This window comes from Perca fluviatilis, chromosome 22, assembly GCF_010015445.1.
Source record: "Perca fluviatilis chromosome 22, GENO_Pfluv_1.0, whole genome shotgun sequence".
NCBI lineage: Eukaryota > Metazoa > Chordata > Actinopteri > Perciformes > Percidae > Perca > Perca fluviatilis.
The window spans coordinates 18,090,687-18,162,431 of NC_053133.1; the positions used below are offsets into that span (position 1 = coordinate 18,090,687).

At 39.7% G+C, this 71,745-nt stretch overlaps 5 protein-coding genes across 7 annotated transcripts in view; 3 read left to right on the forward strand and 2 right to left on the reverse strand.

Annotated features, from left to right (window-relative positions):
• The window catches only part of rnf32 (ring finger protein 32), an 8,554-nt gene extending 3,117 nt beyond the window's left edge, over positions 1-5,437 (forward strand). For all 3 annotated transcript variants that reach the window (XM_039790303.1, XM_039790304.1, XM_039790306.1), the window contains exons 5-7: positions 142-250; positions 3,770-3,937; positions 4,819-5,437. In XM_039790303.1, the coding sequence (XP_039646237.1) occupies positions 142-250; positions 3,770-3,937; positions 4,819-5,049 (508 nt within the window). In that variant the 3' untranslated portion in view covers positions 5,050-5,437. The remainder of the gene's footprint in view (positions 1-141; positions 251-3,769; positions 3,938-4,818) is intronic.
• A 2,122-nt stretch (positions 5,438-7,559) lies between these two features.
• lmbr1 (limb development membrane protein 1) lies at positions 7,560-42,297 on the reverse strand. Its single transcript, XM_039790302.1, has 17 exons — positions 42,104-42,297; positions 38,268-38,340; positions 37,325-37,364; positions 35,222-35,361; positions 33,528-33,631; positions 26,676-26,802; positions 25,955-26,023; positions 25,754-25,818; positions 25,393-25,465; positions 21,560-21,649; positions 20,370-20,446; positions 19,795-19,872; positions 13,705-13,778; positions 13,356-13,446; positions 12,672-12,738; positions 8,493-8,654; positions 7,560-7,944 (listed from the first exon to the last, which is right to left on the reverse strand). The coding sequence occupies exons 1-17, from the start codon at positions 42,164-42,166 to the stop codon at positions 7,859-7,861; spliced, it is 1,479 nt and encodes a 492-aa protein (XP_039646236.1). The 5' UTR covers positions 42,167-42,297; the 3' UTR covers positions 7,560-7,858.
• A 1,578-nt stretch (positions 42,298-43,875) lies between these two features.
• nom1 (nucleolar protein with MIF4G domain 1) lies at positions 43,876-52,384 on the forward strand. The gene is made up of 11 exons (XM_039790636.1): positions 43,876-44,808; positions 44,905-45,017; positions 45,848-46,043; positions 46,880-47,203; positions 47,344-47,454; positions 47,828-47,998; positions 49,357-49,478; positions 49,633-49,765; positions 50,728-50,859; positions 50,980-51,089; positions 51,742-52,384. Exons 1-11 carry the CDS (start codon positions 43,876-43,878, stop codon positions 51,917-51,919), a joined length of 2,523 nt encoding a protein of 840 aa, XP_039646570.1. The 3' UTR covers positions 51,920-52,384.
• Positions 52,385-54,608: 2,224 nt separating this feature from the next.
• On the reverse strand, positions 54,609-57,414 carry mnx1 (motor neuron and pancreas homeobox 1). The gene is made up of 3 exons (XM_039790454.1): positions 56,852-57,414; positions 55,908-56,068; positions 54,609-55,420 (listed from the first exon to the last, which is right to left on the reverse strand). Exons 1-3 carry the CDS (start codon positions 57,333-57,335, stop codon positions 55,133-55,135), a joined length of 933 nt encoding a protein of 310 aa, XP_039646388.1. The 5' UTR covers positions 57,336-57,414; the 3' UTR covers positions 54,609-55,132.
• Positions 57,415-62,967: 5,553 nt separating this feature from the next.
• The window catches only part of ube3c (ubiquitin protein ligase E3C), a 32,097-nt gene continuing 23,319 nt past the window's right edge, over positions 62,968-71,745 (forward strand). Inside the window, exons 1-11 of the mRNA XM_039790193.1 lie at positions 62,968-63,110; positions 63,863-63,973; positions 64,111-64,164; positions 64,394-64,468; positions 67,040-67,186; positions 67,308-67,423; positions 67,549-67,706; positions 68,506-68,659; positions 69,834-70,054; positions 70,203-70,354; positions 70,621-70,808. Of these exons, the coding sequence (XP_039646127.1) occupies positions 63,908-63,973; positions 64,111-64,164; positions 64,394-64,468; positions 67,040-67,186; positions 67,308-67,423; positions 67,549-67,706; positions 68,506-68,659; positions 69,834-70,054; positions 70,203-70,354; positions 70,621-70,808 (1,331 nt within the window). The 5' untranslated portion in view covers positions 62,968-63,110; positions 63,863-63,907. The remainder of the gene's footprint in view (positions 63,111-63,862; positions 63,974-64,110; positions 64,165-64,393; positions 64,469-67,039; positions 67,187-67,307; positions 67,424-67,548; positions 67,707-68,505; positions 68,660-69,833; positions 70,055-70,202; positions 70,355-70,620; positions 70,809-71,745) is intronic.

Consider the following 71,745-nt stretch of genomic DNA (forward strand, 5'->3'; position numbering starts at 1 on the left):
CAAATGGCTTCACATAATCATAGCAATCAATAAATACAGTGTTTTTCAAATGTCTGCAAAGACATTGACGTTTACCCCATGTTTCTAACATTTAAAACGCTTTGAGTGAGTATTTTGAATCTATTTTGTCTGTGTGTGTAGAATTCAGGCATGCTGGCGAGGCTACGTTGTTCGGAGAAGATACAGAAAATTGAGAAAATCCATCTGCCCAAAAGACAAACAGCTGCGACGGAAATTCTTCGAAGCAAAGGTGAGTCTGGACTTATCACAAAAGGTGCTTATTGATTAATCCTGCATCTTTGGTTCACACTTAACACACATAAGGTCACATTCCCTAGTGTTTGTCTCGTCAAGTCTCTAGTTTTTCTTCCTACATTTCACTCTAACGTTTTCAGACTGTTTAGTTGGTCAAAGAAAGCCTGCGACAAATATCACATCTTGAGGGTTGAGACATGGGTTTCAGGCACTCACTGACCCTACTGCTAACCTACATACAAAGACACGCACACACCTTCACCTGCTCTCACCCTCTCAAGCTCCTTTGATGCTTTGTGAATCATACACTGTTTGTCCACTAATGTGGAGAGAGTTTTGTGTTTTAGTCAAACAGTCTGGACATTCCAGGGTTAACACAAAAACCTGATGTCTCCTGTGCATGTTTGGGTTCTGGTATTCCTTCGTGTGTGTGTGTGCGTGCGTGCATGTGTGTGTGTGTGTGTGTGTGTGTGTGTGTGTGTGTGTGTGTGTGTGTGTGTGTGTGTCGGTTACTAGGTTGGATGGGAAAGGGTGAAGAGGTGAGGTTGACCAGGATGTTTGGATACCTCATGCAGGTTGTCATTTCATTCTTTGTTCTCTAGTCCCATTTAAAATCTATAAATCATGCAATGACTGGACTTGATGGAGGGATTATTTAAAAGTGGCCTCAAGAGCAGCCAGTGGATGGGGTCGTTTGACTCTTCAGGCTGTGTTGCCTTCACGGTGGCTCTCAGGAAAAGGGAACATTGCCACCTAGTGAACCTCCACCAACTGAGGCCCTGGATGACCAGAAGAAGAGACTGGTCACCATATCTTTGAACCAAACATCAGTTCTTTGGGGATGCAGAGTAATTTCTCATTCAAATTCATCTAATAACCCTGCTCTAAAATAGCCATACCTCAAACCCATGCATTGTATGCGCAAAGTCTTTAAGATCAGGCCCTATTTATTTCTATGTGGAGTGTTGTAATCATGCAGAGTGCTCCTGCGCTTCAAGAGGCTGATTAAGCACAAGTGACAAATGTGTGAGGGCCACACTCATAATGTGTTGCAAGGGTCGGAGTGTCCTACCCATCCCCCTGCCAGTCTCCATCATCCCGCCTATAAACCATGCCTTAACATGTCACGTAAACAAAGACACAACATTTACTGAGCCAATTAACTCTGTTCTAACACATTAGGCCATGTCCGGGTCCGCATGCTTAGGATGGAGTCATAGACGTTGTCAGCCACTTTACATTCATGTTGTGTGATTCAGTGGTTGTGGGTGGTCATGAGATTGTCTCATATCTTTTGTCACACTGAGGATGATCTTCAAGAGCTGTGAGCTGTGCAACACAGCGCTGACAGGTCTGATTGACTTGATTTTCAAGAGGAAGACTTATTTGCTTAGCTGACTGTAATGCAAACAGGCGTGTTAGTGCTGGGTTGGAACCTGTGTGAGACGGAGAAACCTATTCTTTCAGTTTTCCTTGTGATAGCAGGAGGCCATAAAGCATCTTTGTACTGCGAAGCCACAGGTGTTCATGGGAAGAAAAAAAAAACTCCCACATATCAGGTCAATTTCAGAAATCTTATCATCTGATCCTGATGCCCAGCTTTCAATTTTTACTCACTTCGGAGGTCCGACCCTGAGTCAACACATTAAGGGGGACACTACCAACATCTAGATGGATTGCCGTGAGATAACGCCTCTACGCTCCACCTCCTCTTCCCCCTCTGTGTCCTCTCCCGTCCACATCTCCTGTAGAGCAAGGCAAAGTTCACCAGAGGCTGTACTGTTTGCCTTGACTGTCAAAAAGTCAGCCAGGCTCATAAAACCCTCCGTTCGAATGGTCAACAGTTGTTTAATTAGTGATAAAAGCCTAGCTGTAAAGCAATTCTGAGGCGCTGGGATTTTGTGTGTGTGTGTGTGTGTGTGTGTGTGTGTGTGTGTGTGTGTGTGTGTGTGTGTGTGTGTGTGTGTGTGTGTGTGTGTGTGTGTGTGTGTGTGTGTGTGTGTGTGTGTGTGTGTGTTTGTGTGTGTGTGTGTTTGTGTTTGTTTGTTTGTTTGTTTTGGAGTGTCACAGACAGTGCATGTGTGCAAGCAGGTGCTGAGGCGAATGCTACTCTATGTAACATGGTGCAATAATTACATTACTTTTCCCAGATGTAGTGCAACACATTAATGTAGAGCTGCATCTGATGTTTGTCACTATTTTCTAACATTTTGTAGACCGAACAATCAATTGATCAATGGAATCTCAGCAGATTGATCCATCAGTTGCAGCCCTACATTAATGTATAGTTCTATGTAACATTAATCGCATACAGTCATTGAACCAGTGAATGTGTTCACAAGGATCCCTTACTTGGTTGGTTTCTCCAGAGCTTTCACTCACATCACATGGTCTTCCATCAGTGGATGCAGTTTGCTCAGTTGTCATGGTAATGGTTTGGTTGTCATTTAATTGTGAAGATGTTGCTTACGTTATATGCAGACATTTATGTTAATTGGTCAATTGCTTAGTGCTGTTGGAACTTGTAAATAGCCTATTCATTGACTATTGAATATGTTTTGGATTTAAACATGCAAATGCAGACATTAATTGTTGCCTAGCAACAGCTGCTATAAATGAGAGAAGACAGATTAGTTCTGGAGGACAGACAATGAAAAGAAGTCTTTAAATTTGGTCAACTTGAGAAAAAAAAGAGGTGACCGGGCGTTTTAATAAATAGAGATACTTTATTTAAAACTACCATCCCCCCTCAGGAAATTATGACCAGACAGCAAACATATGTCTTTAAATGTCTAAGGTATTTGGATTTTTTATATGTTATTCATTTAGCTAACTGTTTGAATATCTAAATGTTGTTTCTAAGCCTCTGCCATGAATAACTTTATGGTGTAAACCGAATACTGAATCTTGTATTTATTGCTCTTAAAGTAGTCACTTGAATATCCTATATCTTAAAATACTGGAATAAATCTATAAAATATCGACAATGTGTAATGTATACTCTGGCATTAGTATACATTGAGAAACACCTGCCCACTGACCAAGTGTAGGAACCTGTCTCCTGGTTAAAATGCTTCAGAAATGTGGTATTAATTGTATGTAAAGTTATTAGAATTATTATAAAAGTTATTTTGTAAGTAATTAGTAATTCCACGACACTGAATTTGGAACGTTAAGTAATTTGTTAGTTTTAGTTTCTGCCCAAACACTGTCTACAGGACACAGGAGAGGACATGTGCATGTGTAATTTGTAGAACAGTAAAGTTGTCAGATATGTGTGTTTCCATGTTTCCCAGCACTGTTTTTTTTTTTTTTTTTACTGGTTTCCATTAATTCTCCATGTTAGTGGGAGACGTGACTGTATTGATCTGGCTGTTTAACAACTGCACCCTGTCAGCGTGCCTCAGCCATTACAATACACACAAACAATTAGCCTTCACCGAAAACACGACTCTATTGTGTATCTGAATGAAACATGCCTCTTTTGTGCCACTAAAATGGTTTTTCAAATTAGTTGCAGGAGTTGAATGACAGCTTTGTCCGATACTGTCACACCGACACGGAGGCTTTTCTGAGTGATATCAACCGCTCCCTGTCATCAAGCAGACGAGTGTTTCAGCAGCTGGAGAGAAAGCACGTCTCTGAACCTCAGGAGAGTGACTGGGATCGAATACAGAGCCAGGTCAGGAACAAGACACACTCTGCTGAACCAGAAGCCACTTCTATCGTTAAACAAGGCCCCCTTAAAAATATCTAATCCTTCTTCTCCCAGCCTTGCCTTTCCCTTGACATGTTAACGCTTGTATGGGGACGAAAGCATCACAGCTGCTGTATAATAAGTACACCTCTCCAGAGGTGATCATTCACTTTATCAAATGAATGGCAGCGAGTAGGCTAATAATCCTCCGTGTTTACAAAAAACATGAGCCAGTCTGATGATGCACGGCAGGCTTTTCATCGCCTTGACTGCTGTGGAGGAATTGAAAAGGCATTAAGATTTGCTGTTCCATAAGGCTCCATTGTTGGCTTTCATTGCAGCCAGTACCATTTTCCATAGAGGGGGTGGGGTGTGTGCAAAGATGTCTTTTTTTTTTTTTTTCTTCTTTCTTTATCTGGTGTGAAAAGGTTGAGCACAAGGCAGGAGTGGCTCAGCCTTGACATGGAGTATCAAACGGTGAATGTTCTTTCAACACATACCTTACACCTTTTTCACGGGTGCAAACTCTATAAAGCAGAGTGCAGCTCGTTATGAAACATTTAACGGCCGGGCATGTTGGCCCCAAAATACAGGAAGCTGTCTCTAGTTAATCATTGGTGGCGCTGTGCGTGTGTTGCTTTGTTTTTATAAGGATCACTGATAAACATGTTATCAAATTGTGCCTGATCAAACCTGTCAGTCAGTTGCCAACTGATTTGGTTCAGAGTTCTTTATAATGACATGGCGGGAATATCACTGTTATTAACCTCAATCAACAAAACCGAACCAAAATAGACCTCTGTAACACAAGGTGTGAATATTCTTAAGGTAGTCAAACATATTTTGTTTGTTTCCAACTCCAACAGGTTATCCAGAGAGATGTCTGGGACTGCCCCATCTGCCTGACTGCATTGTGCAGGCCAAGCCTACCAACAGAAGCAGGTACATCCAGCCATCAACAACAAAGACGCACCCTGCTTCTGTCCTGTTCCCATCTCTTCCATCAGCTCTGTCTAGAGGCCTTTGAGGCCTTTTCTATAGAGAGCAGACCTTCCTGTCCCCTATGCAGATCAGTCTACCACAAAAAAAACATCTAAAAGGGTACAAATTTATGCAAGATGGCATTTTAAAGATTTTTTATTTTTATTTGACAAAGAACAGTGTAGAAATGGGGGATAGAGAGGGTTATGACATGCATTAAAAGTCTTAAGGCCGATATTGAACCCAAGACGTCGCCGTTATATGGCATGCGCTGTAACCACTCAACAATGATAAGAATAGTTCCAAAATTTTGGGAAATATGGTCCTGCTATTATATGAAGCTGGAGCTGGAAGGCGATTACCATAGCTTAGCAACAAGGTGGGCTAGCTTGGCTCTCTCCACAGTTAAAAAAATCAACCAACAGGCCCTCTGAAGCTCACTAATGATATAATACGTTGTATTTAATTTGTTTAATCTGTACATAAAAAGGAATGTAAACATGACCATTGTTGGTTTTATCTGGGGATACCAGTAACTTCTGCAGTCTTGCAGAGACTCCAGAAAGTCACTGTGTCCTGCCTTTAGTCGCCAGGAAATAGTTACAGCATGTAACTCATCTGTCAGTATTGATGTCCAGGGTGTCACAATGATGAATGACAAGATGTTCACAAAGCATTTTTTCTACTTTTATTTGCAAACACACAAACATCAAAAATAACTAAACAAACTGAGAAATTGTAAAAAATACATTCACAAAACATTTACAAAAAATTACATGCAGCGACCAACTGACATACTGTATAGACAGTACAGAAAAAAAGCTGCTTCATTTATACAGGCCAACCCTCAACTTTTGAAACGCCCACATAACAGAGATGTACTGTAAAGGCAACCAGAAAAGCTTGCTTGAATAGAAAATGGCCCTCTCAGTTCTTACCTCAAAAGCCACTGAGAGTAGTGACTGATGTTTTATTAGGGGAGTGACAGTTCCCTGCTAAGTAATGCAGAGCCCGTGTTACCACAGTCTGCAGCTGAGTGAATGTATGCGTAACCATGATGGAACTGGAAAACAGCTTTGGTGTAAAACATTCCCTGTCCTAAGAAAACACACGTTTTAATGCATATATAAATTACGATTTCCTTACTTTCTTTTCTTTTGTCATGTCCCTTTAGTCACCATGAAAACAAATGACGTCTATAATGCACTGAAAAAAACGTCATTAGATCACTCAACCCTATCATGCTCAAGTCTTATGGGTAATGAACAAGTCTCAAAATGGAGCCTCTCACTAGATAAGAGCTAGTGTGACAACATTCATGGCAAAAAGCAAGGTGTACGTTATATTTGGCTGGCTTGAGACCAGAAATTCGGTGGCGTACAGGGGATCACAGTGGAACTGTCTAGACACAATGTACATAAACGACACAGAAGAAGAAACCACCTTAACATTAAGCCTACGAGATGCTTGTCGTATAAGGCATTTAAGGTGGTACTGGAGACAAAGAACATAACAATTCAGAAGAGTCTGCAGCAATATGACTACATGTAAATGGGGCCTGAGTCACCAAGTCTTTCTACCAGCTGCAAAGTTGCAAATTTTTCACTCATGCATTCTGTATGAGACTGTTACAGGTTTGCATTAGATTTAGGTGTTGATAAAAAATATGTACAACAAAATACAGATTGCTTAGTGAATCAGACCCTCAGTGGTCTCAACGAGAGCCCAATATGTACATCCAAATAATGCAAAAGAGTTATGAAACACAATATAATATGTACATGTAAATACAACATTTACAAAAATGACAAAAAAAATGTTATGTGCCCTGTTAATTTAAAATAGATTTTTTTTTGGGGATGAGCAAAAATGTGATGACATTTTCTTACCATGTGCATATCAACCAATTTTAGGAAATACAACCATAGGATCAGCTCTAAATGCACTAAAGCTCTTTGGAACTGAAGTGGATATAACTCCCATAGTTTCACATTTGAAGAGCAGACAGCTCTTAAAGTCTAATCTAGAGCACCTAAAAAAAGTTCTTACCCTACTTCATACAAACTAATGACATCATCAATAAAGTTAAAGCGCACTTGAGTAAAGCCAAATAAAAAGACAAATGACAGCACGAGTGCTAAAATCTCACGCGTGTCAGTAATGACAGTGCCAACGCATATAATAGGAATTGTATTGATGCTGTGCAGTTTTATGTAATGGCTGTGATGAGTGAATAACTTTGACTTCTGTCATGCTTCTCAAAAGCATGTTATTTTCACATTTTCGAGCTTAAACAAATAAAAAAAATAAAAAAGACAAATTGACACCTTATCAGGCCTGTATCTGTTCACATAACAACCAGCGACCATGATTAGACCATAAACTGCAAATGCTCCATGTATCACATTACTGTGGACATACTGGCATTAAAAAATGAGTCTATTGGAAATGGGGGGTCTATTTATTATACTGAATACAGATAAGGAGCAGGGTGATGGAAAATAACCCTTTGCCTTTTAGCCAGATGTAAGACTTAGAAAAACACATTGTTTCACCTGCTTTACCCTCTTGCTTTTGTCTAGTGCAGTGGTGAGGAGGTTATAAAAGAAAAACAGGTAGCAATGCTGGGGTGGGAGTGCCCCTGAAGCAAGAGATGGGTGGTTTAAAGTCACAGTCGCGGTTAAAGGTCAACATCAAGGTCACTGCAGTGATGCCAGTCTATTTCACTCCTCAGTCTCATCCCTGGCTCTGTCCCAGCTTCCATCCGAGACGCAGAGGATGGAATGTCACGAAGCTAAATTGCTCTCAGCCTCCATTTGCAGCATCCGTCAGAGACTGCCTGGGTTTATTAAGTTCCTTCCAATCCCTTTCACCTTTCAGCAGTACTGTCGAAGTGTGTGTGTCTGTGTCTGTCTATCGTCCCTTTCACAGAGTTTTCTGATGCCCGTTTGCCGAGAGCTTCCCAGATTCAGGGTCCGTGGGGCTGTTTGACAGTTGCAATTTATCCAGACCTGGGCAGAGGGAGATAAGGCAGAGAAATCTCATTAAAAGCCTCAGACTTTCACTTAGACAGAGGTATTGATGTGCTTTTTTCCCCCTCAGTGCCTCTGTCTGACATTTTCTAACCCTATGTGTATCAAACATCCAGGGCCTGTCACCACAAGCCTTTGAGACTAGCCCCATCCTCTGTCACATGTCAGTCCCCCAGCACATTGGATCTTGCTGCAATTTCTTCCATTTTGTCACTCCAGGTAGTGCTGTCTGAGAGAAATAAACACTATCTACCTCCAAAGCCACAGAGTAGGTTGGTGCTGTCAGTGTTTCAGACTAAACCTTTGTGGATAAAATTTTTTTTATGAATTTGACTAGTGGTATTACGAAATAGATTGCTTTATATTCTACAAAACATCCAGCTTATCAAAGGCAAGGATTGTTTGTTAAATATTGCAGGGCAATTAAAGAATATGTGGTGCAGTCTGGAATTAGTTTGTAGTAGTATATTAAAAAGGTGCTGGTTAGAGACTCTCAGGACACATGAAAAATAAATAGATATATTTACCTAATGCCTTTAGAAGCTCTTCCCGTACCGCTGAGGTGAATTTTCTCACAAGACAGAGTGTTGTCACGACCGCAAAGAGCAGGTTGTATGAAAGGACAATGTAAAAGTTTCCCAGCCAATTAAATCTCCCGAAGTCTCCCAAGAGATCAAACCTGGTGATACCTGTGAAGGACAGAGAAACAAGTCAATTAACTGGGTTAGAAAGCATGTTGACGCTCATTGGGAAAATGTAATGTCTTGGTTGGGTCTGTGACTAACTATTGTATTATGACAATTACTATTTCGGTTTGACTTTCGGTTTTGAGTCCTAATATATGATTTATCATGCTATATGATAACCAAGAAACCAAATGTTTTCCCCTGAAGTCCAAATTGTTGCAAATCCCAGAAAATAAACAAAACTGAGAAAACAAAGGAAGTTCATTTTGCAGAGTTCCCCCTGGCCAAGATTGTGTTCATAAACTAAATTCTTCCCAGCAAAACCATAGGACTGCAGCAAATGGGACAATTTAGGAATTCCTGTTCTGTCTGCAGTTGAAAAGTGTCTATCTTTAAAGTTCCACCCCTTTGAACAAGTAAAAAGACCCAATTTGAAAGAAGGGCTTACATACAAAAAAGTGTACGTTACAGGTATAATCTCAGCCTGGAAAAACAAATGTGTTATGTTAAACTGTGTGACCATTAATGTAATTGATTGCCCTATGTGCATCATGTTCATATATATAATAAAATGACGGGAATGGTTTTGTTTGCGGTCTTCTTGGGCCAAAATAAGATGTTAGAAAAAAGGAAAGCCACTTCCAAGTCTTCCATAGAATCACAGTCACCTGTACACACATCTTGAGTCAGCCACTGAGCTGGCGACATATATAATTCAAACAATAAAACAAGCACAATCTTGTAAGTTTCCGCAGAGCTGAGGGGTTGCACAATTTGACAGATTTCAATCCAAGATTAGAGATTACTCTTAAACGAAACCTGTACCTGATATTTACAGCAATCTTTGTTTTTACTTTTTAACCTTATTAGATAATAATGCCTGACAATGCTGTCATCAAAACATACAACAAAGTGTATGTATCTTTTTTGATAGAGACAGAAACAAATCCACTCTGGCTTACACAAACAACCGCTAATCCACTGCACTGCAAGGTTTATGATTATTTTCATCACTCGGCTGGGTCTTGGTTAGCAGTATTGTAAGGACTGTTCCCTGTGGAATATGGAAGGATGGGTGACTAAGTATAGCAGCAAAGGTGGTACGCAGGTGGACTTCATCTCTCTCCCAGGACCTAAAGGAGTGGTTTCTCCTGCAGGCTCCTCGTAGCTCCACACTGCTAGCCCATTTTAAACCATCTTTCACAGCTGATTGCATGGTGCCTGGAAAGCCTTCAACGCCCTATTGTTTTCCTGCTTATCCATTTTGGCCTGCCAATCCGGGTGTTTCTGCACTCTACCTTGAGGACGGGCCAGCTGTGCAATCTAATAATAAAATAATGTAGGGAATATAATTAAGCTTTCAATAATCTGATGTGTACAATTGTATTTAATTTACCAATGGTATCTGTCTTTTTTGAGATGTTAATTTTACATGCAACAGTGACCAAGGAAATTACCACATCAATATGTTAAATTTATGCACCACAACAATTCCAGTCATTTGTATGCAGAAATTAGATTCAGTTGTGGCACCCTGGAGAGGCCCGAGTCTTTAGACATTCTACTTCTCCTGTAACATCTTCACAACCTCAAGTCGTCAATTAGATTGGGCAATCGATTCAGTGTCTGGAGAAATGTATTTACAGCCGCAGTAAGCAGTTTGCAAGCATCAAGGACCTTTAACAAAATTGCCTGTGAAAAGACAGGGAGAAAGATGATGGAGACCCCAGTCGATACAGCTCGCCACTGTGGTCTGGCTACATCCATTTCTAATGCCAAAGGTTTTGATCTTGGTTTGGTAATTTGAGAAAATCTAATTGGGGGTAAAAAGATGCTTGGCATTTGAAATGTCAGGGGTACAGTGACTGAGCTGGAGACATTAGCATGCATCTGGTCATGCATCCAAGAAAGGCGGATTCATCAGGACTGTATGGCATAGTGAGATTATTTTTTTTGTGTGTGTGAGGCTACTGGCATAGTTGTCACACCTGCATCTGGCTATGAACCGATCTAGAAAACACAACATAAAAGTCATCTATGACCATTTGCTTTAACAGAAAGGAGCAACAAGCCCTTCTATCAAAACGAAAGAACATGCCAGTCCAACCAGGGACTTTTGTGAGATATCATTCTCCCTTTTTCTCCCCCTTTCTTTTAGTATATATATTTTTGTTAAAAGTAATGGCTGCCTAAAAACAAAGATTGTTACTACCAAAATATTTTTTACCCCCACTATTCTACAAGCCATAATGTGCCAATCACAGTAGTGTTTCTGTGGTGATGTAGTTGTTGTGAGAGCAAGGTGAACAACACTGAAATGAGATGTAGCAGTATAATAGGCTATAAATGAACGTTAATCTGTGCAGACATTGTAAAAATAAAGCCCATACATTTTTATTTTGAGCGAAAGACAGAGAAGGAGAAATGGCGAAGGGGGTATGAAAGGTTCAAGTAACGAGGCTTTGCACTTTGCGTCAATGAGGTGGCTAACATTAACGTTATCATAGTGGCTAGTAACAACAGTTACCGTGTCAATGTTTTAAAAGCGGTTTTCAATGTGTCATATTTTCAAACTTTGTTTCCATGTTTTAAAAAGCTCTGTCAATATTTTAAGGCCCATGCATACTAGTGTCTAGATACTAGGGTCGTCCTCTTACATAGTCCTCCACTAGATTTTACATCATAATTGCACACAAGGAGAAGGAGCGCACACACGCAGTATTTATATATATGCAATACAACAAAACAGTAAAGTTGCAGGCCAGACAACAATAAACTGAACCGCTCTATAAAGCTGAGTAAATACCATAAGTATGTTACACAAATTAAAATCAAACTCCATGGTACCCAAGATAACATGCCTAAACTATGTGATAAAATGCAACCACTCAACTTAAAAACCTAAACAGCTTTTCCATTTAAAGTTTACAAACAACAATCATCTGTTTGGAAACTTGTGATTATACAGTACGCATTTTAAATTAACACACTATTTGTCATTAAAGTATTAAAACACACATACAGTTTCCCACACACACTGACATGCCCCCCCCCCCAAAAAAAACCCCCCCTTTTTTTTTTTTTCTTTTTTTTTTTTTCTCCCTCCCCCCCCCCCTTTTTTTTTTTTTTTTTGGGGTGCCCTCTCCTCTCTCTTCAACTCTGTCTCATGCATTTATTCCTTTTAATCTATTCATAAAGTAATGAGATCACTTTCGCTCCGGATCCCCGTTTACCCACTCTGTTGGTCTCTCACACACACACACACACACACACACACACACACACACACACACACACACACACACACACACACACACACACAAAAAAAAAAAAAAAACACACAACACACACACACACACACACACACACACACACACTGGTGCTATTTGAACAGCTGTGCTCTGCACTCTGCATGTTTATTAGTGCCATTGTGATTGTGCTACTCCTGTCATTTTACCCCTTCACCCTGCACTCTTTCTAATGTCACTATAGGAAACTATAGGAGAATTCAACTTGCTAACCTTAATGGCCTGCTGTTGGTGGCAGCATCTGAAAACTGTGGTGGGGGAGGGGTATTTACTCATTCTGGTTCTTAGTGGCAAAGTTGTTGTTATGACATGACACTTAAAGAAATGGTTTGATATTTAGGGAAATATCGGTATTCTTATTCTTGCCAAAAGTTGGATTAAAAAAATCGATACCACTATTTCTGCTAAATATGAAGCTACAACCAGTTCGCTAAGCATAAAGACTTGAAACAGAGAAAAACAGCTAGCCTGGCTCTGTCCAAAGGTACTGTATGTCCAAAAGTAACCGCTTGATATGCAGTAACACACACACACACACACACACACACACACACACACACACACACACACACACACACACACACACACACACACACACACACACACACACACACACACACACACACACACACACACACACACACACACACACACACACACACACACAAACACACAACACACACACACACACACACACACACACATTACTCACCTAGAGTTCTGGACATCACTGGCAGGGCTGAACTCAGGACCAAGATGGACACACAGCAACCAATGATCTACAAATCAACAGATGATCAAACTTCAGAGCTCTCAAGCACGTAACGTACAGTTATGAGACGTGTGAAGAAAAAGAACCCATTGCACCAACAGTTTCAGCTAAGACGGGCTCACACATGCACACACCACTTGATGTTAAATTGGTTCCACATATTGTACAATTAGTAACTCTGAAGTTGCTCATTACCAGGTTCTCTCCGTTGTCCTTTCAAGCCCTTTCACTGGAGCGTCATGGCTAGTTAACAAGCCTCACCACTCCCAAACTCATTACCAAGTGAATAGGTGCCACGATGGGCCAAACAGAGCACGCATCCTCCACCCCCTCCCAAAAACCCCACTCTCCCTCTGATGTACAAGAAAGGGGCTTGCACTTTGCCAGTGTTTGTGCAACTCACAAACAAATATTGGACAGATCAACTAAAGCCATTGAGGGGGCCCTGAGGAAAACATTAGTGAGCAGTAGGAGTTCAGAGTGAGAGGAAGGCGGGAGAGAGAAGGGGAAAAAGAGGAAATAGAAGAAACACAGGGGGTCCCAAACAGATCAGCACCTTAGGAGCAATCTCGTCACCCTTGCCCCCACTTCACCCCACACCCTCTCCTTCCATCCCATCTTTACCGTTGTCATGGTTGTGTCATCGTTCCTGGGAGTGAGTCCCTCAAAGACTCTCAGGCTGTAGAAGCCGACGACAGAGGACACCATCAAGTAGCTGTTGAGAAAATCAATCAAGGACCAAAAACACTTCTCTGCTGGTAGCAAAGCAGCTTCATTGAGTCATCGTTTTAAGTATCCCAAGTCTGCACCTTTTCAGCTTCGATAAAAGGAGATGAAACAGCACAACATGTCTTCCGGAAGGTGTCCGGCTGAACTATGTCCTGGGTAAACAAAGCTGGCTTGACAATGTTGCTCTTGGCCATGGAGCATGCTACTTTGGCCACAGACAAAGGGGGGGTCACTAAAAGGATACAACATGAGGATGATCTCCAGCACTGCCTGAGCCACGCCAAATGTGGACAGAGATGTGTTCCCAATGCCTCGGTCCTGGTAGATGAAGACAGACAGAAAGCTGGGTTATTCAATGTCCTCACAAACCAATCTTATATCAACACATCACAAATAAAAAAAGAAAATGGGAAACGACAGGCAGGCAGTTGTATACACAAGCCATTACAGAAATCCTACAAAGTAAGTATGTGGTGCATGAAGAAATTCCCCACTTGAGAAAGACAGAATCAAATTGGCCAAGTAATGAATGGAACAAGATGAAAGAGGCTCTTTTCAAATCACTGTCGATCATACAATATGTGAACAGGTGTTCAAACAAAAACGGAACATTGCTTACGGTAAGAAGAGTGTACAGGCTGAAAGCAAGCCAAAAACATAAAAACAACAAAACAAATACTTCAGCAAACACTAGCGTGCCCCCCCCCCCCCAACCAACCAACCCCAACCCCTAAAGCCCTAAGGCCTTTTGAAACCAGAGCAGGAAAAAGACATAAATCTACATATGCTGAACATACCAAACATCTGTTTAGTCAAATGATAAATATTTGCTTTTGTCGAACTTGGCACCGGGTTTGATCCTCCAAAGGATCAGTGTATTGTATGGGGCATCTACAGTACTATACATTATGTCCACAAGTAAGAAGTGACCATAGACTGCTCACCTTCAACTTATAAGTTGTACATAAAAAAAGAAATCTGCCTAAAACTATATGCATTTTCATATATTGTAGATAATCATAAGCAGATATAAAGTATATATTATTACAACTATACAGTATATTCCCAATCGTTACATAGTCTACAGTACAATACTCCTATCCTTTATCCTGTCTCTGTATCATGTGTACATACATTCCAATGTACAGTTTATTTGTATAGCAATGCAATTCAAATACAGCACTTTGCCATACTAATGCATGGCATCAATGTACAGTGCTTATATACAGTTAGTATTTGCTATTCTTGCAATACTAATGCACAGTATGTATTTAGAGTATGGTCCGAGATGTTTCTTATTTTATTTTATTTCTTCCTAACCCACCTTGATAGGCTCTTTTACAAAACAGGACAAAGGAAAAAAGGAAAGCCTGGCAGGTTGTTTCATGCCTTTTTATGCAACTGTCATCCATGGGAGCTTACTGCAGAGCCATGGTGCAGTGCTCTTTCTGTCTTACACAGGGAATTAGCAGACAGCATCTGATGTAATTTATTAATGGAGGGAGGGTGGGCATGCATTAAGATTGTGTGTGTGCACTTGCAATATGCGTGTATGCGTGCGCTAAGGACAGCTAGCTTTCACAGTACGCCTCCTTTCAACTCTTACTTCTTTACATTCCAGTAGCAGGGAGGGTGATGGAGTGTGTGTTTGTGTGTTTTTCAAAGACAGGGAGGGCTCGGCGGAGAGGGGGCTGGTAAATTAGCCTGTGCTGCCTGCCATGGCTCTTTCAGCAGACACATTGCATTTGTTGCTTGTAAGATTAACACCTTGCAATACCTGTACACTGGCGAGGTTGTCAGTGTCGTATTAACACACACGACTATGCCTCACGTCCGGACCATTTGACCTCAGGTGTGTCTCTGAAGTACCATTTTTTTTACTTAATTTATTTAAACATGAAAAACTAAGGTAACCAGGAGATATCTTAATGCTTCTCTTCTACCTTTCACATAGTCATAACTCTTTCTCACCAACTACCCCTCCTAACCATTATCCACACCAAATAATTCCACACACATCTAACGATTAGGAGAAGGAAGCAGTGATTAAAAACACAGTAAATATAATATATAGAGGTGCCATTAACTCCAGGTACAGAGTTCTGAAAGGGTCTAGGGTCTCATTTATAAATGTGGCATACGCACAAAACGAGGCTGAAAATGTGCGTACGCCACTTCCCAAGCAAAGGTTGTGATTTATAAAAAAAAAAAAAACTTGACGGGAGAATGTGCGGTCCTCCACACAAACTCTGACTCATGCGTACGCACATTTTGGAGAAAATGGGAATTGGCGACACAGATGGTGAGGTGGTGAACTGAACTAGTACAAAAAATGGAATTACAAAGTATGGATTAATATTTATCAAGTATTGATTCCCCATATCACATATCATCCACGTTGTCATGAAGATTAAATGAAGCAGTGTTATTTGCGCTTGTACTGAGTGATACTTGTTCCATAAACGCCTTGTAAAATCCAACTCAAATCTTAAATCAAAATTCGTTCTTAATGTTTAAATCAGCGCTGTCTCACCGTCACATTGTCTGCTACGGCGCGCAGGAGGAGGAGATGGCCCGATTCTATGGAATACAGGATAGCATCAAATACCATAGCATTAGATAACTGCAGAACAGTGTAAATAGCTAAATATGTCTTTAATACTGTGCATATATCATGTCAAAGTCTGGAAATACAGCAGTTAAGCTCTCGCGCAATCGTTACCCTTAATGTCCTCGTTATCAATCAGAACTTTAATACTGTTTGTGACAAAACCTGCATGAAGAAAAGTGTGTTTGCCTATTAGACTTTCATTTCAAATTGTATCTCGGGGTAGGGGATACCACTAGTTGATGCTGTGATGGCAAGGTGTTAACAATCACAAATTGTTGTAAACATATAAATACTGCAGTGACCCCCGTGTATAATGCTGCATGATGGCACTGCTGGCCCTGCAGGAGGACTAACCCCCAATGGAAGAATCAGGAGAGAAAGAGACTTCAGGGACCATGTAATGACGATGACGCTCTTGGATCTATGTTTTGATCTATGGCTGTTTCCAGAGGGAAATGGCAGACAGCTAAGTGTTTTATATAAATATTATAATCTTCAACTTTATCACTAAGGCTTGTTTGGATATATATATATATATATATATATATATATATATAAAAATAAAAATAAAAATATAAATATAAATATAAATATAAATATATATATATATATAGTTCCATTAAATCTTATCATATAGGTCTGGTATATCGAAGCTGTCCCCGAGTGCCCGTAATACCTGCCGTTTTGGAAGGTATTATTAATATAGGTAGTCTATAGATCAGGTTTCCCTACACTATGCAAGAACAGGCCGGAATTATAATTCAATTTGCAGCAATTCCCGAGCGTCTGAGAAGTGTTTTGCTTTTTCCCCGCCCACCAGTCGTCATGATTCAGCGTAAAGAACAACTGCCAGGCCATTAACATACTGATCAGCATTCATGAGGTGCTTTGCATTGACTATTTATGGTTAAAAATGGGCATGTACAGGGCGGGATAAGAGGCTGATTCACGTACGCACACTTGTTGGTAATGTGTTCAAATTTGTTTATTAGGATAAACCCCTTGAGATGTATCATCTCGTTTTCAAGGGGGTCCCAAATCTGTGATTTATAAAAGGGAACATTTTTTTTTATAAATCTGATTCTTTTTTTTGGCGTACGCCATTTTTGGCTTTTGGGCATACGTACACTTTTAGTAAGGATCCTACACACAGTTTTATAAATGAGACCCCTGGACGTTTGAGTGGGAACCACCCTACAGCAAATGCATCATAGTCTTCATGATCACCAACTTAAGCCCTAACTTTCCATTGTTTTTTTTAGGTGGGGGCTACATCTTTGTATGTCTTTATTTGACCACACCAGCATTGACTTAGTGATCCAATTGTGAGCATTTGCACCTACAGTATAATGAAAAATTGATCTCACAAAGAATAACCTGCTATGTTGACACCATGGATGAATAAAAACATTTTAAAAAATGGATACCACGGTCCAAGATGGCGCTCAATCAAAACAGTTTTTTTTTTCTTCACCGCCCATAGAGCACTAGTATCTTTTTGTGGCCAAGCCAGTTGTGGAGCATGCACATTCAAGACTTCCACTGGCTGAGTTGACTGACATCCTGCCCCACGTAAAATCAGTTTCTTGAATCCCTGGTCAAAAATAATGAATGAATTTCTGTTGCTCCAAATGTGGAGGTTGGTGGTATTGTTATAGACATAAATCCATTCATTTATAAATTTCCTTCTAGATGTCTGAATCAAAAATGGGAGAGATTCCAAAGACACATTTGGACATACGGTTTGCTCCGACACCACCATATTGAGGCTGTATCTTTATTCATTGAAGTAATTCAAGCCATTATGAGTGGTGCTATCTATTCTTCTGGCCATAGTAGTTTCACATATTTAAATCCAATTCATCTTGCCATAAAAATGTCAACATCATTCATAAATTTTTTTAACTGTAGAACTACAGACATTTATCGCCGAAGAGTAGCACAACAGTAGTCCCACAGGTACATTCACTCTCACTGTAAGACTATATTGTCAAATTGTGCAGGAATCATTTTTCCCATATTTAGTTTTAAATAAGTGAGTGGTATGATGACATGTTGATATATTAACTGAAATGGAATTGAACCTTTCCCCCTAGTTCTGCTGGGTGCTCACCTAATAGCATCTTGGCTGTAGATTTTAATTATCATGGCCAGCATGGATATTTTTTTACATTCACTTACACTCACAAAAGTTGAAAGGTCACAGTTAAGGTAAGCTTGTCAGGGGAAGTCTGAAGGTGCTATTATGAGAGTTTGTGTGAGAAGGGCAACTTTAGTGAGGTGAAAATTGCAGTCCAGTTGCAGCTAATTGTCCATTTTACAAAATGCAGTGTCAAATGTTGTGGCTACCAAAGAGAAGGGCCTGCAGTAACAATTTTATTGGTCCCTCTTAGTGCTTGTTCATCAAGCTGTAAAACAGTGTCCTTTGACAGAGGCAGCTCCAGTTCCCCTCCTCCTTCCCCTGGTTACTTCTATAGCATCTCCGCTTCTCATCTCCATCCACCTGCTTCTCCTCCCTGCTCTTTTCTTATCGCTCTCCTAGCTCCTCATCATCCTTCTCCACCTCCATCCTATGCTCTGTAAAGGCAATTGGGGCACTGCTCAGTATGCTAAGGACTATTGCGGGATGCTTGGTAGGACGGGAAGACAAACATTGACAGGGCACTTCCATTGTGCTCCACCCCCCCACAACAATCAACGCATCGGGGCCTCATTTGACTTTCCCACAGTCTCTTTGCTCTGACAGTACCTCCTCCAGACCTCAAACCAGCCGGTCTCTTTACTTCTTGCTATCACTTTCTCTCCTCTGTCCTTATCTCCTTCCATACAGTGTGCGGGTAACTGCGAGGGAATTTCTGTGCTAGAGGGGCAGAGAGTTCGAGAGCTGGAGGGTAGGGTTAACGGATTGGATAGATGTATCATATCAGTATTGATTTTTTTGGAGGACGAGACTCCCCCACCCCTCGTAGTGCTGTCAGATCAGAGGTGTGGCATCCATCCAGCTCAACAAACGCATAAACCATTTAGTGGGGCCACACTGTCAGGGAGGACAGCTTCCAGCTGCATGACAAGTGTAATTTGGGGGATTTTCTGCGATGCGTCATGCCAAAGAAAACATCTCTGCTCAATAAAATAATTGGAATGTCGAGGGCAGCTCTGTCAGTTGCCCGCGAGAGACGCAAAATTAAATGAGGGAGAAATAGGATACATTATGTTGCCCCTTCTCAGACAAGAATGCAACCACAAACGCACACACATACAAGCACACGCATGCACGCCCCTCTGTCACTGCAGATAAGGAGAGCTTAAAACACATTGCATGTTAGGCGGAGATGAGAATCTCTGAGAGCCATTCCACACTCAGTTTGTCTGCCTCACAGTAAGAGCCCTTAACCTGGCCCTGTCTGCCTTTGCAGGAGGGAGGAAAAGCAGCTTATGTCACCGACTGTGGACTTGAGACACGTAGCGAGCTTACTGAATCTGCACACTGCTGTGAAATGACTTTCAATGAGCTTCCAAAACAAAACCAGAGGCACAAGGTTCAAGCCTGATTAACATCTGGTCATGCCTTTTCTTCTAACAAGCATCTGAGCATATCCGGAATTTGATTTATGTCTCCGCCAGCAACATGGCAGGTCTGATAGGCAAGCTCTTCTGCAGTTTACATTCTGGGCGTGTGTGTGTGTGAAGTAAGAATGTACTTAGGTTAGACAGTAGGCTTACTGTGGATCCCTTGGGCATGGCAGTCTCATCCACTAGAAGGTAGAGGATATTCAATACCACCATAATAACGGAGATTGTCTGCATACAGAGAGGAAGAAAAAGATTTGTTTACACATGGTATAATTATAAAAACATTAATCAAATCCCCAAAGTATCCGGCATCATGATATAATTTAATTGTGGGGGCCTTGCTGATCCGTAAGTATGGTAATGCATAATAACCATCTTGTGATTGTAAACTGCTCCAACATTAAGCTTCTCAAAACCTGAACAATGTGGGGGTTGTTTGATGCACGTGCCATCAAACAACCCCCATGTCTCACATGGTCTTCCTGCCTCATCTAACAATATCAGACAGCATAAATAGCATTCCCACACTATAATCTATTGAAAATCACAGTTGTTGCAGGTGGCTATTCAGCATTTGTCTTAAACAGCTATTAAACAAAAGTAGTTTCCACGCCCAAACTCAGAACTGTTAAGAGGATGGGGTTTGTCCCAATGGCCACCAGCCAGGCTGTATACGCCATGCGTAAACAGTTTGGGCTTAATGATAGGTCAGTCCCAGCACTCACCGTTCCTGCGAGCAGGATCAGCATCACCATGGGATACAACAAGTTCTTCTCCCAACCTGATGCTTTCTTTCTTCTCTCTGAGGGGAAATGAGAGTGAGCCAAAGGAAGAGGTTATTACTCTTAAGAAATATATGTATAACCAACTCTTTAATTGCGAGATTCAGAGATACAAACCACTTTCCACTACTGGTTAATTAATATGTCTTCATCAAAGACAAACACTGAAACCTTAAGCCCTCTGGCTTTATTTACAGGGTTTATACAGCTTGGTTTGGTAAAACATATCGTGAGTGTGTGTAGCACACACAATCTCACCTCTCATCGTAACCACCCCCCTCCAGGTAATATACCTTTCATAACCTTCAAAAATGCTCTTCCTCTTTAATTAGTCACACTCATCATTGCCTTAATTAGTGGAAACAATAATAAATCCTGGATAAAAAGAAATGCAACAAAATTAATTTTGTGATTTATATTTTGGTCAGAGTGTGTGTGTTTGTGTGCGTGTGTGCGCAGGTGTGTGTGTGTGTGTGTGTGTGTGTGTGTGTGTGTGTGTGTGTATGTAGTGAGCAACTACCGTGCCTCATTCTTCCAAGCCAGATTTAACGTTTCAAGTTTATGTCTTCCATCTTCCTTTTCTTTCAACAGCTCAGTCATGTGTGTAGACACTGCTGACAGCTTGTAGACCACATGCACTATTTCTTCTATTATGGACATCCACAGTACCCTGCAATGTGTATCTGACTGCCCTCTAGTCCTTGCCATATTGACTTTCTTTCTCTATTTCCAACCTTGTTAGTCCTCCTTATTCTCAAAGTGCACCCACCCTGCCTTCCCGAGAAGTTTGCCAAGTGCACTTTATATGCACCATCCTTCTAAATTAATGACATCACTAAAAGGCTTGCTACAATATAAAGTTTGCATCTTGTCCAATATCCTAAGTGCCTTTGTACTCTCCTCCCCCCACCCTGCTCCCCAAAAGGCTCAGGCCTCGTTTATAATATCCTAAAATGGATGGAAAATTATCAGGCAGTTCTGGTCCAAGTCCAAATTAGGAAATTAAGGCAGACAGGGAGAAAGCAGCTGCCTGTCAGCAATATGTAAAAAGCTAACTTCTTGGCCTATATTCTCATGGCAATTCAAGGTCTTAAGAGAATGTATCAGCCCTGTCACATAATACAAATACTTACCTAATTTATTTCTCTGATTTCGAAAATTGTCAAGTTCTTTGTTTAGCTGGTGAGTAAAGCTCCCTCGAGTATAAGTGTGTGAGGACGATCCTGCGGAAACAGAAACCATTGATATTAATTACATTTGTTGCATGATCAGATGTTGTCAAGGGCTGCATTTTCACGGTCGATAAATCTGCTGATAATCTTTTCAGTGAGATAATTAATCATTAAGTCTATGAAATGTCAAAATAATTGTAGAAATGCCAATCACTACTTCTGAGAGTCTTGTTGTGTCATGTCCAACAGTCCAAAACCCAGTTATTCCATTTTAAATGATAGAAAACACAGAAGAAAGAAAAGAAGAAACAAGGAAAAAAGTTTATATCTGAGAAGCTTGAACCAAAAGCTTTTTTTTGCTTGATTACACAACCACAATTATTAATCGATTATCAAAATAGTCAATGTATTTTGTCAATCGACTAATTGTTTCAGCTCTAATGTTGTTTTAACATATACTAAAGCACTACTTGTATGAGTGACATGTATACTGTATCTGCCAGACCACTCAAGAAACTCTTGATTCAGTTGGAAAACAGTATTTTCAGAAATTTCTCATACACTAAATCAGCAAAAGAATATAAGACAATATCCTAATTAAGAGTAGTTTAACTCCTCACTGTATTCGTCTTACCTCAGCATATGGTATTTGACCCATCTTTATTAAGAAATCCCATTAAAACAAGTAATCCTGCTCAGAACATAACAATGTGATCTCAAACAAGTACAAAATAATCTTGTGTCAGGAGCTGTCTAGCACATGCCACAACTGGTTGAGTGGGCTGGAGAAGACAGCAAGGGATTCTCCAGGAAAACCACAAGGCCGGCTCATTTAAGGCTAATTTATCTATTTTACTCTGTTTTCCTTCCAGCTTGACGCTCTAGCGTAGAGGCCCCTAGGAGCCTTAGTGGAAGAGTATCCATTTGCATCCCCTGGGGTGATTGGCAGATCAAGACCAATTAGTTCAGTGTTACACCGTTACTAGCATGCAATATAAATACCATCTTTCATCTTTGTTACAGGAGTAAAGGACCAATCACTTTGATCAAACCTTTTTCTTTCCTCTGTTATTACGACACGCCCTGTCTGGATGGGTTTAAGTAGGCAAAAGAGGTGAGATAGACGGGGAAAGAGGGTTAACAGTCTTGTCTGTGCCCTTGCAGACACCTGTCCCAGGATCTAAGCAGGGGAAAGTTTGAACCCTCCGAGCAAATGCAGTCACAACACAACAGGAAATGTCACGGACAGTTCAACAGCTCTTTTTCTCCAAAGACGAACAGAACACTGTGCCTCGGGGTAGCCAAATCTGCTCAGCCGCAAATGAACCAATCTATCACCTTTATGCATAACGTATCCAAACATGGCCTTACCAGTCACCCAGGACAGATAAATCATTGATCAAATTAACAGTAGGTTCTTAAACGTCATGAAAAACAGCAGATATAAAGACAAAGAACAATATCATCACTTGTTTAGGATTGTAGAGGAAAATGGGGAGAATTTCAACTGCAGTATCTTAAATGACATCACTCTAAACTGGAGTTAAATATATCCTCCTTCTCCTTCTGCTGGCAGCATCAAGTAAAAGACTGAGTTGCAGCGAGGCAGAGATGCTGAGTGAGGCTTCTGGCAGCCAGGAAGGCCCAGAGTAATTCAACGTATCCTCTCCAACCTTCACCACAGTTGAAAAATTACGTCATCCACACATATGCTAAACACCATGCTGAGACAACAGAGGCACTGGCAAGGTCATTGTGCCACATAGCATCTGGACAGGCCCTCTGTTGCTCTGCTATCAGCAGATCAGGGTCTTGAGAGGGCAGCATGGACAAGTGTGTATGCCAAAGTGCCTGTACTGCAGTACATTTATGTACTCACTAGATTGCACTTTTATAATATCTTCTAAGCTAATAACCCAAAGGATCAGAAGCACAATGGTTATTTAATTGGATACAATTTGCAAGCAATAATTGGAAGATGCCTTTGCACCTTCAACCTGAATACTTTGAGGCACAGACACAACAAAGCATAGAAGATTCAACAACAAGCAAGGCCAGTTGTGCACACTATTCTGTGATTCAAACATAAGCATCACTGTTTTTCCTTTAATGTTATTATTGCTTTCTGCAAAGTTTGGCATTTTTTTCTTAAAACATAACTTCAAAAATGACCTCTTGTCTGGGATGTCTATAACTTTTGTAAAATTCAAGCCTCAATACATTTAAAAGCAGTAAAGAAGGGGTGCAACATTTTGTAAGTAAAATGTAAAAATGGTTTCTCGTAAATTAAGTGTCAGCTGTTTATCTGATAGTTCTAGGGGCATGTCTGTAAAACACTATGCGTATGCTCATCATACCCTTGACAAGAAAAACAGATATGTCCAATCAGCCAATTTATGTCGTAACCTTCTGATCTGTAAGATTAAAATATCAACAATGTCATTACAAATGGGCAATTACATGTAGAGAGAGGACAACAAAGGGCCAGACATGTAAATAAACATTGATGCATCAACTGATGTGGCTCAACAGGCCACAACTGCAAACACAGTAAAGGTCAGAGTATAATCTGTTAGATGCAGAGAGCACACAGGTGAAGCAAGAAGACAACATTGCTCGCCTCTGGAGTGTGTCCTGTGAACTGTTCCTGAACTGCAGTCTACTCAGCGCGCTCAGCAGATCAAAGGGACACCACTCTAGCCTTCAGTTTCAACTATGTGTGAGCATAAATGTTGAGCGTGTGCATGTACATACAGTGTGTGCATAAAATAATTCATGTCAACATTCTCCTTTTCCTCCAATTTCCAACTTTTATAACAGGCAAAAGCGGATTGCAGCTTGGCCTCAGTGCGCACATTAAGATGTTGACCACAGTTATTTTCTTGCCTCACAGAGACTTCTAAAGATCAAACAGTGTTGGAGCAGATAAGGAACAGATTACAATTATTCTATCAGTTAGTTCAAAGCAGGGCAGTGTGAAACGAGCCTGAAGGAACCATACGCATTGGTGGCAGTCTATAAAGGTGGCCGGTGTGGCATTCGAAAACATGCGTAATCTAGGAGCGATCTCCCTTACCTCCCGGGTTTGAAAAGACGCTCATCCTCTTTATTTACTCGCATCTGTACACTTGGTTGCGTGCTTGAGTTAATATTAAAGTAGGTTTTGGAATTTGGCCCAAATACTTCCTGCTTTTTGAGATTATTCAACGTCAAACAAGGAATTTTGGAACACAGAGGGCTGAGCATGAAAAGGAAATGCAGGCTAAAAAAAATAATCTTCACCATCCTTAAACTCTTTAAACTTCCCCTTTGTGCCCCAAGTCCAGAGAACGGCACAAGGCTCCTTGTCTCCTTTCAGAAGTCACTGAAATGTCGATTTAATGTCCACAGGACCAAGCCAAAAGTTCTTGTAAAAGATGGATGGAAATGAATTCCATCCTATTACCCAGGCTACCATTCTAGGCCTGACATTAAATGAGGCAATCATTTCATCAGCAGTGACAGTGACCCTGAAGTGTCCTAAATGGATCCTTAAAAACTTCCTAAACATAAAATATGGTCCTTGCCATTTGGCTGCTTTGCCCTTTAGCAGAAAGTTATGAGTAGGACAGCGGTGGGGAAAGGCCGCTGACGAGTGTGTGTGGATTTTTTTTGCCAGTGCGTGAGTGTGTCTGTGTGTGTGGCTGAATTTTCAATGCTAATTGATTCCAGTGTGGCACGCTCCATCACACCCAATAGGGCAGTCGACCCCTCCCCTCCCCTATAATGTGCCAACACGTCTTCCACAGACATACCGTTTAATCTCCTCTGAAGGGCTTCCTCCTGCAAATGGATGCAGTAAATCTGCTCATCCAGGTCCTCCAGGATCTGAAGGGAAGGAGCAGAGGAGGAAGAGATGAAATGGGTTATAATTAGGCTTGAAGTGGGACTGGAGAGATGGCAGATGGGAGGATGAGTTGGTGATGTATTTGTAGTCCTCTGTCACACATTTAAATGGCCGACTGAGGCAGACATTTTTCCGAATGGAGGAGCAAAGTGGCTTCAAGTCTGAGCATTCAAGTTCAAGTATATAGTCTAGTATGTAGTCTTTCAGCTAGTTCTAAATTTCTACTGACCAAACCATTTACCAAACAACCACAAATATTGATTACTTACTGTTGGCTTCACTAGTAACTGGCCCATGATGGTGAACATTCTGGACAATCCCACAGGAGTACACACTATACATGTGACAGAAAACAGCGTGATTGTTTAACCACAATAAGGTGAAATAATTCAGCAATTTTAAAATTAATGGTATCTCAACACATCAACAATAATATTTATGTTTTTTTTCAGTGAAAATAAATGGCTTACTGAGTAAAAGCAGTCCTCCCATCAGAGATATACAGGAGTAGAGGTATGGAAGGTAAAATTCCCAAAGATCTACAGAAAAAAAATACATTAATTTAATAAAATATAGAACGAAAGGGGTGGTGATGGCGCAGTGCATATAACACGTGCCTTTGGTGTGGGAGATCGGGGTTCGATTCCCACGGCGATACATCAACCAATGTGTCCCTGAGCATGACACTTAACCCCTAGTTGCTCCAGAGGCGTGCGACCTCTGACATATATAGCAATTGTAAGTCGCTTTGGATAAAAGCGTCAGCTAAATGACATGTAACGTAATGTAAAAAGGAAATAATAGTTAAATATTTTGGCAAATACACAAGAATTAGTTCCAGCACACAACCCCTAGCAAAACCACAATTTCTCAGTTTTTTTTCATCTGTGAAGGGATTAAACAAGCAAGATATAATTTGTTAGATGCTGGTAGGTGTATTTTTGAACGGTGGAGTGAGCCAAACTAGCCGTTTACCTGATTACAGTATTTATGCTTAGCTAAGTCAAGTTAAGCTAATCAACTCGGGCATTGAGCTTCATAGTTAATGCACAGACATAAGAGGGATATCAATCTTCTCATCCAAAGCTCTGCCAGAAGTGAAAAAGCCCATTTCCAAAATTGTTCCTCCGAGTTACAAATACAACAAGAGATTTACAAGCACAAATGACATAAAATCCTTTACAAACTTACCGTAGAGTGACTCCATACTGGCTGCATCATTGTCAATGAGCGCTGATGCCACCCACACAATGCCCAGGATGAGCAAAGCCAGCAGGAAGAGCATCACAAAGGTCTCTAAAATACGTGCCCTGATGCCCTGACAGAAAAAGTGCACAGAAAGAAAAAGAAGAAGAAAATTTGATTTGGCTAAAACAGTTGAAATTAGTATCACAATAAACACAAGGGTTTTATATCAACATACATCAAAAGACACATTAATCAAACTGACGTTCATTGCACTGAGCTAGGAGGTGGTATTAGCTACATTTCATATAATTTTTTTTAAACACAAAACAAGATTAATTTTACGAGACATCTCCCTCCTCTCTCCATCCTGCCTCGCTCATATTAAACACCATCATTTCAATTCGCAGCACACAAACATGACATAAACGCTCCCACGGATTCCTGTGTAAAACAGCTCTTTTATACACACATATTGTGGTCTATAAAGTGGGTCTAACAGGGGCTGGTGGTGGCAGAGGTGAAATTAAAAAGAGTAAGGGGCCGGGGGGGTGCTGTAAGGAGCATGAAGCCTGGCTGGGTCAGCTACTGTCTGCGATCAAGAGCAGGCCTCCCATCTGGGGCAGATTAAGAGCTCCCTTAGCACCACGGTCGTGTCCCGGGCCGCGCAGACGAGAGGGTTTTGGGGTAATTTGGGTTTTCCGGGTCACAAACTGCTGAGTGGTTAATAAAGTCCTCCTCTACCTGTTCACACAGTTTCCATTTCCCCCCCTGCTGGAGAGCCAAGCTGTCTAGCACTGTAAGATAGATAGGCATTCTCATACACATGTCAGGTAGGCTACCAGGCACGGGATAACAAGGGCTCTCTGGCTTTTGGAGCGCTGCTTAAATTGGGTACATATGAGCAATTTGTTACCAGCTAACATAATGGTTGTGCGGTTGCTGTTCAGTATTTGCCAACAGGTACATGAAGGGGGTCTCTCTTTGAAAGTTCCCCCTGTTAATCAAGTTGCTTTATAGAACGGAAATGGTTTCAATTCTGCAGATGACAAGGCTTAGGTTTTTTTTTGTTTCCCAACACAGTTCATGATTGTCATCCAAACCAACTGTCCTTTAGCATTTCCATTACAATTTGGGTCACTGTTTAATAGCCGTCTTCTTCCTATGCAACCTAAAATATAGTCCCTACTAACTCATTCTTGAGCTTGAATCACTTTTTCGAGCACCTTTCTCACAAACAGCATACGAGCATCACAGACATATTTGATAACATTATCTGTCTACACACTATCACTGACCCATTCAGTCCATGCTTTGGATAGTGATATAAGCCTATTCTCAGACTCCATTCATTGTCAGTGGTGAAAATCTGCCGTAGCATCCTTTAGCTATTACTGAGCAATCACTCGCGCCTCCACTTACAGGATATTCTGGAAAAGCCTCAGTGAGTGAGTGTCGAATTTTCTAGCACAAGAGGGAGGAACGTGGGTAGGGTCTAGAGTGCCCCAGTGTGGCCAAGGTGGACACTGCAGCCACTCGACAGGTAATATTAGAGGGGGTAAGTGGGCCTTAGAGAATCTTTAGTCAAACCTAAACAATCTTAGCAATATATTATGAATAAATGTATAACATTGATAGATACATCACATATCTTAAGTGAACTATATACGCATATTTTCGGTTATGACATACACCATCAATAAATTCAGCACTCAATGCAGATCAATACACTAAAAATATAGCCAAAAATCTGACATGGTCATTAAATTCTGCTGACTGCCTCATGCCGTTTGCACACTTTTGAGTTCACGAGATAGATGCTGCAATCAAGCATCTCACAGCCCGGCTCAACTGGGCAGTGGGGAAAACCACCAAATAAAAAAACAAAAGGGGGAGAAAGGAAGAGATGGAGAGCGATAGAGAGAAATAAAGAGTGAGAACAGAGATAGACTGGCGGAGGAGAGGAGTCAACGTCTGAGCGCATCTCATTCCCCGGAGGTGAGAGAGGTGAGAGAGGAATGCTTTCAGGGACTTCAGTCACGTCCCACACGCGCTCTCTTAAGGATGCATCAGGACAAACAGAAACTGGAGGCAGGACGTGCACCCGCTCAAGCGCACCAGTCCACCTTAACAAGCTGCCCATGCCATGCTGTAGGTGTATTCCCTTTAGATAGGTCTCTCAATCATTTATAAGACTCAAATCATTACTCATTCAGATCATTTAGGGCAAAGGCAATGCTTGTCACCTCCCTTACTATCATCCCTGGATGCTGCCTCGCTAGAAGAACAATCCACTGTGTCAGACGTGATTAGACTGCACAGGCGAAAGACGACACTGAACTGGGAGCCCAGATTGGTTTCATTGAGCCATCCACATGCATGACATTGCACACTGAAAGTTATGTCTATCCTTACCTATTATTGCAAGGGAAATATTAAGTCCTTTGTTCCTCCTCACATAGGTAAGGAAGGGCAAATGTGTGCTTTGAAAAACTATGGTATAAAAATAGGAAAATACAAATAAGCTATCATCACATACAGTATCAAAGATTACAACTGTCAACTGGTGAGGGAAGGGAGGAAAAAAAAGACCCGTGCCTTGGCATCCAGAGCGCCCGCTGAAAGTTTCTATTCTTGCCATTCTAAATGTGTAACTACCTCTAAATATAGCAGCTCTGAAATATTCAGCATCCCCTGATCCTCACACCGACATCGAGTGAGGGGCTGGTTAGCTGCAGCTATGCTCGAACAAGACTGGAGAGACTTCCAAGAAATGTGTGTAAATGCGTGGCCAGAGAGAAAAGTAACCACTTCATATGCAGACACACACACACACACACACACACACACACACACACACACACACACACACACACACACACACACACACACACACACACACACACACACACACACACACACACACACACACACACACACACACACACACACACACACACACACACACACACACACACACAAAGGGCCTGGAAACAGTTCACAAGCTTTTTCGCCTAGCCTGTGCTGCAGAAAAACTAAAGCACAATCTGCCACTGTCTTTGATGTAGTGCTTCGACCGATGAATCCAGCACAGAGTTCACCTCTGGAAGTTGAATGCCACTGTGCAATGGTGGACAAGTGTAAGAGAGAGCGAGAGATGATACTTGGGAAGGTGCAGGGCTGTTGGATGTTCGGGGGGAAAGAGAGAGAGACAAAGGAAGAGTTAGGTGGTAAAGGAGCTTCCTAGTTGCCATCATCAATCCTTAGCAGGTCAGCAGGCGGTGGCAGAGATCATCCCACAGACCATCCTTCTGCTCACTGTCAGGGGCGTGTGGAACAAGGGCCAAGAGTGTAACAAGCGAGGGAGGGGGCAGGGTCCTTTTTTTGCTCTCCAGCAAAACGACTGCCCTCTTTGCAAAAGACATGCCAGATGCCCAGGGACCTTATTAGTGTATCCTTCAACCAGTCGGCCACAGAGCAATGACCGTGTCAAAGACAGAAAGCAGAGGACAGGGACACTCCCCTGTAAAGCTGCAAAATTAACTTCTAAAGACTCGTAATAAGACTTCACATCGTATCGTTCAAACCGAGGAGGGGGGGTGGGGGGTGGGGTGGGTGGATGTTGCCAAAAAGAAAACATTGTGAAAGTAACATGGTTTTGGGATGTGAATTAAAACCCGTTTCCCTGCTGAGTTCATGTCTGATTCACCAGATGAGTCAGAAAACAGAAAAATTTAAATGAAGGAAGCAGCCTCAGTACTTTTATTTGACATCCTACAGTGACGACAGCTTGTTCCGATAACAGAAAGGTGTCAGAATGATAAGTCTTCAAAGAATAAATGGTGTTTTTTTCTGAAAGGTTAGGACCAAGTACACCATGTAGTCTATCAATATAATACTCTGCCCTACTTAGTAATGTAAATGAGTTGTAGTAAATCAGTCTACATTTATGATAGACAATATCTCGCTTTAAAAATCTCCCAAAAAAAAGAATTTGGAACACAATCAGTAAAGCCTCAGAACTTATCACTTAGGTTAGAAAAACTGAGTCACGAGAGGAAGGGGGCAAAAATCCTGAGCAACTCGCTTGTTCTTTTTTAAATTCCCAGCTCGAACTAATATGTTACCATGGTAACGAACATTGTAACAGGCAGCTTTAGGGAGACATTGTGACCTTAAAGGAAGGTATGTAAACACCACTTTATATTCTCCGGCTGGCCCTGCCCGAAAGAAGGCCTGGGAAAAATGTCTGCATGTGCAGGAGATTTGAAATAAATATCCAGGCCCCCATTGTGGAGCTCCAACAAAGAGGAGTATCTTAGTAACACCACGCGGGTTTGCTCGGCGAGACGTTTTCTCTTTCCCCCTACACCTCCCCTCCTCTCCCTCCACAATAAACACACTTCTCATCATTGGCGGGTTAGGGCTTAGGATGAGATTGATGAGGAGTTTCTTTAACTACCAGATGAAACCTGTTGCCCCTTTGCTGGGTCAGTCAGGGGGTCAGACTCGTTCCAACTCGTTTCAGGATCAAACACATTTCAATACTGTGGGTAAGACCAAAAGACTATTCACTGCAAAGCATACTTTACACAATTTATATTTCTTGACGTAGGTTTTTGCTATGTCTAAAGTTACAATAATTGACTGTGACACTGAATACATATTTTTTAGCTCAACATAATAAACATCTGAGCATTAGTGCTAAGAAAATAGGATTAGACAACACTGAAATAGACCAGGAAGTTGTCATTGTCAAAACTTTTTCTTTTTTAATACCTTGATCTAATTGTTTGTGAGTAAATATAGCTTCAACACATCATACCCGCATGTATAATTATCAAGCCAACTTAAGTCCCTTGATATAAATAGAAGGCTGAACAAAGGCTGGTGCTGATGTCTTCTCAGTCTTTTTCAGACCATGCTGATCAACTCAATGAGGATGACAGGCATGGCTCTCATTATTATAATGCCATCTACTGGTGGTGTGAAGACACAAATGCTTTATAAAGCCTCAAAAGAGGAGAACTGTGTCTTTCCCAACAGCTAAACAATACATACTATTTCATTTAGAATACTATTTTGTATGCAACATGCACAAATACACCAGTCAATGTTTGTAAAACATCATCAGAACCAAAAGACCTGAACTACATAATGAGCTTCAGTGGCCTCAGCGATGCAGCTCTTCTGCAAAGATTTGAGAAGCAGTAAAGTGGGAGACATTTTACAGCAGCAAATAAAGCTAGATCATAACATCTGACATCAAGACCCTAAGTCGCTCCGATTCATCCACAATTTGGACAATTTGTTAAACTATTAATCACTCAGGTGACAGAGCCTCTGACGAGCTGAACAGTTAACATAAAAAAACCATCCACATTTCCATCTTTATTCTGGTGGCGTCTTTTAGTACATCGTCAAAAGTAAACACAGCCACATGAAAAGGCTGACTTACAACGTTAGTAGTGAAATTCATCATTCACTTCATTTCCGCAGTCAAAAGGACCTCGCAGTGCCACAACATTAGCACAGGAGGTTAAAATGCCACATAAAACCTTATGTCAACGTGGTCTAATGCTGTTTTGGGGCAAAGGGATAATATCACATTATAAAAACTTGGATCTGTGTTTTACATTCCTCTTGCTGTCGGCCACATGATTGACTCTGCAAGCAGCTCAGTTTTGGTTTTTTTTTTTTTTTTGAAAAGGTGAAAACAGGAGTGTCACCTCCACCCCTTCCATAGCACACACACTATATATAACTGGAAGTGCAACTCAACATTGAACAGTGCTTCCTCTAAGCAAATTTATGGAAGATCAGTAGCAAGAAACAGTCTAGCTGAAATAAAAAAAGAACAAAAAGGACAAACGTGAAAGAGGCCCTAATCCTGCTTCTTACACATCAGGACCTGCCCTCTACTGAAGAAATCCAACAGAAACAAATTAGTGGGCTAAGGAAGAAAATAACTGGCTATACACTACAGTACAGACTAATTTTTATGTGCTTTTGCCAGGAGGGACATAAACCAGAGAGGTTTCAAACTGTGACACAGGATAGAGGTGTATTAAAAGTAAATCTTTCCCCCTCCATTTTGCGAGGCTCTATTGTGCTGTCATGTTGCTGCGACTTTATGGACTTTTTGGAACACGAGCCCCCAGCCTCTTTTTTTTTGCGGGTAATCAATTAAACAAGGAAGTTCGCTGAGCCTTACAACTCGATTATTAGCCTGTCCTTTTGAAGTTTTATTTTAGGGGGCTGGGGACGGGGTGACAAGGAATCAGGCTTTAAATCAGTGAGGCCGATGAAGCAGTGTTGAAGCGTTTGCAGCCTATGGCCTTATTGGAAGGGTTTGTCAGGATGTGGCGCTGGGCGAAGTCCAGATTCACGGTTAATGAACTTTCTGCGGTGGCAGTTACAGTCAGTGGCGTGAGTCAGGGAGAGGGCATGGACAAGGCACCTGCTGCTGCTTTGGCTGTTAACAGCGAGCCCCTTGCATGAATAGCAAAGCATACAAATACATCAACACAAGAGACAGAAAATAAACAGGGTTCTATATTTTCCAGTTCAAAGTTTCAGATTTGTTCCAGCCTTGATTTTAAAGCATTTCAGATTGTCTTGTTTTCACCTCTGACTCACGGTTCATAAATCACTTCAGTATCACTTTTGGTAATTATTCTCAGGATTTTTAAAGAATGTTCCAGACTTTGAAAGCCCAGCAAAATGTCAAACTAATTTCCCATTTCCTTTTTTCTTGATGATCATTGGTAACCTTGCGTTACACACAAAGAAAATACGGTAAACAAAAATAAAAAATAATACATAGAAATTCTATAACAAACATTTAAGGCAATGTACCTTTTTAGATCCTGCAAATCCCTCAGACTCCAAGAAGAAGTAGGCAAAGGGCATCAGGACAAAGAGGCAAAGATTGGAGAACAGTGACACCAGGTTCCACAGACCTGCAGAAACGAAACATATTAGAGTGTACACATACAGTTGTATACAAACATTATATATTATAAATCAATAGTCAGTCCTATTTTTATTTTTTTCATGCTCGATGAGGTTCTTAAAACAGGTTTCCCCAGAATTTTGAGCGCTTTCCCTTGAATATTATTATGTAGTAGTTGTGAGGTGAAGTGCCAACACAGGCTTTATCTGGCGTGTGTCTTTGTGTCATGTCTATGTTGTGGACTCTTATGCCCCCTGGTGGCTGTTGCAGCACCCAACAGCCTTCCCTTTTTTTGGCAGAGTTGGTGTTTAACGCCGACTCCCTTGTGTGTCTGCATGACTGACTGTGATATAAAGAGGTCAATTGATCCGATATGTGGAGATACGGTAGATGAAACAGAAAAAGACTTTTAGATCTCACATGGTTTGGTTATTAAATCAAGGAAAATAAATGGGCTTAACTTCATCTATTAGAAGCTGCCACTGGTGATTACACATTTATACTCATTGAACATTAACACAAACATATTGTCAAATGTTATTCCTTAAACACAATTACAACATTTTCAACAATCAAAGTAAAAAATGTGTCAGCATTTATAAAAAGTCAAAATTCCTCAGTATTTGGTATGTGCATCTGTAATCAGAGCTTGCACTGGTGGTATCAAAATGAAGACACCGTATTATTCATATCATAAACAGTAGTCACAACAACAAAGAGAGGACGATAATAATAGAAAACTCAATAGGTGTTGAGAGATGGGACGCTTTCAAACAACATCACAGTCAAGCAGATTCAAAAAGAGTTTGTTCACAACAGTCTATTAATATAGTCTTTTAGTCTATTTAGTGTTTTAAATAGTAAAAACAAAAGTTTGAAACGGCAACAACGCCTGTATTTTTTTGTAGTAACTCCATTCTAATATGTTTTAAGTAGTGTTATAGAACAAACAGAAACTGGTTTCAATTATTACTGACTTGAGTGTAGTTGTCGTGGTTGTTAAAGACAAAAAACAGTTTATGTATTAGGGGCACACGTTACATTTTTGAATAAATTATATGGTGTGACAACACAACAAAAGAAAAACTTTGTAAAACCTTACCAAAAAAAAATGTTTGGATAAGAATTCCTATCTATTTCAATTTCAGTCAAGCATTTACCCAGAATTTAAAAACAAAGAATAAAAGTGTTTTGAATTACAACTCAACAATAATGACATTTTATTTATAGTGAATTGAAGAGTTTTGGACCACTGTAATCACTTTACATAGCTGTCTAATTCAGATGAATCTCTGCCCCAAGTCAGAGTTAAATTACCTACAAAAACACAACCCTTTCTTAAACCAACATGTATGTGGGTACTAGTCCATTGCAATGTGCACAGCATGTTAAGCACATGTATTGATTCTGACCATGTAAATAGTTAATTAGGATTATAATCAATGTTATTCCAATATATTTATTTTCGTTGAAGAGCAGAAATCAAAAGACTTTTAATCAAAAGAAGTTTAATCAAAAGACAAAGGAGCAAGAAAGGGAGAGAAAACTGGTTAGTTCAACAAAATAAAAAGACAAATGAAATGTGAGCTCCACTGACCGTGAATGAGGGAGCCATTGAGCCACTGAATGTAATAGTTTTTGGGGAAGGAGAGGAGGATCTCGTTACTAATGATTGAGAAAGGCAGTAGGAAGACGGCACCACCTGACACTGCCAGGGTGAAGGTGCACAAGTACAATCTGCAAATGGAATCAAACAGACAGACAGACAGACAGACACAAGTGTTAGGACTAGTCGAGATACAGACTAAGAATCACAAGGTAATGACATTTTTTTTCTTTTTCATATCAGATTATGTTACATTACTTGGTTACTGGATGATTCATTTTGGAAGACAAAAGTGTCACATGGTTTACACTGTGACAAAATGAATAAGCAAAAGCAAGTGAGGAATGAACTTAATCAGTGACAGAGACCACTCAAATCAATCTATACTTTCAATCATCTTTCTACCCCTCAGTTTAATCCACCCCTGCCCTAGTTCTAACTAAGACAAAAGGACTGGCTATGTTTCTGCAGCCTGCAATTTCTAGAGATTCAGAGGCAGTGGCTCTCCAGATTGGGCCCATGGGAGTAACCATCTGCTCAGTGGTCCTCAGTAGGGCGGTACAAAGTCCCCACTTTACCATATCACTAAAAGAGCTCATTAACTGGAATGCTTTCAATTATTTAGCTGGACCCTTAGGTACCATTTTGCTTAGCTGGACCTAAGCATGCAGGATGGTGTGGATACAACAGGCACCCTTGAGTGTGATGACGAGTGCTGCAACTCTAAACTGAGAGATATGTGACACTTGCCACCACAGTTCTAGCTAATGACACAGTGTGAAGACATTCAGGGCCTTATCTTGCACACAGCGTAATTGACTTTGTACACAGACGCATGTTTCATTCCTATTTTGCACCCAATGCACAGCGGAATTTTCCCTCCACAGACTCACGTCGGTAAATTAAGGAATGAACTTGTGCTCCCGGGGGAGGTTCAGCAAAAAGAGGAGGCGTGTTCCAGCGCAAACGTTCCCTAGTGCTATTTTGCAGTTTCAGAAAACAATTCCGCCACTGATCAGGAAAAATCTGGTCTAAAGTCAGTGGCGCGTTATTCAGATGCTATTTTAAGGCCGCATGCTTGGCTGTAATGTAGAGTGTGCGCACCGCGCATACACTTTGCTTCTCTCATCTCACGGACCAGGCAGTTCCCATTTTTGCAAACCATACATAAACAAACACATACACAAATATGACCTTGTTTTACACAACATTTCCATGAATCATGGATGTGTTGATGACATAAATGAGGAAATATTAGAGGACTTGCCCCAGCAGCAGCACAGGAGAGGAGAGACAGAAGAGCTGCATCGTCTATAGTGAGGTAATCTCGGTCTAATGTTAGACTACATTGCAAAAATATCACCATGCATTCATAATCTCGTGATTCAGTGAGAGTAAGCCCAAAACATCAGAAAGTATGTTTTTGTGACATTTCTTTATTTACATTTTGTCAAAAAGAAAAATCAATAGCAAACGTCGGTCTCCTCGGCTGTGAACCGCTCCTGGCGTGCGCCCGTGGATGTATTAAATCCGCCATTATAATAGCAATCCGCCATGGAACAAGCGCGCCTGCTTTTAAAGGGAATGTGAGATAACGCTCCGATTGGTTTATTGCACGTTACGCCCAAACCACACCTATGAGCAATGTAGCTACTTCAGACCAACCCATTTTAGATTTGCGTTGGGCGCAAGAGTCATCCATCCCGCCGGTATAATAGCAACAGCGCCCGAGATCCGCCCACAAAGCTACTTGCGTTTGGCGTTTGATACTTGCGTTTCAGTTCGTTAAAATAGGGCCCTCGTAGTGTTAGTGGTAGTCAGTAAATGAATGCAATGTTTTTTTCAATGTATGCAATAAGTTATTAGTAAAATATTTTTTTTCATTATTGAAAATGTTCTAGATAGAAAACTTCCTAAAGCCCAAGGTAACATCTTTTATGTCCAACCAACAATCAAAACCCCAAACATATTCGCCTCACTGTTAGATAAAACATTAAAATTAATTTCCAATTAACTCAATGATTTCCACAATTTCTAAAATACATTGTTCTAAAGAAAGAAAGAAAAGAATGAACTGAAATCAGCTTTACTCACGATATTCTATTGACAACCGCATCTTCATCCTCATGGTCATCTATAAAGGAAACCAAAACCACTTCAGTCACAAAGTGGTTAGAGTGTGACATTTTCATACATCACATCGTACTTTAAAAAGTACTTGCCATGCCAAGACTGTGGCATGGCTATATTTCCTATTTGGGGCATACTGATGTATCTGTTGTAGCAGATTTATTTTACAATTCCTTTGCATTGTATGTGAAAAGATTAGGCTACCAAAACACCAGGTTTAAGGAGAAGAGCAACCTAGATTGCTACTGTACAAAACTCCAGAAGGGATTTCTGGTGCATTGTGGTCTACTTTCAAAATGAGACAAGGGAAGCCTAGGTGACCTGGACATACTAAATATGTCCTGGGAAAATGGGATATGGGTTTAAATGTCTGCCCGGGCCTTCTTGTTTTCTCCTTCATAACTGGGTCACCTTGTCAGTCTTTTCTGCCTGGTGTAGATAAAATGCTGTGTCAGTCAATACAGAAGAACAAAACATATCCTCCTGTAAAGATCCCTTGAGTCTTCATTGTTTGAATATAATGCAATATTACTGATATAACCTGCCTTGTCACAGTTGTTACAGTGACAAATTGTATTCATTTTTCCACAGCCTTTAAAGCTACTTGGGGTGGATACAGTTCACACGGATACAGAGCTGACTGTAGCAGATTACTCTACAAGCATGGGTGTGGTGTCTCACGCATACACCTAAAGCCTTCTTGGCCGTGACTTCCTTTTAGTCAAAACACAATGAAGGGTTCTGTCTGTGAGCAAACACACCATAACCAGACTGACTAACTTCCACAATGATTGCTTTGAAAATAGGTCCACCATGGACGCATTTCTGCCGTGTAAGTGTTACAGATGCTTTAAGACGATGAAATCGTGCTGATTTCTGTTCACACAGAGTGGGAAGATTCACTTACCACTCTTCCTCTTGTATCTGGTTATAATGCAGTAGGACACAATGTAGAGGACTGCAAACAGGAGAAAGCAAATCTGAAACGACAACATAAGAATCTTAGCCAAGGATTTAGTAGGACTGTAGATGGATCAGCACTGACAATCATTAGTAAACAGTTACCTACAGTACACCCAGCAGATTTCAAACTTACCTGTTCCTGTTTCTCTTACAGTATACTATGTTCCATAAAACAAAGAGTACGGCATTGTTGTGCTTTACTGAAAATTTTAGAAACCTGATAATACAATACTATGTATAAAATGTAGTTTGGTTATATATTAAAGGCTGCAAGATTTCAGTGTAGCCCACACTGAGTTATACAATACTGATCTACAGGGTTACGTACAGACCCGGCACGATGTGATGATTTGATGCGATAACCTGATGAGAAATACAGTCGGGGACCTGGATCAAATTCCTCCCATGTTCTAATAATACTTGATCACTTAGTATTTGTGCAGGATGTAAATGCACATTTGCTGTCTAAAAATAACTGTACATATGCTTAGGCCTGTTAAAGTGTGCTAAATAAGGAAAATAAAACAATGCCTGCCCCATTATTACACAAATAATTCCGTACTAAATGTATAGCTCAACATGACTAATTTATTTGATTAGAAAGAACAACAATGTATCATTGTTTTAGCTGACAATAGTAATTAGGCCACCAACGCTACATGCAAACTGCTCCAGAAATTACCATTGCATGGAATTTATTAAGTAACCGCAGCCTCATAACAAGCTGGATGGTCTTACAGAAGGATCACATTCCACATTCCCCCCTTCTACTATGACAGTGACCAGGACGTAACTAATGTTAGAAACTCCCACTTCAGCACTTTGCACCCTGTCAACATTACACAACTCATCACAGCCCAGCTGGGATTATGAGATGACTCAGCCAGACACCAGGCAGACCGTGCACCTTTCAGACAAACTCACTATAAAAAGAAATGCCAAACATCCTCAGTCAATCTGGGAGGTATATACTGTTAAATGACAGCTGTAGCAAAAACTGTTTTTCTTACCACCTGAAGTCCCCCTTTCAAATGAAAGACAGCTGATATATATATGCAAGCTACAAAACTGTGATGACAGGGGCTCAAGTATAACCATGTCCACGAAAGGGGAAAACCCAGAATAGCACAGAATCAGGTGCACAAAGCTGATAAACTGTCACAGACTCAATACAACAGTTTGGGAAGAGATAACAAAAAGTAACAAGCAGACCAGTCAACACCACTAGCGAAGTTATCACTCTGTTTTCCCCAAACAAATACAGAATGACACTTTAAGCAAGGGAAAAGAAGCAGGTAACAAATCCGCCTTCCTGCAAGCAGTTTACAAGTGTCCCTGAACAACTTCGGAACAGTATTTCACACCTTTATGATTTATGAACTCAAGCTGGAGGTAAGGGACAGTAATTACTTCTTTTCTGAGAGAGGATCCTGCAAGTAGATGAAATGATCAGTATGTTTTCATGCACTGTAGTAATGTTACTAGACCGTAGGACTGGGTATTGTTCATTGTTCAATAATAAAGAAATTACAACATTACGATTACACATTACGGCACAAATCTTTTTAATTTATTTTTCAGCTCCTACTATGTGAGGCCTGTCTCTGTGCGTAACGTGGAGTTTTTCCTGCGTGTCTCTACGACGTGTAATGTTAGAAAGCCAATCACCAGCATTAATAGATCTTGGTAAACATGCTGCATGCTTATTGGCTCACTGTTGCTGATGAGATTTGCTCCTTAGGTATTGAAATTTGGTACTGAATGACGAGGCATTTTTTCAATACTCCACACTAAGGAGGCAATTTGGTCTGTGCCTAAAAAGTATTGAATTCGGTACCCAGCCCTACTAGACAGCATGTCATCATGAAACATGGGTTGATGCAGTTTAAGGCATTATATGAAACCTGATTACCAGACATAGATTTCTGCTGAAAAACCCCAAATACCAGGCCATGTACGCCACTGGGTTTATACAAAAGGTTTATCAAGTGTTTGCATTAGCATGGACGTAACCGTGGAAAGAAAGAGTAACACGATCAGTCAGTTGGAAGTACACATTATATTGTCTCCTAATGGTTATAATACTTTATACCAGAAAAGTGGTTATTTAAGGACAATTAAATATTTACAATTATGTTCATCTCATTATGCATCTCTGTTTACAAAAGCATGTGAACGCCTGATAATGTTGTTACATCCTTGTTTGGATGTAGTCGTGGGAATATAAAATTACTGACCAAACCACAAACTAGTCATACATTATCCTGTGTTAATCTGATTCTCACCGTAACATGGTATTCTGTGCATTCTTCAATAATTCTTTACAGTAGGACCCCATTACAGAACAAACCGTTTCCTATACTTCAGGTCTAATAAGAGCATACCATCTTGTCACGGAGTCATGTTTCCCAACTTGAAACTTACCCCAGAGTAACCTTGGCTGCAAAAAGAGCATGTGCAGCAATAAATAAAATTTTGCCCCCGCAGAAATCAACCCATAAGCCGACTGACCATAGACATTAAGGTTAAATGATACAGTACCATTAAAGCATCATGCAAAGGCATCTTACTTTAAGAATGTTGATATGGGATACTGAGAGTCAGGTGTAGGGATGCTTAGGACAAAATGTGCAAGCTAAAGCTGAGGTGTTGAGCTTGTCTGCTCATTAGAGACATTTGATATTTTCTATATTCCAAAAGTGTCTGTCAGGAATAATCAAGAAACCTACTCCAGTCAAAGTGTCCCCTCTTGAACTTTATCACTTACGTTGTTTTTTATCTATGAAAGTATGGCTAGACATCAAGACACTCTAAAAAACTATGTAGTTCATGGCAAAGGAAGATCATCAACTATTTTCAAGGCACTGACAATAGTTTATTAGTTAACTACGGTCACATGCAGGTGCAGGGGGCCACCCCACAGGGACTTTAAAGTTGTAGAGGGGAGACATTTGTCAGACAAGAACATAACTATTTACATATAATATTACACTACAAAAGAACTCCGTCTCCTGTCCCAAGCTGTACAAATAATATCTACCACTAAAAAGATTCTCTTCCTAAAATACAAATTCAAGTTCAAGGCCAAATTAAAATTAGTTAATTAAGACATTTTACAAAAAAATGTGTAGACCTTAAATCACCATGGGATAACATGAAAACTTTGTATTCACTAAATCACATAACAAGCAAAGCCTTTTGAATCTACATGTTTCCAATTAGAATGGCATTATACCTGAATATAACGGTTCACAAACAGATCTTTAACTCTTTTTTTAAACAGTTGTTGTTTTTCATAAGACAATAAGATCTTAAATTAAGCCAGTGCACCATACATCAATCTTTTCTTACACGTGAAACTTTTTGCGCTGAGAACCACGCATACTACACTGTATAATGTTTAGAAAATTGGAATATAAATAAGGCATACAAAAATGAAGATTTAATCTCTCTAACGTTAGTTCAGGGACACTGAATTAACGTTAGTGAGATGTCCCAGTCCTCACTTACTGCATTAGTAAAGACTGGGACTGTGGGACATTTTGTCCATGTCCCACATAAAGATCTTCCTAGTGAACCGTAGGCATATTTATTACAAGTCTGTCCTAATATCATTTTTGGGTGAACCATAACATGAACTGTTGTTATCAAGCTTAATATTCTGCCGTGTCAAAGTGACAGGTGAAGCTAACGTTAGCTACCGTTAACGTCACTGTGCAGTAGAGGACGTTGTTAGCCTGCTAGCCTTGACTAGCCGCTCCGCACGTTAACGTTACTTACGATGTATTCTCGAACTTGGCTGTGGAAATTCTGCTCTCTGATAGTAACATCGTCTTCTTCCATTCTTCATATTGCAAATACTAAAAAAAGGCTACAGGTCACTACATGCTAGCTCGTACAACTGGCACCAACAGCAACAACTCCAGTGTCTTCCTCCCTCTGAAATATAACTGCCCTGACTGGTAGTCGAAGAGTGCTGCATTCACGTGTTCTTCGGATGGTCCCATTTCGCATATTGGAAAGTCGTTCTTCCGACTTCGGTGTGTTTTTTTCGGATCGTTTAAACAATAGCTGTTTCCAGTGTTTATTTCCAGTTCCAAGCGTTATATTAGTGATGTTAGTGTTTGTCCCAGAATTATTGGAGCACCATAGCCTACATTCCCAAAAACCACTAAAATATGCTCTAATGCTTTACCTAACTAATTTAACTCAGAAGGTCTTCTAATGAATTATTCTGAATTTGTGTCTTTTTTAAAACATCCCTGTTCTCCAAAAGAGTTTGCTATTGTAGCAAATGAATGCCATTCCTAAAGTTGTGATAATGTTATTTAAGGGTAACACTGGACCACTTGTCCTACCTGTCTGTTGTCTTTAAATGCCACCATAATAATAATAATAATAATTATGTTTTTATATATATATATATATAGAAAATATATAGAAAATATTACTGGGGAAGATTTGTCTCAGATGTCTGTGGAAAAACGTTTGGACCTTATCTTCAAGACACTTGATCACAAACCAACCTGTTTTAAACTTCTCCATCTGTGCTTATCCAGTAAAACATAAGTTGCAAAGACTAAGAAATGAAATTATATATATAGTACTGTATATATATAGTACTGTTTTTGGAAAGACTTTTCCCAATATATCAGTTGTAACATTTCTGTCCAGTTTTAATTACTGTACAAGGATGTGGTGTTTAGTTTTTATGATTTCTACATTTTAGAACAGCATTATATCATTTTTTTTATTATCTTAGCAAAATGTCATATTCACTAAAGTAAATTCTGTAACAGAACACCTTTACTTAAAGTTTTTGTGAATGAAATGCATCAATAGCCTACATGAAGACTATCTAGCACTCTACAAACCCCAAAGCTATGCTATGTACATTTTTAATTGCCTGAACTGCTGAATCTTTTTTTTTTTATCTTTTTTTTTAATATAATTTATTCATCACTTAACTCCTGCTATATATGTCTGTTATTATGTGTCATTGAAATGTATTTGCAATAAAGAATACGAAAAGTAAATGTAGGAAAATGTTTGCCTACTTTCCGAGTTGTTGTTCCGACTTGAAGGCCTTGAGGGGGTATTTACTTGAATTTTCCAGAATTTTCCCAGTCTGGAACTAATATTTCCGAATATTCCGATACGACCTGAATGCAGCACAGTTTCATCAAAGGATAACCGCTCCGTGTTTAAAAACGCCCCAAAATAAAGTACGTCATCTCCAGGCGCCAGTTCTTTGCGTGCCCTGGAAGGAAATGGCAATGGGAAATGGTCACATCGTGGGTCATATAAACAAATTGTCCTCATGGAGATACATGTGCAGTCTAAAGTATTAATTTGTTTAAAATAGGCAACGGTTTTCATCCTGTGCTTTTCCGGTACGTCTGTAAGCTGTTTTAAACCCTCTGTTGTTCATAACGTTAGCGTGTTAGCTAACGTTAAACTGAGCGGTTGTAAGTTAGCTACCTACATTTTGAAAGAAAGGTGACGTTAGCAGGTTAACGTTAACGTCAATATCTGGAGTTTAATTTGTAGAGATGAAGGGCAAATGGAAGCAGAACAGCAAAAAGAAGAAGGGAAATGTTGTGTTACAGAAGTACATGGTGGCAGTGGATGAGTTTATTAAAAGCAAAAGTGGCCCTGAAGAAGAGGAAAATGACCATGGCTTGAGATTTGTAAAAAAGAAAAGCAGAAAGGAGCTGCGCAAAGAAAAGCGAAAAATGAAAAAAGCCAAAATGAAAAGTTATTATGAGGGTAAGAAGCCCATCAGTTTACCAGTGGATGACGGCGAAAACTCAGCAATACCAGCTGATGAACAGCAGCAGCAACAACAGGAGGAGAAGAAGAAGAAGAAGAAAACAAAGAAAGAAGTGTCAAAAGCACAGTCTAGTAGTGCTCCTACAGATAAATCAGACAGCTCTAAAACACCATCATCTTCCAAGAAAGGCAAGAAGATTAATAAGCTTCAAGAATCAAGAAAAAAGGCACTTCTGGAGGCAAATGAAGACGAGGACAGAGAAATAAAGAAATTAGAGCGCTACCTGGGATTAAACAAGAGAAAAAACAAGAAAAGTCTGCCTCAATCCTTTGTGGCTGATGGACTTGATTACATCCTAGGTATGCTTGACTCTGGCTCATCGGCTGTGGGGATGTATGATGATGATGATGACATGGACATGGCTAAGGATAACTTTAAAAAACTTGATGAGAATGACTCTCAGCTGTCAGATGAGGAACCTGGAGATGAGATGGCGAGTGAGGGCAGTGATGAATATATGGACTCATGTGACGATGAAAATGGAGTGGACGAGGAGGCCAGTGTTGTTGATGATGATGATGAAGTGGTTGAGGAGGAGGAGGAAATGGAGGCTGAGCTGGATGAGAGTGATGCAGCTGACTCAGACGATGAAAATGAAGAAGAAATAGTGGAAGAAGCAGACACTTCGGCATCAGGCTCAAAGTCAGAAACTGTGAGTTTAGAATTTTTTGTTTATTATTGTCATAGCATTGACACATTGTATGCTGCAAAATGGATCTAATAGTAAGATACATCTTCCAATGTCCAGGTCATCTCTGCAGCAGGCAAATATGTCCCGCCTCAATTGCGAGGCGACGGAGATGATAAACGCAAAGCTGAGCTCGAAAAACTGAAGAGGAATGTGAAAGGTCTGGTGAACAGGTAACCGTCTTACCACAGAACAGCAGTAGCACAATCCCCCTCCTACTAATCAAACATTGTATTCATACACAATAAAACACACCATTGCTCAATTTAACACACTCAGGGGGTTTTGTTGCTTCACCCTGATGACTCATGTTACCTAATATTTCCAAACATTAGATAGATATTGCTGTGTAAATGATGTTGCTAAGTCAGTTTGCCAGCTCATACATTTCTCTAATTGTAACACTTTTACACTATGTTTTAGCCTTTACAATTGTAGCATTTTTTTACAGCTGAAGTTACATAGCTTTGCTTTAACAATTCTGTACAATTTTGTTAAAAAAAAAATTAAGTCAAAATTAAAAAAATTCTTCCCCTTTCTTTCCATGAAGTGAAAGACGCTTATGCATCACGCACTTTGGGACATATACTGTATGAACCACTAAGAGTTTTTTTTCTAGGTTTTAGGGTGCCCTGTCAGGTCTTTCTGAAAACCTGATTATTAACCAGAATATTTTCATCATCAAGTTTTTAGTTTGTTTGATTTTCTATTAACTATTGGTGACATCTTTAAAATTAGTTTGTTGTCTGACGGACAGTCCAAATCATTTTACAATAATATAAGATGGATAAAAGAAGCAGGTCCTCACATTTGAGAAGAGCAGAATTTAGCCTTTAAATATGAATGGATTGTACAAAAGAAAAATATAGGCTGTATGAAATCTTGCTGGCCAATGTTGGAGTCACAATAACGCCCGACTTCTGAGCTGGGTCTTTTGTTGGCTCTGTATACCAGTGTAATTCTTTTTAAAAGTGATAATTCATCCATTTTCTAACTTCTTCAGGCTGAGTGAGCCCAACATGGCATCCATCAGTGGTCAGCTGGAGGAGCTGTACATGAGCTGCAGCAGGAAGGACATGAATGATACCCTAACGGAGGTGCTACTAGCGGCCTGCGTCACCCCGTCCCTGATGCCTGACAGACTACTGATGGAGCACGTCCTGCTTGTCAGCGTCCTCCATTACGCCGTTGGGTTAGAGGTAAACACGGCCCACTTTACTTCTTTCTCGGATAAATCTTAATTAAGGAGGTTTTACTTTCTGGAGGCATTTCCATTTGGAGACCTTCAGTTCACTGTCTCATCCACTGATTGGAGTGACAGCAGGAGTCGGGTAGCTTTTGGTTATACCAGCCTGTGTGGGAGAAATGGTAACCACTGACCTGAGAACTGACATGAACTCTTAGATTATTCATTAGAGGCTTTTTTGCTGCTTTTGCACATCTCCACTGTCAGCTAATGTGTTTTTAATGAATTGGAAAGTGATATGTAACACCTTGGTTTCCTTTGCTTAAAGTGTAATAGGATTATCTCTCAGTTATATTAACTCTCCATCCTGTAAATGACATTAAACCGGATCATCAGTAAAATTAGCCGCAGTCAACAGTTGGCTTTCAACACAGTTTGAGGGATCTTTAAGATTATTTAAGAAACATTTTGCACCATTTAATCATTTTGACTTATTATGGTAGTTTTCTATCACCCACCATTTCTATCACTTATGATTATGTTTTATACTTTATTGCTGAAATGTGGGGATTCAGCAACAGTCCTAGAACATAGATTCAACATTGACTTTTGAAGTCCTGTGTGTTATGAAGTTTTACAGTGCAATCATTATTTATATTTTAAGGTGTTTGGACTTGAAACCGTGGGGCTTGTCTACTTGAAATCGTGGGGCTTGTCTACTGGGGCTTTGTGTGATGCTGTTATATTGAGCCATTATTTATCATATGTCATCGTCCATAGATATTAACATACATAATCCAGTTATAACATGAATGAAGATTTGAATATTTCAATTTGATAATTTTCCAGGTGGGAGCCAATTTTCTGGAGACAGTCGTGCGAAGGTTTGACGAGGTGTACCACAACTCGTCTGAAAGCAAGGAATGCGACAACTTGGTCGCCATTGTCAGTCACCTCTATAACTTCCAGGTGGTGCATTCTGTCCTCATCTTCGACATCCTAAAACTTTTGGTCGGAGCTTTTACAGAGAAGGACATTGAACTAGTTTTGTTAGTGCTGAGGAATGTCGGTTTCGCCCTGAGGAAGGACGACGCTCTTGCTCTCAAGGAGCTTATCTCTGAAGGCCAACGTAAGGCCAGTCTCATGGGCTCGAAGCTTCAGGATCAGACAAGGGTAGGGCAAACAGAATTACTCATTTACTAGGCATTCTTAATAACATATGTCTAGCTACAGCATTGCATAATTGATTTTCCAATTAGGTATCAATTTTGGAAGCTTATCTAACATTACTTTATATGCACACGTGTTCTCAGGTGCGTTTCATGCTGGAAACCATGCTGGCTTTGAAGAACAATGATATGCGGAAGATCCCAGGCTACGATCCTGAGCCTATGGAGAAACTGAGGAAGTTGCAGAGGACTCTGGTGGGTGACTTTTACAACATGACCATATTTTGTTTGAAATAACCCCATTTTCCTACATTTGTGAAAATAAATATCGATTTTTAATGTGTAGCTTATAAGCACTGGTATTATTCATTACTGAACATGATAATTGTATTTTTTCAACGTTATTTTCATAGAAGCTTCCACTTGTACCACCAGGTGGCCCCAGAGTTCCACCTTTACAGACCCAAATTCCATAGTGCAGCTGATGCTTTCAGCATGACCATCAGTATAGCTGTTTTAACAGTTGTCTATTTCAGGATTGCTAATTTGGTGTCCTTTTAATATTTTGCAAATAGTGTTTGCCTCCTAAGTGCAGTTATGGCTAATTCTGTGTAAATGTGGTACTCAGATCCAGCGGCGTGCAGGAGGCAGTGACATGAAACTGAGGGTCTCCCTGAACAATCTCCTGGCAGCAGAGCAAGTGGGCCGCTGGTGGATCGTCGGCTCCTCGTGGAGCGGAGCGCCCATGATCGGCGAACAAGGAAACACAACCTCAAAACAGACCACTGCTGAAGGACAGGTAGAGTACTGGAACCACAGACGATACATGTGTACAGTAGGCATCCCAGTCAGTCCTTCCAGAAAAATGCGTTGAGTTTTTTTGTGATTGTTGTGGGCAAAAATCCTTGATTATGCGGCACGTTTTCTTAAAAAATGCGATGGAATATGTGGGATATTTATGCAATTTTATGCGATGAAGTTGCGGGAACTCGCAAAAATTGCGGGAACTTGCAAAAAAATGCGGTTTGATGAAAAAGTGATTCCCCAACACCCTGCTTTTTTAAACTTAATTTCCAAAAATAGTTTATGGATATTCAGTCATTGCAATAAGTAAACAAATAAGATACAAATAATATAATATTAAAGTAAAAATAAAAGTAATAGTCTCAACAGAGGGAAATAAAAGATACAAAAGAGACAGACTTTCAAAAATCGTTAATAATATAGACAGCAGGAGCACTTACACAAAGAAATTTGAGTAGACATCAGATATTAAGATAGCTTTCTTATTGGATACCAACTTAAGAGACTCAAAGTACATCAAATTCAACTTCCAACACCCGCTTTTTTGATGATGTTCACGTTGCGTAATTACGTCACTTCATAACGTTCCCATGGCAACAGGGGCAAATGGCTGCTCTTGTGTGAAGTAAACGCAAAAATTTTTCAACTTTCTGCTAAGATATATGTGACTTTTTTGCAACGAAAATGCAGGGATTATGAAATCATGCAAGCACCGCATATTTTGCGCGGAAATCTGCAATTTATGCGGCGAAAGTGCGGCATATTTGAAAAAATGCGGCCCCTGCATGAATATGCGGACTTTGGCTGATTATGCATTGAATTATGCGATCGCATAATCGCGTTTTTCTGGAGGGACTGCCCAGTACAGATCTGCATGGGAGCTAGGCATCTTTTAATGTAAATGGTTTTAGCATTCCCATGGTAGGGAAGCAGATATTCAACTGATCATGTACCATTTTGTCTGTGTTGCAGTATTGTATTCAGTAAATTCAATTTGTGTAACTAATTTATAATCTTCACAAAAAAAAATTATTTAAAAAAAACATTTATTTTTATTATTTGACTTAAAAGTCTTTATTTTTGGCAATTAACATCAGTTATCCATCATAACCACCACTTGCATCAAAATGTTGCCAAATTTCATTTCTTGTAATTGAAGTTCTGTACTGTTGGTTGTGTTTAGACAACATTTAACATTTGAAAAGCTTGTACTGTCTTTTGTTTACAGAAAACCCCTTTTGTATTTATTAGTATTAAATATTAAATCTTGTCAGTATTATTCAGTGATGTCAGCACTTTGATGAGTGCATTTGGCCTTAGCAGCATTTCTCAGTTTTTTTTTTCTTTTTTCAGTTTAGTGCCAAAGTCTTAGAGCTGGCTAGGAAACAGCGGATGAACACTGAGGTCAGAAGAAACATCTTCTGTGTGATAATGACCAGTGAAGATTACCTGGATGCCTTTGAGAAACTGCTCAGGTCTGTTATCACTCACCTCTACAGTGCGTCTATGTTAAGTAGGTTGACCACAGATAAAAAGAAAGAAATATGACTTGCTTATTTAAGCCTGGTTTCATTTCAAAGTAGCCCAGCTGTAAGGTATTTTAAAGCCTTTTGTTTGCTCTGTGTGAAGGATGGGCCTAAAGGACAAGCAGGAGAGAGAGATTGTTCATGTTCTGATGGACTGCTGTCTGCAGGAGAAAACCTTCAATGCCTATTACGCTGTACTGGGAGAAAAATTCTGCTCCCAGGATCGCCGCTTCCAGGTACTCTAGCTGGTAAAACCCACACCTTGACAACTGAGAACAGAAAATAAAACTACTCTCACTTACACAGAACCTTACAGACAAACAGACCCTATTTTAGATCTCCAAGACCACATCAAACGACAACATCCTCAAATAAACTACCACCACAACTACAATCAGATTAGTACATGCCATTAACAGGCTTTCTCCTAGAGAATTATTTGATACGTAAATACATGAAATTGTTATCTCAGGGGCAATAAACGTGTCTGACGTCGCCTAAACTCCAAAAATGGACAAAGAGGTGGAGCGTGCATGGAGCTGAGGCGGGCCGAATAAAGCCTACAGTCTATGCTCACCTCCTATGATGGCAGCCCACCTGTCTTTTAAATCGGCACGCCCTTAAGCATAACTTCAAGCCTTAATATAATTTAAATGGGTGAGTAATAAAAAGCTTAGTCTTTACAGAAGACGTTTCATTTACGGGATTGTTCTGGTGCCGTCGGCGGTTCCGCTGGATGTCCGTCACCATTATAAGCAGATATAAAGAGTTGCATTGATAATTGAATTACCTGCTGGATGTGTGTGACCACCCAGTCTCTAAACTGTATGTGACCCATGTGTGGTCTGCACTTCACCTCTGCAGTGTGGGAGCCTCTCACACCTCTCACCTCTGATATTATTTGACTCAAACTGTGACTACAAACAATGGGGGTGCTACCACACTTCCTGTTTTGCAGCCATGTAGGCCGCAGGTCCATATCAGAGACTGATGACCATTGTCTTCATCAAAGAGCTCGAACCAGAGCTGGTGGGAATGTTTGCTTTTCACATGAAAACTGGATCTGGATTAGATGATTACCTCTGCAGAGAAGCCAGTGTCTGTTGTTTATAGTTTCCACCACTGTTTTTGGGAATCACCTGTGTATCTTTCAGTTCAGTTATACAATCTTTCAATTTGATGTCCTGTATTCTCCAAGATGACTTTCCAGTTCAGCCTATGGGACAAGTTCAGGGAGCTGTCCAACCTTCCCAGCAGCACTTTTAACAACCTGGTTCAGCTGGTTACCCACTTCCTTCAGAAGAAGTGCCTCTCACTCTCCATACTCAAAGTGAGTGACGTGCCCTGTGCAGGTTGAAGCTTTTACTATATTACATTTATATATTTGCTGTTAATTTGTTTTAATCTTAAAACACGTCCATGACAGTCACCTCTGTGTTTTTCTGTGTAGGTAATAGAGTTCGGGGAGCTAGATAAGCCCACCGTGCGATTCTTGCGTCAGGTGCTCACCAAACTGCTAAAAGACATGGAGCCTGAGGACCTAGCCAGCATATTTGGAAGGTGAGCTTCATTTTGCATACACTTAGTTCTTAGAGGTTTGGAGATTTAAACTTGTAAATTAATGCAAAACAAGACGCACTGAAAAACAAAACTTTAAGTCTAATAAGTCAGCCATGCTAGCAACTCTGCAAGGCTGCACAGCAGTAATTTGAGCTTAATGCTAACATCAGCATGACGATGCTTACATAATGATGTTTCGCAAGAATGAGTTCATCATTTTAGTTTAGTGTGTTAGCATGCTAATATTTGGTAATTAGCACTCAACACTGCTAAAAATACAGCTGAGACTGATTGCAATTTCATTAGTTTTGCAGGTATTTGGTTATAAACGGACAGTGTTTGACCTCATGGTGCCCCTTGATGAAAGCAGATGAATAGTCACTAGGTTTCATCCTCTGGGGACCATGAATGTCCAAATCTTCATGGAAATCCATCCAATAGTTGTGGAGATATGTCAGTCTGGATCAAAATGGTGGAGAGACCACAATTGCCATCTATGGATCCAAGCTGCTTGCATGGCTAAAAAGTCTATTTTACCTGTTCTGCAATGTTGACCTCCATTAGCCCACATCTTGTAAAACCACTCCTCTCTACTGCTTCGCACCATGTGAACATCTAACATCAATGTCCCTCATTGTTTCCCATCCACCAGGATTTCAGGAATTCCCAAGCTAGGAATGCTGCGGGAGGGCTTGAAGCTTTTCATCAGCCACTTCCTGCTGAAGAATGCCCAGTCACAGGGACCAGCTGAGCAAGCAGTAATGCTGTCAGAACGCGCCCAGGTCGCCACCAAAGCCATGGAGGCCAAAGAGGCCAAGCTCAAACTGTAAAACACATATACACACAACCACACACACCAGAAACTCAACAGACGTACATAACACAACTATGGAACAGTAAAAGGCTTGTTAGTAGAAATTGTCTCCTTACACAAAAAACTCAAACCTAGTTTAGTTTAAAGAAGAATAAATATAAAAATATGTTTTTAATATTAAATGAATGTTTTTGCTTTGGGGAGTCGTTTACATAATTGTTACCATGAAGATTTTTAAATCTGGAAGATACTGATGCCTTAGAGACACACCAGTATTATTTATTGGTTTAGCTTTTTATTCTACTATTAATAACTAGATTTTGCTTCATGACAATTTGACTAGCAATACATTGGATATTTTATATATTTCAATTCCTAAATACATTGTCCATAACGGTGCTTGTACAGTATATTTGGAGTGTAACAATTTGTTCAACATCTGTCATAAAAGCCTCAATAAATCACAGACGTTTTGCCAAAATCTTTGACTCCTTTTGTGGAGAGAAAGAAGCAATTTTCTCTTAAAACCACTCTCATTTCTTCTTCTTCTATGCCATACATTTTTTTTTTTTTTTTTGAGGCCGCCCTCATGGAGGCAGTGTACAGCAAGAGTTAATATTGTTGGGTTCATACACCTGGAACCATTCTTCTGGGATTTACTGAGTCTATTTACACTTGCACAAAATAAAGCACATTATAATAAAGTCTTTCTCAGCCTTAAACGCAACTGATTAGTGAATATTTGTATGTTGTTATCCTTTTCTGTTGATATTTCCACTTGGCTTGCTGTGAGTGTGACATTAACAAGAGCAGTGAGAGTAGAGAGCGACGGTGGTGTCGTCCATTCTGTGTTTACACACCCTGATGAAATGACCCAGGGGCTTCGAGTCTAGCTTATTCTGTTTGCTCGCTGACATCAGTTACTGCCCGCGTGGTTAGCATAGCAGAGTCATTCTGTTACATTTGATACTTGCTTCTATTAATTAGCTCCATTGGTGCGGCCCGAATCAATCTGAGGCTGGAGCGTGGCCTGAGGTCAGGAATGGGCCACCCAGGTCAACGAGAGGAAATGTCCTTCACTAGTCCACAAAGCGCACTGTAAGCTCATGTTGACGGGAGAGTTGTTTTAATTACATTTAAGATGCAGTGTTTGTTTTTGATGACAAAAACGGACACATAAGGTGGCCGGTTAGCTCACTTGGTAGAGCAGGCGCACATATGCAGAGGTTTAATCCTCGACGCAGAAGGTCCAGGGTTCGAGTCCGACCTGTGACGGTTTTCCTGCATGTCTCTCCCCCCTCACCCCCCCCCCACCCTCTCTCCCTTTCATATCTCAGCTTTCCTATCCAATAAAGGCAGAAATGCCCAAAAAACAGACACATGAGGACAAATACACTTTGGGCTTGAGTAGCAGTGTTTTTTTGTTGAGAAATGATGGAGACTACTGGGAGAGAAACTTCAGAATTTGTCAGTTAAAAGCTGGAGATAGTGGATCAATAGGCTCACTGTGCAGTCCATACACTGGCCATTGTCTGCACCCGTGAGCCAGTAAGGTTTCCATCCTCTTTACCTGGTGTACACTGTTTGGGTTTGACCCTCAGCTGAACTTTGATTTAGTCTGCTAAAGCTAACACAAACAGCTGAAGATAACCAACAGATCACTCAGTAATCCTGTTACAAATGGCACATAATCAGTCAACCCCTGCTATAGTTTAATGCTGACCACGGGAACAATGTTGACAAGTATTGGACCATATTGTGTACTGTTTTCTGTAAAGTAACTGATGCATCGTGTAAACCCATGGTGTACAGATGAGTTATTAAACTGACCCTATAGCCCATTGGTAATCAACAGATATTAAATATAAGGCTGAAAGATCATATTGGATATCAGCATATTGGTTAATAACACACCCTAAATAAATAAATGTTTTGTATAGGTAGGGAAATTAGGTTTATGGGATTTTTTGTTTGCATTTGAGGAAGTCAACTCTTATTTTTCCTGAGCCCATAACACAATTTACATACAGTATGTGTAATGTATTTCATTTATCATTGTTAAATTATTTTTGGTTTAAAATCAAGAAGAATGTCTTCTGCAAAAACATGCATTGTCTTAATTTAAAAATAAAAATAATGTAACGATGATAAATTAAAAACATTACACATACACATACATAAATTGTGTTATAGGCTCAGGGAAAATAAGAGTTGACAGACTATGCCTATATTTGGACACTCAACATGTAGGTTATTGGAGCTAGTAACATAATTATAGATTATTATTTAAAAACTCTTTTATCAATTTAAAAACCCAACACTTGATAGGGTTTTATGTGTGCTCTAGGCTAAATAAGTTTCAAATGATTTCAGCCCTGAAAATAGTGCCTGAGCAGCCAAGTTGTCGCTCAACAAGCCGTTTAAACGGTTTATTAATGCGAGCCCATTGCTAGTGTGGTGTGAAATGTTTCCTCAGTCTGACTGCCTACTCTCTGTTTGCTCTCACTGCACGTTTGCACAGATCCGACAGCGCTATTAACAGTAATTCCCATGACCCGACCTGTCTGAGCAAGGAGAAAAACACGAGCCTGTGTTCGCAACCGCGCTGAAACGCTGCTCGTAAATCAATTGACTATATTTAAAAAAAACACAAGCACAAGTCTTGCGCCAAAATGCCAAATGGGTTTTATATAAAAACATTTTATTTCACATTGTTTGCACCAAGAGAGACGCTAAACAATAATTTAGCATGCACTGGTATGACATTTTTATAAATACAGTATAGAAAAATAAACATAACATGTTTTTTCAGCGTGATATGACACACTATACTATACGGAACACCACAGAGAACAAAATAAGGTCAGAATAAGACATATGACAGCGGACTATTTGTGTGGGCTATAGGATATTATTGAAAGGTTATTGCTGACAAACTAACCATCACAGCAGGGAAAGATTGCCAAGTCCTGAGCCAGTTTACAGCATTTGCATATAAACCATGCAACATGTCACAGTTTACATATAGAGTGCTAAATGACGCTCCTATTATAAAACTTAAATCTCCTGCTTTATTGCTTGTTTATGACACAAAGATCGTCTATTCTTGACCTAAATTTAATTCTTTTCATGACAAAAAACTGCTAATTAATGATTAGAGGTTGGATTACATGCCCCCCCCCCCACAGTCATTATAAATGGAGATCGCCACCTTCGCCCTTGTTCAGCTTCAAGGCTGCGGACTTATGTCACTGGTGTGATTCCTCTCGTCGTCTGAGGAGCAGTCTGACGAGTTGTACAGGAAAGTATCGCCTTCGTCGTCATCACTGTCTCGAAAGTCTCTTATTCTGCCATTTTTTGAGTCTGTCTTGCTCTTATAGTCCGACTGTTCGAGTCCGTCAGATTTCTCCTGGCCGCCCTTGTTGCCTTTCTGCTTCTCGGCCTCCTGGGCGGCCTGCTCTTTGGCCTTCTTACTTCTCTTCCACTTCATGCGTCTGTTCTGGAACCAGATTTTAACCTGAGGAAAGGAAAATAATTTAGTTCAAGTTTTTTTTTAGACATATAAAGAAGGAGGCTACCTGTGCGTAACTATGCGTAAAGATTGCGTAAAGGTCACCAGACCACCTGGCATTGACCTCTGCGGTGTTACAACTATCCTACAATGAAAACATTTGAAGTTAGTTAATCTAGTATTGTTTTTGTTTTTTTAAATCCCTTCAATCAAATAATAAAATAGCAATAAGATGACCTAATTGCCATTTGCCTATGCAATTTTGTTATACAGTTGAACCATTGGAAAGATAGGAGATACGATTATGTTTAGAACATTAAGGATGCATCTGGATCAAAATAAATGAGATTTAATCATAATTTCTCCATTATTTTCAGAAAAATAAATAAAGCCAAGATTTAGAATAGAAACCTAGCTAAATGCATTAAAAAAACATTTCCAAATTCTGGGTGAACTAAAATGGTATAACTATGTCATCGCTAAGAAATATCACCTGAGTTTCTGTCAGCATGAGGGACGTAGCCACTTCAAAGCGCTTCGGTCGTGACAGGTACTTATTCAGTTTGAATTGATGCTCCAGCTCCAGCAGCTGCTGACTTGTGAATGCAGTTCTTGGTCTTCTGCACTTGCCAAGCAAGTTGGACTGAGCTTGAGCTGCAAGAAAAAGAAAAAAAACATCAATACCATACACCTTTGCAATAGACTTTTTTTTTTATGAATTGGCATAAAATATATGTAAGTTCATGTGCAAAACCAACAGCCTGCTTATAGCTGTAAATAAAATAAACGAAGACGTCAAGGCAATCGTCACAATCAGTACAATTGGCAGCCCTATGTTGTTGTGGTGTAATAAAACGGTTTTCTTTTTTACATATATGTGCACCCTGAGCAACAAGGTCGTCCACTTATGAATATCCCCATAGAGGAGCTATTTGCCACTTCATTTTGAACAAATCTGTTAAAACCTGCAGAAACAAAAAGGCAGTATCTGGTGAGCAAATAGCATGTCGACTGTGGGTTTCACACTCCTCTGCTACTTTCCCACTGTCCATTATCTGTCCATTTTAGTTCCTCTTAGAAAAACCATCACTCTCTGACAGCCTCTTCATTCAGACGATCTTAGTATGTGAGGGAAATAGTGCGCCATCAAGAACCGACTTTCTTTTTAAGAAAAATAAGAAAGGCATGCGAGTCTTTAGCACTGTAACGAATTCTGTCAATGAGCAACATCATGTAGGCCTACAATATTTATTAATAACATTTATTAGAAAATGTATAACACATAAAGAAGACCGTGTGGGTACTATCAAACGTGTTTAGCTCTGCCTTGTATAATCGCTTTACATAACCAAAAGGCTATGTAATATTTGTATGTATTTATTTGGAGTAAAAAGGGCAAACAATGACTGAACCTTCTCTAATGAAACAGCTACTTACAATTAAAGTCAGACATTTTGGGCAGCATCATCCCGGCTGTGGAGACCCGGAGCCAGTGGTCCAGCTGGAAGGTGCTGGCTGTCAGTTTGATGGGATCACTGTGGTGATGATGGGAGCCGTGTGGATAGGAGTAGGACAGGGCAGGGTGTTGGCCTGCGAGGGCAGCTGCGGAGTAGGTGTACATTGGATGGCCGTAGAGAGCCTGTGCGGGGATCCCTGCGGTACTCTGCGGATGTAATCCAACCATGCTGTGAGGACTGTTCAGGAAACCCGGTTTAGGAATCAACCCGCAGTTGGAGATCCTCGGCGGAGACGGCGTCTCAGTGCGTAAAGACTCGGCGCTCAGTTCCGGGGCTGCCACACTTCCAGACGACGGGATGGAGGAGGAGGACAGGGAAGTGACAAGCGCAAGCGGAGAGGTTTGCACCTTGGGTGTATCTACTGCTAAAAGAGCGTCAATGCGAAAGTTTTTAGATTTCTCCATTGGGCCCCCGGTGCGCGTCCTTCTCGCTTCTGCTACCGTAAACGAAGGAGAAGTCAGTGCCGTTTCCCCACCTCCTAAAAGTTATGATGTGGTCCGGAGTGTGAGAGAGGCGCTCCGTGTGACACTTAATCCCTCTCAGATGGAAGTGATTGGTGGAGCCGTCTGCAGGGGGCTGTCCCAAGCGTCACAACGGACCCAACAACGCCTCTGTGCTCTAATCATTGTAAAGCACGGTGTTGGTTGCGTTAGTGCTTTTATATGATATTGCTATTACAGGAAAATGACGCAAACGTTTGAAATAAAACTCAATAAAACTTTTTTTGTAACTGGATGCTGTTTTTGCCAAGCGTATTGCCTATATAATTCACTAACAGTGGGTTATGGAGTAAAAGTTTCCACGGGTGACTTAATAAGGACTTCATTCGTGTTATGATTACATGACAAAGTGTGTTGTACATTTTAGGGGATTGGTTTATAGGCTACTGTAGCCTATACATAATCCATTTGACTAAGGTCACAGGAGCAGGTAGCATCTGATTAAACATCGGCAGCCACAAGCACTCCAGAATGGCCATCATATACGTAAAACATGTAATAAAGAAATCCAAACATTTAATTTTACAATTTTATTTTTAATTGATATGAAAAATGCAATTTGTCGAAATAATTTCCCTTAATTGTTTATGTGCTACTGTAAGTCAATAATGTCCTTGAATTTAAAAAGAGGGGTGATCTATCGATTCTCGGTTCATCTGAGGATAGGAGACATTTTAATATATATATTTTAACCTGAAAATCGAAAAAACAAATATAAGACACATTAAATGACAGTACAGGCAAATCCATGTTGGATACATTTTAATCCAGCAATGTAAAAGTGAATGTTTAGTCTTAACACGTAAGGTGATGTGTAAGGTTATCAGGCTCATCTTCACTTATTGAATTTAGATGGCAAATAAAATAAATATATAGTGAGTAAAAAAAATGAAGGCATGCGTAAAAGTGAACATCTTGAAGCACTCTGTGAGGCCAACAGGGAAATTTAAGTAAAAGCCCTCCTTCTGTCGCTCTCCAAATGACAGACGCACACTGGCCTGTTAATGGAGCTGTATAACCAAAATGATTAGGTTGAACCCTCACTGCTTCTAACATGATGTATAAGCAAACGTGCTGAAAAAGTTTTGTTTTGAGACATTTGCCCGACATTAAAGATGAGATTTTCTCTAATAAGCCTTACATTTGCCCCTTTAATACTGCAAATATTGTTGGAATGTTTCTTATTAAATCAAAAATATCACTATGGACAAGAAACTGGCACAATCAGCAACGAGCAGCAAAAAAATGTAGTAATTGAAAGAAAGCCCTGAAGTGTGATGAGGAGAGATAGATGTAGCTAATAGGCCCGTGGCTCCGAGTGACTTCGGTCTAATAAGCCACTTAAAGTTAATGGAAGAGGAGGTCAAAATGAGAATTATTGACACCCAGTTGCCCTTAACCTGTCTACCAATAAAGCTGATTAGTTTTTGTCAATTCATCAGCGAACCGCGCTCCTGGGACGTTTATTTGCTCGGGGGAAATCAACAAGTCACCGGGTAGTTTTCAAGTAAAGGATCGCCATTTAATTGTGGACCTTGATGATCATGACCAATTACAGAATGATAACGAGTAGATTGATGTGGGTGCTGGGATGTGGGCCTGTATTGAAACGATAAAAAAAATTAAAAAAAAATAGGAAGGGAGACAGAGAGAGTCAATTCGCTAATGATATTTGCCACTATTCATGGTGAAATAGTGGACATGCTCATGATACATTCCCAAATTTTTTTTTTTACATTGACCTCTGATCTCAATTATGGTTTAAAAAAAATCATAAATCATAATTTGGACACACTGAGAGCCATGAGAGAGATGAAAGGGGGCGTGCAACATATTCAAGACAGTATGATATTAGTGAAGGGCTAAATGAAAATCTCAGGACAATTAGTCGAAATGAAAAAAAACAGAAGTCTTATTTTTGAAGTTCTCTCATCAATGAAATGTTAGCCTCTCCTGCAAGATTATTATAACAGCCGGACTGTTGCTCACCACGCGCCTGAGCTGTGCCTTGTCCCCACCGCCGGTTTAATTTCATTAAGGGGCCCGCATGAATATTTCTATTAAAGTAGCGGTGAAATATGGAGCCATTTAGTATTGGCCTTCACCGATCACCCAGATTTATCGCTCCTTTTCATCACATCTAGGGGAGAGAAAATTAATAAGGCACCCAAGATGGAACCGGACCCTAAAACCCTGGTCTTTCCTGAAAGCTGTTAATTTGCTCTGTAATTACTTTCACAATTAACTAAAATACAAATCAAAGTGACAAATCGGGTTTATATATTAATTACCTTCGGTAAATGTGTTCATTATGAAAAGGCAATTTAAAGGGATTTGCACTGTCTCTTCTAATGTCATACGTTCGGCTACATTGGCACAAATGGCCGCTTCAATGAAATGTGTAAAAAATGCTTTTAAAAATATTTGTGGCTTATAATAATTTTTTTCTATCTGACATCCCATTGGCTGCATAATTTCTGTCAGGAAAAAAACTATATCAATATCAGATAATTACAGCAAATAGACTTATTTATCTGAAAGAAACATCATGATCTTTATGAAAGTCGATATTGCTGGTTAATTTGTCTCAGCGTGTTATCAATATGCTTTGAAGGGAAGGTAGGTACCTTCGTTGCCTTCAACATTGTAAACCTACAGTATGTGGACCCATCTTAATGATGAAACCATTTGTCTGTGCCTCATGCTGATGCTTTTAAAGCCTTTATTCGTTCAGCAAATAAAAAGCCCGATGATATAAGTCATCGTTTTTTTTGACAAACAGAGTAAAGACTGCAACAATAATAATAATAAAATATGTATCCTATATAGTAGGCTACTTGGCTACAAAATCAGAATCAGTATCAAATAGGCCTATATAAAGCAAATTGCTATATTAGTATGGACTTTAATTCCCATAAAAATGAGCCAAAGGCAATTCCGGAAAAAAAAACATACATAATGACTAAATAAAGAAATATCTGTAATATTAAAACACTAATTTCTGTTTGACTTGACCATTATATCAACATTTTTGGATCTGGGAATCTCCTGCAGTTTTATTTTTTTTAAAAAGCTCACTTTTTAAGTCACTCTGAATGCATATTGACAGAAATTATTGAAGGACTGTGAAGAAATGAATGCATCCCTATAGGTCTTTTATTAGTCAAGTAAAACAACCAGCCCAGCAGAGGCACGGAAGCTGGACTGTAGAGATTTATTTTCTCTTTGTCAGAAAGGTATTGATTTATAATGGTGGTGGCCTGTGTTGTTGTTTTAAAAAAATGTTTCTTATCTTTGTCCATCCCATTTAAAAAAATAGAAATATTTGGCTTTCTTGTAGAGCTATTGTATTAGATTCCATTTTACATGAGAACCTTTGTATATGTGTGAAAACTGATGATGATTCAGCAAAGTCTTGGCTGGAATCAGATCTTTGAAGACTGACTTTTGCATGAGATCAGACAGTTACATATATACATACCAATATAAACAGGAATTCCTCTTCTACTGCTGTTAATAATAATCATCATACTTATCATATTATCATCTTTATGTGTATGTAATACTTTTCAGAACAAACGTACAAGCTTCGAAATCAAGATAGCTAAAAAAAGAAAGATCAGTAAAATACAAAAGTAAAAATTAAATAAAACACTAATAAATTACCATCACACCAGTGATGCCATAAAAAAATAGTTTTCATTTCCATATGCACAAAACATAACAACATACAAATAGGAAGAAATTGATAAATCCAATAAGGAAAAAGAAAATATAATAGGCTACTTTAATCAGAGTCCTCCAGCTGTGTGCAGGCTCATAAGGGGTCAAAAGTTCAGCAAGATAAGTTAAATCAATGCTTACAACTAGTGAAGGGAAAGTTAACAAAGGAGATACAGGATAGTTCTAGGGTTGCACGATATTGACGAAATGTGATATTGATTATGAATGTTGCGATATCGATATTAATTTCGATATTTTTAAACATATGTAAAATGACTAAACTTATGGGAAAACGCATCAAAATAGATTCATGACAAAAAAAGTTTTCTTACAACACAAGGGTTATTTCAACTGACTGTCATATTGGACTGGTAAAACGTGAATAAATAAATAACGACCATGTCTACAGAACAGGACATGTTTTACTGGTTGTACAGTATAAAAACAATAAATAAAAAGCATGTCTACAGAACAGGACATGTACTGGTTGTACAGTATAAAAAATAAATAAAGAGCATGTCTACAGAACAGGAAATATTAGAAACAACAAAAATAAATATAAAAATATTGCATACTTATCGCGACACTTTCAATATAATATTGTGCAACGTGATATCGCAATAACGATAGTGAGTCGATATATCATGGACCCCTAGATAGTTCTACAGTTAAGCCTTGCCGTAGCAATCCCAATATACTAGAGCTGTTAGGGCAGTGTAAACATAACTTTGGTAAAACAGTTATGCAGAGAGTGGTTTTAATCTGCAAAACTGTGTGTGAGTTCAGCGTAACATTGGCAAGACATGTCATTTTCACTTGTTAAGTATAAGATTTGGTTGGAAGGTTGTTTTTTTTCCCCCTAGGCTGGCAGGCCATTGTTGTTTGGGCTGTATTTGACTAGTTTAGTTATCTGTATTTCAAAAAGTAAATCTGCATTAATGATGAAGAAAATGTTCCTATGGTCACCTGATGGGAATAAATATCACACTACTATTACACATATGCAACAATTCAGATGAACAATGAAATATGGTAAATCAAAACTCTCGTTCAGTGATATGAAATCAACATTTCCCCTACATAGGCTAAATGTAAATGTAATTAAATGTTGGTTGGCCAACATAGACTAGAAGTCTCTGAACTCCTCAGAAAAAGAGAAATTTGAACATCTACAATTCCATGACAACCAAGAAAACTCCATCTACTGTGTGATACTGTCTGTTTGAAAGCTTTAGAAAAGCCCTAGTGGTGAGATTGTTTTGTCAACTGTAAATATTATTTAACCTTAACCTTTTATTTTGGTATTCATGAATAGGTTATTCAGCTGTGTAACAAGGGTCCTATGAAAACATTTATTGAGTCAGTAAAAGATGACTGATTAGTCCTATATACTGTGTCACTGGTGTGGCGTGGGCACTCGCATCAAAGATGTTTGATTACACCCCAGAGTAGAATTTTTCAAAAGGCTCACTAATAAACAGTCCTTCCATTTATTTCCTATAGTTTTATCTATAACCTTTAACTTCAAGGAGATGCATTTAGCCTATCTAGCTTTGAGCAGAAAAAGTGTATTATGTATTCTTGGAAAAAACATCTGTATTAACATTACACACCAACAGGCATCTATGTGATTATGTATACAGTGCAAATACAATACAATAGATTATTAAACCAATAACTTAATGTGGAGTTCCTCTATGATCTTGAAAATTACTGGTCACAGAACCTTCTCAATGCATTTAGGTGAGAGGCGGGTTTAAGTCGGATATGATTGTCATGTTTTTTGTCCAACCAGCTCCCTGACATTGCAGGAACCGGAAACAGTAAAGTTGGCTGTTCCCTGTGTTGTGTTGATTTCTAGAGAGAGGAGGGAAAGAAGACTTGACGTTTGGATTAACCTAATCTGCCTTTTCAGAGTTATTGTGCCCGTTTCACACCTTAATTCAAAAGCCAAAGGTAAACGATTCTAATTCTCAGATGAGTGTCCTGTAATATGAGCGATATCAAAAAGGACATGCGGATAGGAATACACCCCCCGTAAAGTTAGCCTCTCTTGAGTGCTTAGCTAGCTGCTCTGCTAGCTAGCTGCAGTGCTAACGTCAACAAAATCATGTTTCTCACAAACGTATGAATCAGTACTGCGACATATCATCAATAAATGTTTTGTTATGTGGTGTCTCCGTTGCTGCTTGGGGTCAGATAACGTGAACAGCAGCGTTTAGCTCTTGACAGCTGCTGAGTCATTAGCTAGCTAAGTTAACCGGCCAGCTAACTATTGTTGCAGCCAAGCTGAAGCTGTCAGCCGATACCTAGCTAGCTGAAGTTAACCTTCCGAGTTGTCGTTCAAAAGTGTCCCACATTTACGTTCGTGACTGTTTTATTTGGACATACAAATCACAAATGGCAAACGCAGGTATTTGCTGTTATGCTCAATTAGGCGAATTACTTGTAATTTTGTTTGTTTTTAAGTTTTATTTTACTGTTTTTCTTTTTCATTGCTCGTTCTTCTTACTTCTTGGTCTTATTTTGTTTTAACAATTTTACTCTTATGAAGCACATTGTGACTTTGTTCTATAAAAGGTGCTATATTAAATAAACTTTGTATTACTAATATTAAATTGGAGCCAAGTGAAGAGTCGTTAGGTCATTTTTGTTTCAGTTTTTGCTCCATTATAAGATAAGTACTTCAGTTTCATTTTCTCTTACAGAAATTCGTGGCAACCTCTAAATTAGTCAATGGGAAAAATCTAACAATGTTTAGCTTTGAGGGAGATTTCAAGACAAGACCCAAGGTATCACTTGGAGGAGCAAGTAAAAAGGTAAGTGTCTTGACTTTTTGCAGCGTCAAATTATTCGGTAAAAAATAGTCGCATTTCTCACATATCTGTGCTTAGCAATAATCACAAAGTATGTTATTGTTTAAAGTGTTTTCAGTTTCTCTTGTGTTGTTTTTCAGGAGGAGAAAGCCTCTCTGCTGCACCGTACTCAAGAAGAAAGAAGAAAAAGAGAGGTAGCTAACCAAGTTTGTGCAGTGCTTTGTTCACAAGCTAAAGCAGGTCTTAATGTTTTAATGTTTCTGTCTGTTATGTGTTTATTTGAAGGATCCATTGATGTTTCTACAATTAGAATTCAGTTTTACTTCCGCTGCATTGCACTACCAATTTAAGTGAAAATGCATGCAGTTCAAAAGAGTAAGGTCAAAGAAGATGTGTTCTAAAGTGTGTTCTTTTATTACTTAGGATGAAAGAAAACGACTGAAGAATGCCATTATCATTCAGTCCTACATACGTGGCTACCAGGACTTGAAACGACAGGTAAGTCTGAAAGAACTTTACAGACCTGTTTTTAAGATTTCATATATTACCTTCAGAATCAAATATTTAGTTCTGCATCAGAAATGTTAGCTGTATTATTAACCTATTGTTGTGGAGTAAAACAACAACTTCTGAAATAGAGTAAATCTAGGAACAAGGTATAGTTAGTGTATCTGGCTTCAGAAATCTAAATTGGGCCTCTGTTTGAATGCACATCTGTGTTGGCAAAGGGTGCTCAAACATCAAATCAGAAAGTCTGATGATAATTACTTGCTGTGGTTGATTTTTCAGTTATTTTAGTTTTGCAGCCTATGAATACAGTTTGCTTGACAATAAGGATTTACCAAATGTGTGGGACTAGTTAATTTGTCAGTCAATGTAAAAACATTTTTTTTATTTATCTTACTGTTTTTCACTAACTAAGTTATAATACACTTATTTTTGCTTCTCTGTTGTGCTTGGTCATATTAGATACCACTTAGTTAGGATGAGTAGATATGGTTAAAAGTACTGTTTGTCTTTTAATTGTGGAAGTGACATTTTGGAAAAAAAAGATTGATCTTTTACAATTTCATCAGCAAAGCAAGTTAAGTTTTTAAGTTAGTTCATTTGTCAGACCTCAGCAGCATGTTGCACCAGCTGTGTGTAAGTTCAAACTTAGCCTTTTAATGTAAATTACTACTAACTTGTAATTTATGCATTTCTAAAATAAAAGTGGTTGCACCACGGAGATAATTTACAACATAACTCTAAGTAACAACTAAATAGTTACACATATTAGGTAGATTCAAATCATAAAATGTCACAGAATTATACTGTTATGCTGTAAAATAGCAGTTTTTCTGCCACACAGAATATTTTTTCTCATTAATGTATGTCATTTTGCAACACAGTAATCCAGTAAAGACCTAATTTATTGCTATGATATTTCAATATCGATTTAGCTTACTACAATGTGCTAAAATGCCTAGTTGTTCATGCCAGCCAGAAAGCTAATGTGCACATTAACCATGACAATGGAACTCTATCTTTAATCATTGATTAGCCACTTTCCTTGGTTATGACTTTATGTCCAAACTAGTTAGGTTACTCCCCAGTAGTCATGGTGCCACAAATCTTAATAGGTAATTTAGTCACTAACTAACTAGTAGTTACAAGGCCTCTAGTGTCGACTTTACACCCTAACATAGAAGACAACTTTCTCTCGCCTGGTGCAAACAAGTGCTGATAGTTACCAGAAACACACACTCAGTGCTCATGATAAGACCGTGACCATAGCCTGTTAAGAGCAGATAAGTGACAAAATATCTGATGCCGATTACTGTCTTGGCTTGGTGGATAAAAATGGAAGCCAGACTTTGTCATGTTTTATAATAAAAGAGAGACAATACTTGTATCTGCTTAGTCATATAACATTTGGCTATGCTATCTTTTAAGACATGGTACTATTTTCTTGCCTGTTGAGCCATTGAAAATATTTACTCTGGCCTACTGGCCCAACTAGGCAATTTGATGAAATTCTAAAGGTTTAACCATTTGTTTACACACACTAAAACCTGTGGTAGGCAGTTTATTTTTGACGCTGTTGGGCAAAGATTCCATTATAATCTTTCAGCATATTGTAATTCAAGTGGTCTAAGAGAGAAACTAGACTTCTGCACCTCCTCATTGGCACTGTTTTTTTTAAGGCTTTAGAAAATATTTGACTTTTGCCAATCACAGATAATTTCAGAGAGAGCATTCCTTTTAGCTGTTCTGCAAATGCAGAACATGCACGTCCCTTCAGTGAAAGTTCTGCTAACCATGGCCAAATGCTCAGGGCTGCAGCTAATTAAAGGCTAAACTATAATCAGAGAGACTCTTTTGTCAACCATCTATAACCAGTACATAGAGGAACAGAATTATGTAAAAATTTAGTCCAGTTTATGTCCAGGGAGCGAACATTTGCTTTGAAAACAGTCCGGAGAGCTTGTCTGCTGGGGTTAGCCTTTAGCCTAGCACGAATATCGGTTTAATTTTGTTGTTGTTAATTTAGTTTCCTCTCACTAAGCCTTCGGTGTGTCCTTGTTTGGATGTTAGCACCCTGCTACGAGGATCAGAGGCTGAAAACGTCGCACTGCCTACTGCTGCCATCCAAATAAGGGAGACGCCGAAGGCGGTGGGAAAGAAAACGTAAACGCAGCAGACAAGCTGCTAGTTTAGCCTTCTGCTAAGATAGCTCATGGCTGCAGCTAATTCAACAGCATGTTTCTGTAGTTAGTAAGAGCCTCAAAGCACAGTATGTCATATCAAAGGGCTTTACAAAGAAAACAGGACGGTGTTTCTCATAGAATTGCTGCTATATAACGGCATCGGGATGAAATAGATGACTAGTTCCGGTGCATATGTCCATGCTCATCTGATGGGAGTGGCTGGAGGAGGTCTCACTGTAGTTCACATTCGGGCGTTTTTTGAAAACTGCCTACTGTAGCTTTACCTTTTCTGTAAACTTGTAATGTTTGTGATATTATTCAAACAAGTCTGTGCACACAAAGCATTTGCAACATGTGACCTTAGAACATTTTCTTCCAGTATGCCATCCAGAGGGCCAGATTTGACGAGTGTGTCAGCCAGACGCACGGAGGGGGAGCTCTGCATGTCTTGGACGGTCCTGGTCTCTGCCTCTTATCAAGACAACTCATATTTTTCTACAGACAGAGTGTGGACGCACATAAATTGGTGAGAATTTGATATGCCTTTGATGCTCTTCAATTACAAGCATATTGATTGTTTCCCAGATGCCATTATTGCCAGATGTCAAATGTAGATCTTACAAATTGTGTCTGTTTGTATGTTCAAGATATGGTTGTGCCAGAATCTGGTGAAACACAACGGTCAGTTTGTTAAGCTGTTGGTGGGCCCACAGAGACAGACATGTATGTTTCAGATCAAGAGGATTTTAGGCTTCTGCTGCAGGTACAGTACTTAAAAAATAAATAATGAATTCATATTTTTGGGTGCTGGATCATGCATAAATACCAAAGAAAGCTGCAGTTGTTGTTACTGTACCATCTCACGTGTCCCTGTTTATGTCTCCCTAGACTTCTACAGAACTGCAAGGATGACAGTTTAAATGTGACGGTTCCCATGCGGATGCTAGACATCTTTTCTTCAGAGAAAACCTATCTTCCTGTTATTCCAGATGCTAACTATGTAGCTTCGTTACTTGAGCAGATTTTGCACTATATGGTACAGACTGGTAAGTCAAATAAAATCAGAACTGACATTATTGTCTTGTCCATGATTTTTGCAAAATGTATTGTTGTTGAGTCTGCTGTCAGTTTTGTGGAGGATTCAAAAAGTCAGTATTGCAAACTTATTCCAGCGTGAACTGTAGCACTGACACAAATAAACCTTTTTAAGGCCTAATTGTCAAACATCAAGGGTTGTAAAGAGATGGTGAATGTGTGTCAATATAAATTGGTCTAAAATGTGTTGGATTATTTTTATCTGCACATGGGCAGTTCCTGCTCTGAGTGGCACCTGAGTCTTTACTCTGCTGTGCACAGGTCAAGTACATCTCATAGTGTTTACATTTTCCCAGAAGTATGACTCATTTCAAATACACTTTTGAAATTATTCATACTTGTCAACACAAAGCATCTTGTTTCATTTTTGGCACTATGTCAACTGCATTCCAATGTCTTAAAGCATAACTAACCATGCAAACTGGCTAACCCAACTTTTACATATAAAATATAAATAATTTTGCAGGTTATCCTTGCTTCTCCTTTTACATTCTCATTATATATAATACTTTATCTGATGCTGTTTTTAAGAGCAAGTTATATCTGGTGTATCACTGAGAAAAGCTCAAATGGCTGACTGTTGACTTTCTTTAATTCTTACTTCCACACTGCAAACAGGAACATTTACTGATTCTTATGTTTATGTAAAGTGTGTAATATATTAGTAGATGTTTTATAACATCATCACATATCACATATAACATTAACATCATCTTTGAATCTTAATTTCACTCTGTGCTTTCTCTTTAGGATACTACAGGTCGCTGTATATTCTTGTGAATCACAGGCTCCCTTCTAGTCTGGAGTACAGTGACTCTCCCTCTATCCCTATGGCAAGCACACTGTTGGAGCACATCCTCAAACCTCTGCACTTTAACTACTCCTCCTGCACAACTGGCGCAAGGTACAGCACCAGACTGAAGTAACTGTTAGATCAGGGATACAGATAGTGGCAGGAGCTTTCTTTTTGGCAGTGTGCAAAATTCAACTGCAGAATGTACATGCCAAGTTTAATTTCAATAGCCAAAATAAATTATGTATTTTTAAAGAAATATGACAAATTGGCATATTAAGTAGTAGACTATTATCTAAGGTATTCATTAGGGTCACCCTTACTTAGTTCTCCACTATAAACAAATTTTCCTTCTATTTAGCACTTGAGAGGTAATTTCAGAGGTTGCTGCTGCAGCAGTGGCTTACACAAAAAACATGAAGTTGCTAAAAAAATAAAAAGCTGATAAAACGGAATCAAACATGAACAGAACTAGCAGCAAATACTTTGAAAGATGGTACATCTTCTGCTAAAGTGTCCACGAGCAACAGACTTTTGGTTAGTTCCTGCACTGCTGACCTTGTTCTGTGACTTTTCTCTGGAGGACTAAAGAAAATTCCCTCTTATGACAATTAATAGTGTCACATAATAGGATGATAAGAATGTATTAATACATTCAAATGTAGTGATGTTTGCAGACCTACCAAATTGCTGCTTTTTGAGTACAGAAAAAAAGACAATGGCATGATAGCAGGAAAGGAAAGTCTTTGTCCCTTGTGAATTCTTTAAAAAAATCATCCATTAAACTGATAAGACAAACTCCAGCAGTTTTTTGTCCCCTCTAGTCAGTGGTGAAACAGTAATTGCTCTCGAGACCAATTTACAACAAGCCATAAAAGGCCCCTAGACTCGGTCGCTCGCCAGGGTGCAGAATATCAGGCTGTTTGCTCTCAGTTTCAGACATTCTTAATAACAAACGACAGGCAACTTCTTTTCTTCTTTGAAGAAAAGCAAGGCGGGAGTGAGAGAAACTTGTGTACACACTGACTCTAACAGCTAATTATCTGACTTGGCCCACCAGATGTGTGTGACTGGGCCACACAAAGCAGCTCTGTTTGGAGACACAATATTGGAGCACTCACGCTGCAGAAAGAGCAGGGTGATGTTAGAACACCCTACCATCTTAGCTTATATCTATATGAACATACAGTATTTTGATGCCTTTTTTTAATTTTATTTTTACATGTCATGGTACCCTTAGCATGCAATTCGTTAACTTGTCTAATGTCTGTTTGTCGTCTTACAGGCAGTTTGTATTTGCAGCCTTTACTGAGGAGTTTATCTCTGCACCGTTCACCGAGCAGATCTTTCATTTCTTTATCCCGGCACTGTCGGACATCCGTCTCTCGTTTCCATTCGAGGCCTTCTTGAGCTCCCTCCGGGCCACCATCGGCTCCTCCTCAGCAGCACAGAGCCGGGCACCGTGGGTGTTTTACTTTGTCCTCTCTGCAGGGGAGAACTGCTTAGGTGGGTGGCATAGTATAGAGGTGTGCACAAAGGCCAATGTTTGTACCGTACACTCTGTATATATGACTCATTTAAAGTATAAACTTTGATTTATAGAGATGAAGATATGATGGTGTAAACATTAATAGTGATGGGCGTGTGTTGGCAGGCTCACTGTCAGAGGAGGGTCTCCTGCTGTACCTCCGGGCTCTGCAGACACTACTGCCGCTGCTGCCCGTGTCAGAGAGCAGCAGCAGGCCTGAAGTTACCAGTGACTCAGAGGATGACGATGAGAGTGGCATCCATCCAACACCCAAGCAGGTATGATACATACACATGGACATATACCTACACACAAAATGGTAATGGTTTACCAAGATCAGGGGAAGAGCACTGGTAACCGTTACAATCAATTGATGTAAATGGAAATTTTTGTTATTAATCGACCAAATCCTTATGATAAACTAAACTGTGATTTTTACTTAATTTCTTTACTTTGTCACAAATACTTATTAATGTGCTGGTGCAGCATGACAATTTATCTTGTTTTTCCAGTCGTCTAACCCACATGTTTCCTTTTCTATCAGGATGACAGCAGAATCTCTGTGCAGCTGATCACAGAAGAGTGTGTCCACAAGCTGGACACTAAGCATCAGACTAACGCCCTGTTGAACCTGGTGTGGAGGGATTCGGCCAGCGAGGAGGTTTTCACCATGATGGCATCCATCTGTCACACACTCATGGTTCAGCATCGCCTCATGGTGCCAAAAGTCAGGTAAAAATACACAAATCTGATGGGTTTATTTTTTTAGGAAGAACCTGAAAGGCCTTACAGAACAACACAGGATCTTTTTAGTATGTCATTATTGCTTTATCATGCAAATGACAAGACAACTTTATAATGTATCTTCATCAAAAAAGGCAGAGATTGAAAGGCATTCTTCCTTAATTTCAATAAAACACTTTTGCTATTTTAAATATAGTAACTGTAACCAAGGTGCAACTCATCGCAGGGCTCCAGACTAACTTTTTTCACTAGGAGCACAGTGGCCCCCAACTGAAAATTTTAGGGGCACAACCAGAAAATTTAGGGGCACACACTGTAAATCAACATGCTAACCAAATATTCACATTTCTACTAATTTCCACTGTATTACTAATAAATACTTTGATAATAGATGCAGAAATTACAATGTGCCATTTCAAATTCAGTGTCACTTTTGAAGATGCAACATATAAGTTAAACTGACAGCCCCATCGCTGTCATGACAGTAAAAAAATATATATATATATTTTGTTTATTATTGTATTTGTATATTATTTTTTAGCCTGTTTTATTTTCATCATGACTGTTTTTAATTGCTCTTTAATGTTTCATGTAAAGCACTATGAATTGCCTTGTTGCTGAAAGGTGCTGTAGAAATAAAGTTGCCTTGCCTTACAGCCTCAGCCTGTCAGTCAGTCACCAGGGCATTGAAACCACTGTTGTGCCTGGCTGCTCGTCTCCGAGGAAGCGTAACATCAACAGCACCGCGACCGCTTTTGGCTCGTCATTAATATCATATCGCAGCAAACGCTGTCTGCGTGAAGTTATGAAAAACTGTAACCACACTTGAAACCGCTTTATCTGCATTTCCGCGACTCACTGTGACTTCAACAAAACTGCAGAGCCGACGTAGTTCGCATCGTCTGCAGCTCTGCGTGTGTGCGAG

What these genes read in the sequence shown, in the direction of transcription:
- lmbr1 (XM_039790302.1), bottom strand. Translation starts at nt 42,166, where the DNA reads ATGGAAGAAGACGATGTTACTATCAGAGAGCAGAATTTCCACAGCCAA. An exon ending in CAATGGCTCCCTCATTCACG is followed by an intron (nt 33,632 to 35,221) that starts GTCAGTGGAGCT and finishes TCGTTTCTGCAG; the next exon opens with GTCTGTGGAACCTGGTGTCA. An exon ending in TGATCCTGCTCGCAGGAACG is followed by an intron (nt 19,873 to 20,369) that starts GTGAGTGCTGGG and finishes CTCTGTATGCAG; the next exon opens with ACAATCTCCGTTATTATGGT.
- nom1 (XM_039790636.1), top strand. Translation starts at nt 43,876, where the DNA reads ATGAAGGGCAAATGGAAGCAGAACAGCAAAAAGAAGAAGGGAAATGTT. An exon ending in CAGGCTCAAAGTCAGAAACT is followed by an intron (nt 44,809 to 44,904) that starts GTGAGTTTAGAA and finishes TCCAATGTCCAG; the next exon opens with GTCATCTCTGCAGCAGGCAA. An exon ending in AGCTTCAGGATCAGACAAGG is followed by an intron (nt 47,204 to 47,343) that starts GTAGGGCAAACA and finishes ACGTGTTCTCAG; the next exon opens with GTGCGTTTCATGCTGGAAAC.
- mnx1 (XM_039790454.1), bottom strand. Translation starts at nt 57,335, where the DNA reads ATGGAGAAATCTAAAAACTTTCGCATTGACGCTCTTTTAGCAGTAGAT. An exon ending in CAAAATGTCTGACTTTAATT is followed by an intron (nt 56,069 to 56,851) that starts GTAAGTAGCTGT and finishes TTTTTCTTGCAG; the next exon opens with CTCAAGCTCAGTCCAACTTG. An exon ending in TCATGCTGACAGAAACTCAG is followed by an intron (nt 55,421 to 55,907) that starts GTGATATTTCTT and finishes TCCTTTCCTCAG; the next exon opens with GTTAAAATCTGGTTCCAGAA.